This window comes from Lichenostomus cassidix, chromosome 3 (assembly GCF_008360975.1).
Source record: "Lichenostomus cassidix isolate B80296 chromosome 3, HeHo_3.0, whole genome shotgun sequence".
Taxonomy (NCBI): Eukaryota; Metazoa; Chordata; class Aves; order Passeriformes; family Meliphagidae; genus Lichenostomus; species Lichenostomus cassidix.
The window spans coordinates 57,410,058-57,482,146 of record NC_139483.1 but is presented as its reverse complement, the minus strand read 5'-3'; the positions used below and the strand labels follow the sequence as shown (position 1 = coordinate 57,482,146).

Sequence of the window (72,089 nt, the reverse complement as noted above, 5' to 3'; positions counted from 1 at the left end):
TCTTGGCATTTACTCATCTGCTTTCAGCCATTGCAGTGTCTTCCATTCTGTCAGGTTTCTAAATCTTTATGCAACATGTCTCAGTCTAGTACTGGTCTGATTCTCTCATCTGATCTGGTAGCTGTTCTTAGAGAACTTCTACTAATGAAATAACACCACAGTAGAAGTGCTTCCACCTTTTTGCCTCAGATAATATGCAGGTCTTCCCACTGAACTGCAAGAAAAGCTCTAAACTGCAATGTGAGAGGTTTAGTCTCAATTCCATCCTCTTCTGAAAGGCCTTTTCATGTCTCAAGCACTTAGAGGTGAATGCCATAAATTCCAGGCAATAGACTCCTCTGATATCCTCTTTTATGATTTGAGTAATAAATTACAGTGAATAACCACATGTTCATTAGACGAGAGAAAGAGAATGAACAATTTTACAGACTCTTGGGTCTGATATTTCCCATGACCAGGAAAACAGCTCACCTGCCATAGTTTTTGACTTCTTGGCTATGTTGCTGGAGGTTTTACCTCTGGGAAAGAAACCCCTCTTCCTTGGCTCACAACTCTTCAAGGCTCTGCCCTGTAAAAAGCTGCATTTTGCCATAGATTGTCTTGGAACCTCTAATACTCATGTGGCTTAATGGTCATCCAGAAGTACTGCATCCAGTTTTTAAAGGCAAAGGAGAAGAATTAAATTTCACATTCTTCTCTCTGGTCTTGCTTCTGTTAGCTCTAATATTATTGAGAAAAGCTCACAATTGCCATAATTTCTGTGACTTTAGCACAGCACAGGCAGCTAGGGATTGAAGAGAGCTGAGGATAATGAATTCTGATTAAAAAACCCCTCCCATGGCCTGTAGCTGCAAGATTGTGAAGAAGTATAATTTCAGATAATATTTCTTCTGGTTTATTTATAATGACACTGGGGTTTTTGGATGCAGCTGATGAGGATTTAGACCGCTCTGTATATTGTGAAGGGAAGGTAGGATTCTTACTTTTCAGCAGTGGAGTTAAGACATCTAAACAACTACAGCTGCAGTATGACATTGAAAACTCCTTCCTAAGCCTCAGATTCTTAGGAGTTTAATTCCTATTGACCCACATATGTCCAGGTGCTTTCAAAAAGTTTAATTTTGCAGCCTTAGGTCACAGTCTCTCCAAGGCAGGGACCAGCTATTTCACTTGTCTGCAGAGCAATATCTGTTCACAGAATTTACAGTAATAACAAATGCAGTGGTAAGCAGCAACCTGCTATCGCTTTAGATAAATGAAGCATACCACCTGTCCTGGAAGCATTTGTTTCTTCTGCCTTTCCCCTCTGCATGGTACTGTTACACTTCATCTGAGAGCAAAAGATTCACCACTATCTCCCTCCAATGGTAAACTTTGGTAATTTCTTTTGCATCATGAAGAAAAATACTAAAAGTTATTACAGTACCCATTATTTAGAGTTTTCTTTTCTGATGAGTAGAAGGAAGGATTGATGATTTTAAAGTCAAATATCCTTTAAAATTGCAGTCACTTTCAAAGAATGATTCTCATTTACCATGTATTTATTTATATATTGTAAAATGACAGAGTTGAGCCAGAGGCTGAGCAGGAAGCTCTGTTCCAAAGTCCTGCTCTTGACAGGGCCAGCTATATGCTCAGACCAGGATGCTCAGGACTGTGTCCATTCAGGTGTGGCAGATGCCCAAGGGGTCCTGTTGTCCTCAGCATGAAAAGTCTTTTCCTTACACCCAGCCTGGACCCCTCGTTTCACCTCAGGCCCCTTGTCCCTCTGTGTCCCACCATGCAGCGCAGCAAACCACCTGTCTGCCTCTTCTCAGCCACCTACTCACGGTAATTCCTTCCCCAGGATAAACCAGCCCTGTTCCTCTGCCTCCCTGCACAAGGAAGAATGTTTTGTTCCCAGTGCTTCAGAGGCCCTCCTGAGCTCCATCCAGTTTGTCTATGTCTTTCCCACAGAGGTTCCAGCTGAAGGCTGCACCTACACATGGTCTGACAGTGCTGAGCTGAAATATCATGTAATCCAGTGTCTGTGCTCCTATTAATATAACAAAATATCAGGCCTGCAAAAGATTTCATTGTCTTTCTTCCACACTCATGAGTGGCTGGATGTGTCTTTCTTTCCAACATTTGGATAAAGGCAACACTCAGCATTTGGCTGATGGCCACAGGGCAGAGTCGCCTCTCCCGGGCTCTGCCCCCAGGGAGAAGAATTCATGTGGCCCTTTACAGGACCTTTCTTTTCAGGGTGTGATGGGCAAGGGCAGAAACATTCACTAAAAGCATGTGTCTTTTACTGAAAACATGGAAAATATGAATGTAGCTCAGCTGAGAACACAGATCCCAAGGTCGGGTCTTGCTGTGGTTTTGCTGTTTCCCGGTAGGAGTTGCAAGAATTTCCATGCTTTTCTGATCTGAATTTCATTTGGAAAGTATGTAAATAGCTATTTTCATTGCTTGTACTGGCTTAGTCAGAAACTCATGCTGAGGAAGACAGGCATTTTCCAGAATTTTCACAAATAATAAAGCCATCAGAGCTCACTCCAGAGATGTTAAAAGAGAGGTTTGACAGCATAGCTGTGGAACAGCTCAGTGTGGCAGAGCTACTGGTTGTCACAGCTCAGCATGCAGCACTGGCAGGCTGCATGAGGTAGCAAAAGCTGTGCTATTGGACTCCAAAACATCCTTGTTAATAGCTGTGAATTTTCTTGGCTCCTCTGTTTTGATACCCTGCTCTGCTCCTGGTACGTAGTGATTTAGTCAGCAATGTGGTAAAATAAATATTTAATGCTGAAGTGTATGCAGTTTTTACAAAAAAATTGAAGGACTATGCTGACATAGACTTTGCAACTAATCTCAAGGATTAAAATGGTGTGGTTATATGTGTATATATGCGTAAAGAAAGACATGGAATAAAATTTGAGGGGTAATTTATTCAAAAAATCTAATTTGCCAAGATAAATTTCCAGAAGCACCCCTGAGAACTGCAAGTCTTGGTCATTGTCACTGTCAATGAGACTGAAGTGTTACGCCAGATAGTCTAGCAAAGAGTTGTCATCCATGAGATACTCTAACACTGTCACATCTTAAAATCTAAATGAGCAAAAGCAGAGAGAGAAAAGAAAAAAACACTGCAAGCAGAGCCAAAGAAAGTAATTTTGGTGCCCATGGTGAATTATAAATTAGTTTTTCCTTCTTTCCCAGCCCTCAGCAGACAGCAAGCAGCACACTAAAGGCAGCTGAAGAATGAGGCAATTTTGGAGAGGGGGTCTGATTATCTGAAACACACTGGGAAACAAACTTTTCAGCTTCTGTTTGTCAGCAGACAGCTGAAAACTTCATTCCCTGTACCTTGGTACTTGTAACTCATGGAGATTAGGATCCTGGTGAAGGCTGTCAGCAAGCCAGGCTTGAAATGGTCCAGTATTCAGGCTTTTCCCAGTACTCATCACAAGGGCCACCCTACAGTAATATGCAAGCCTGGGAGGTGGTTGCTCTTCCTTTACCCTCCTAGAATATTTATTTCATCTTGGCAAAGGAGCAGATCTGTCTTCTGATTGCTCCATAGTGTGATTCTCTGTCAGATGATCCAAGAAGATGCTTCTGGGGACACAAATCAGACCAATAAATAACAGGTAAGACAGAGCTCTGTGACTTCTTACAGGTCCATCCCTCTGGGCTGAATATTAAGTGTGCAGTGAACTAGATGCTGGATTTTTCACTATAGTTTTTCTAGTGTCTTTATTCTGATAATCTTATTGCCTGTCACATTTCCTTCTACCCCTTTCTGTGACAGGTAAAAGTTCTAGAAAGAGAAATAAGCCAAATCTAAAGGATGCCATATTTTAAATCCTTGTGATCTGAAGATCTATTCCCCTAGTCTTTCACTGTACAGTCATACCATTCAAAAGGCTCAAAATGCCACAAGTACCTTATTTTACAGATACATAGACTGAATTCAGGAACAAGCCAGTATGTTAAAATGAAAAAAAAAAAAAGGTGAAACATTAATTAAACATCAAACCTTCATGTATTGCTCACCCTTAAAAAAAGGATTATTTTTACTTTTATTACTTATCATTCCAAATGGTAAATGATAAATTTTAAACAGATAGTAGTGGGAAACCCTAGGTTTATGTCAACAGTCTGAAGATTTGTGTGATAAAATGTTTACCCAGGGTAAAAAAAAAATTACTAGGATGATTTAATACATTGCAGGAAGAAAAGGTAAAGCTGTCTGAAGGGCAAAAGGGAAAATGACATTTTCAGGGGAAGAGTTACATACAAAATTCAAGCTGGGATCAATATTTCCTAGTGTTATGGTTTTCCCCTCTGTACGTCTCTTACAATCAGAATTGCTTCTTAATAAGTTCCCCCAGCAAAATTTCACACTAAGCAACTTAAAAGTGAAAAAAATATGTTATTCTTAAACAAGAACACAAAGAATTCCTGTAAAGGAAACTTTCTCTGTTACTTATGAAATGCCTTTAGTGAATATACCTGATCATTTGACATGAGGTAATTCAGGGACATGTACTTTGATATCTTTTAATGACACACAGTAGGGTACATAGGTAACCACACAACATTAATGATGCATTTCTTAACTATGTAAAACTTACTAAATGGGCAGGTGCTCACTCAATATGGTACATTCCCATATACATTCTAATATCTTTTTTCTCCACAACTTAAGCTCCTAAATATTGCAGAATTTTATTGCTTCTGGGCTGAGATCCTGTTTGATGTGTCTGAGTACATTTCAGCACAATAAGATTCCAGTCCTTCAAATAAATCTTTTATACCTTATTCAATATATGATTTCTAGCTTATATAATAGATGACACATTAACAAAAATACATTCTAAAAGGTTTTTTCCAAAGAAGCAGAGAAAATGAGGAGAGAGTCTGAAGAAAATCCCGTGCTAAACAACCAGGCAAAGGTCTGCCCGAGTCCTGCCACGGGCGGCTCTGAAACACATTATAGCACATAGTGTTCTCTATGGCAGGATCCCACAGACATACGAGAGCGCAAATATTTATTTCACAAATTTGGACTCTGTGGTGGAACATAAACATTTTGTATGTTGCCTGTAGCTTATTATCACAGATCCAATGTTACATTTCTCAGAAATCAATCGCCTAGAGTGCACTTTGTACCGAGATCCAGGGTAGGCAAGGAATAATAAGGCTGTGTATTTCAACGATAATCCGGATGAAAGTATAGGTGTATCCCCAGGAGTTTGTTGGAGAGCCCTGAGTGCCTTGACTGCAGGCCAAGCCATCAGCATTGTGCTGTTCATGGCCCTTTCCTCACATTCACAGCCAGCCCTGGAGTCTGCTCTGTCTGGACACTCCAAGAGAGCTGGGTGTTCTTGGCCAAGGAGTGAGTGTTTTTCCACAGCTGGGACAGGAAAGACTCAAGTGGGCACTCATGAATGGAGGGGAATTGGACAGGTTTCTGCTGCTGGAAGGAAGTAACTCCTGGTCAGTTGGAGGAAGAGATGTCCACACATGATTTTCATGGAAGAAAAGGCAGAAACCTTGGTAGGAAACACACTCATTTCTCCACTGAGAAGTCTGATATTTGAGATCCCACATAGAGGTCTCAACTGGCAGACGTGAGCAGTTTTTTGTGTTGCATATATCCAGAGATATTTCCACACTGGGGGAGAATGTCAAGTGCTATTTTTAAAAACATTTGAGATTTGTCAGAGTGAATCACATCTAATGCCAAAATACTGCTAATTAATTTACTCTTTTTTATTTCCCCAGTAATTAGAATAATAGAATCATTAGCAGCAATGCTTCTCCACTCCCAAGACACACTTTGAACCATCCCTCTGCACTATCAGAAAACTGCAAAACAGTCACTCTGACCACAAGAAGTATCTATTCTATAAGTTGAAACAAAATACCCCTCAGTATTAGAAAAATGTTATCCAACTGGCTTTAAACCCACGTGCCCATTGGACTCTTTAAAAATGTATGGCATGGATTGCACAAACTGACTACACAAGAATTTACAATTTTTGTTCTTAAATTATTGCACAGGGATAGCTACAATCACTATTTATGTTATGATACAGCATAAGAGAGGAACGGTTTATGATTTTATTTTCTAGAGACCAAGTTCCTCTCACCTCTTCTGAACCAGACATAAATAAATGTTGCAGTTTTCCGTGGTCTGCCATAGCTCACCAGATCACTATCTCAGGCTCAGTCCTATTTGTCAGCCATTTTCATTCTTGGCTGCAGTTGTGGTACCCACAGCACAAATTAGGGCAAATTTATGAGCTGCTCTAACATGCAGTCTCCCATCCATAATACTAAACCTTTCTATTACCTAGAATTTGCCAGGAACAAATCACCCTTTCTCATTTGTATGCCATGGACCTCAGGAGAGGTAGAGTAAGGCACTGAAAGACCAATTGTGTTAACTTTATAATGCATGTGAGAAATCCCCTGAGGGAATATTTGGGGGAAATTGAAGACTCTGGGTGTTTATGCAGGAATGCTGAGAGGCTCTGACTTCACTGAGGACCAGAACCTGGCTCTGTAGTTTCCTGATTGTGCTGAAAGCCCAAAGAAATAACTCATGAAACTCCTACTGATTTCTTATGCCCCTAGAACTCTGTGGATTAACAGAACAAAGAGAATCCCATGTTGTACCTTGATGAGAGAAATGGCATGATGAGATGTAATCTTCTTTGAGGTATCAGTACTAAAGCTTTGATTTAGTGCCCATTAATATGAGGATGAGTCAGGATCCTGCTCCTTAAGTCTCTCAGTCATGAAGGGAAGTAGTAAGCTTATGAAAACATCCAACATTATCTGATATTTGAGTAACCTTTTGGATATCCTTTTCCTTTTGACTATAGAGGTAACCTGATAGGCTTCTGCAGCTCTTGAGTGTTCGCTCACAACTTTACCACCTTAAATAACTTGTTATTATTGGCAAATTTTGGCACTTTGCTTCCCAGCCACTTTCCAGAGCACTTCTGGAGATGCCAAGCACAGATGCTTGCAGAGCACAATGGATGACATCTTCTGTTGTGAAAAGTTGGCACAATTTTCTTGGTATTATAATCCTTTCTGGCCTGTAGCGACACCAAAGCCAAGTACACAGCTGTGGCTCATCCCAGCAGTTATACCACTCTGTCATGAAATAATCACCAATGGTATCTTAAAAATGTGTCACTGCTTAGATAGGTGGAGTGAGAAAAAGATAGAGATTTACAAATCACGAACAGTGCAATAGAATTGAATAAGAATTTATATTTAGAGTCTGTAGGCTGATTTTAGAGGTTGTATGAGTCAGTACTCATCATGAGGTTGAATCAGAATTGTTGCTTCTGAATCTATAGGAAGGTATGAGGAATTTTTCAAAAATTATTGTAGGTTCTCCTTGCCAGTGCTTTTGAGCACCCAGTTTGGGTGCCTGCCAGAAGTCCAGAGCATCAAAATTGCCTTCAAAGAAATTAAATGAATAAATGATCAGTTACTCATTTCATTAAACAATCAGGAAACTGTCTTCTGAAACTTCAGGAAGCAAAAATCCTGAGATTACTTTCTTGCTGTTTTTAATTGTTGGTTTTGTTGTTGTTGTTAATTGTGGATGCAGCAGATCATCTGTCTTGAAGAGGATCAAAATTTACTTTTTTAATACTCCCCTGAAATATAGTATAACATACCACAAGTGTTTCTTGTATTATTTTAAGATTGCTCTTTTCTAAACTTTTATGACTTCTACAGATGTGCCCAAAAATTGATTTCAGTGAGGTTAAATGAAGTGCAATTTCACATGCTTTAAAATAAATTGTTCTGCAACACCTGTAATTAAAAGAGAAACCCATTTAGATGAAGAGAGCAGCTAAAGCTCTAATTTAAAACAGGTGTAAACCAACTTGAAGATTGCAGGCCATCTATGTGAGATCAGGTGCAGAGAGAACATCAGTCTGTATCCAGGTGCACAGGGCCAAGAAAATTCAAGGAGGTAATGAGTGATTCAGCCTGACTGCTAGTCAGAGGCCGTCAGATATCCAGTTCTCTTTTTTCTCCATCTCTCAGCTTCCACCCTGAGCCTTAGCTGGCAACTCAAACTACACGCTGGTGTCCTGCTTACAGTCATTCAGCACCACATTGGGATATGTGGTGAGAGAAACAGCATCCTGCAGGTGATGGATATAATTGGTTCTTCAACAATGTGTGCATGTGTGTGTACTTAGAGAAAAACAGAGCGTAGGTGATATGAAAAGAGAAGAAAAGACAAAGAGAAACAGAGAGGAAAGAAAGCATTTGCTATTGATTAATATTTGCTATGAGGATGGCCCCTGTGCCCAGAAAATATTTCCCCCATCAGACTGCTTTTGCTTTTTTTCTAAACTGAAGAAAACAGGAAAAAAGAAACCCTCTGTTTTTCCAGATATCATAGCAGGATGCCAGCCTTTTCCTAGGTCATCATATCAACCTTCCTGATTGTTCAGCCCACTGCAATCTGCGTAAGTTGTTTTAACAGTTGTGTGCCAACAGCAAACATTTGCCTGTTGCCTTCCTGTGTCACTGAGCTCCTCTCTTTGCCTAGGAGCTCCTGGCCAGCTGCCACAGACAGCAGACTCACCATCTTGACTCGGTCATGTTTGTGAACTCAGTCTAGATAAACACAGCCGATCAGCAGCAGCCAGTGTCCCTTACTCAGCCATTTCTCCTGACAAACTCTGTGGTCATGAGGCTCACTGTGTCATTGATTTGGAGGGTGACTATCTTCACGGGGCTTTGGAGAAGGATGCAGCATCAGAAGGTGTAAAGTGTTAAAACACAAGGCTCCAAAACAAGCCCTGTGAGCTTCTACAACTCCTAGGAAACAACCTTTTCCAGGCTGACTGAGGAAAGCATGAATTAACAGAGAGGAGCTTAATTAATTCATTGCTTCCAATGGAAAATGACATTTCTTGGCTTGCCCAAAGAAAGGAAAGAATGAGAGTTTAAAGAAGGGAAAATATTACAGCTAAAAGGGCATAGTTATCTTCAGGGAGGGTGATTAATTGCCTGAGAAATACATGGTCGGAGAGCTGATGTATAAATGTTTAGTAAGCACCCAAAACCAGTCCATAACAAATTCCCTTGAACACAAATTTTGCCACACTTGTCACTTTTGCTTTTATCCTAAAGATGCAAGGATGTCTTGCATGGAGGCCACGGCTGCAGAAAGGATGAGTGTCAGTGACTGATACAGGTAACTGGGAGAGTTGCTGAAGGGAATAAGAGCATCCTGGCAGCCCCTTCCTGCTCTAATGATGCTTCTCATCATTAGGGGAGAGAGCCAAACCATGAGCAAAATGACTGCCTGCTGTTGTCTGGTCTGTCTGCTGTCTAACCCTCTGCCACTGCAACAAATTACTTGTCTTGCATTTTCTGGTTTCATTTTTTTTTTCTAATGCTCTGAGCAGGACTATTAAAGCTCTGCTAAACAAGTCCTGGAGGAGGAGAGTTAGTTTCATAGGTGCTGACTGGTGATCTCCAGATACTACTATTCTATTCTGGGAGGAAGGAGAAAGGCGTATTTTCAGCACTGACAGCTGTAGCATAAATCTCTATTAGTTTTATTGTATTTGGTTAAAATATTTCTCAACTGGGCTCTGTGTGGAAGTCAAAGCTACACATTGCCCCTGTTTTTCACCCTGAATAGGGATTTTGTTCCCAGGATCCTCTGATGTCATGAGCTCAATTTTACTCTTGATGCAATGCCCACTTGCTTTTTCCTTGACTGCCAGCAGCACAGAAACAGGCACACAAGGATGAGGGAGCCTATGTGTCCAGTCACCTACCCACCAGGGCACAGGGCTGAAAACAGAAAAGGAAGATGAATGGAAAACAGCCCAAAACCCAGTCCCAAAGAGTTGAATAAAGCTACAGAACTGGATGAAATGGTCCCTCTTACCTTTGGACCTGCTGTCTCAGCTCTGGAGGCAATAACAAGCTGGCTTTGTGTTTGTGATGCAGCCTCTGGTTTGTGGGAGAAGGCTGGCAGCCAGAGGCCCTTGCCCCATGCTGGCAGGGGAGCTGGGGAACACTCACTCCAGGACACTCAGTGGGGAGATGGATTTAGGCATATTGTGCACCTCAATAAATTTTCTTTTCTACTACTTTGTTGTTATTTGGGCAGGCATGAGCCTTTCCAAGGATGGGATGATACAGTAGAAACAGCATGTAGTATTTTCCAAGTAACTGTTTCCTAACCTACTATTTTAAAACAGAAATTGGTAATCTATTATTGGCATTTGCTCTGTTCTACTGAAAAGTTACTTGAGCATAGAGCAGAGGAGAAAGGGAGGCAAACTAACTGATTTTAATACATCATTTTCCAGGTGATTTATATTTCATTACACAAAAGCAGCACAGGATTTGTTAAAGTCCACAACTGAATTAAAAATTAACATATGTGGTACAGTCTGGATAAGCCTGCAAGGAACTCAACAAAAATACTGAATTTCAAGTTTTTAGTAGTTCTCACTTCTAATAGTCACAATTCAGAAAAATCTTGCCAATTCTTCCCCATGTGATCAAAATGTTGAAGAACAGGATAACACTGAGTGGTAATATTTTATATTAGCTTCTGAAAAGTTCATTAATTTGTCTCAACTATTGCTATATATCTCCGGAAGATGAGTGAAAAGAGAGGTAAATATCAGCATTGATGAAAAAAGGTGCAAAAGAATAAAAAACATCTCTGTTGAATTGTTCATCCTTCCAGTAGGATTATTCTAAAACTGTTGACCAGAATCAGTTATTACTAAGGTTTCCCCATAATTCCTCATTTGCAGGTCCTATTTTCAGTAGTGTATAATGTTTTTGAATGCTTCGTTTGGACAAAATTTTCCATGTCAAGTGGCTGCTTTAGGCTGCTTTGTTTGTGGAAAAATTCAGCCAAAATGATTCATTGGTTTCCAAGTAAGAGGTTAGTTAAAAATACATTGTTTTTCACACAGTGAAAATGTTCTGATCCCTTTTCCCTGAAGGCACTGAAGTATCACTCTCATTTGGAACCTGGAATTGGGCTTGGCACAAAGGCTGAAAGGAAAGGGGTGTTCAGGTAGTACAGGTGGGTCTACAGCACACTTTGATATAAAGACACTAAATCAGCAAGCCCAGTAGTCTCTCCTCACTGGGGTCCTGCCAGCAGATGTCTGACAAATCTGTTGTTGGGTCATTCATCTTTTTCCCCTCTTCCATATCCATCACTCCTGTGCAAGTGCTGTGCAGCTGTCTGCAAGAACCAGGCAGCTTTGGACTGTGTGCTTGGAATGCTCCCTGGCTGACCAAAAATTGCAGGTGCTTCTCTCTCCTTGTCCAAGAGAAACCGAACTGTGGGCATTTGGCTGCTGAATTGTCAAAACCTGGGAAAAGCAGCTGGCATTTCCACAGGCAGCCCCTGGTGGCTTCTGTCTCACTTTCTTTTCTTGCTATTTTTAAGGAGGGAATTCCAGAAAAAAAAAGTTTAAGAACGTTTCCCACGCTGCAAAGTCAGGCCTTTTTATCCATGGTTTGTACAAGATATCTGCTTCATCAGTTGTAGAGAATAAATACAGGGAAATAAGAATAGCGTTAAGAACTGGCTGGCAGGTTTTAAGCAGCACAGAAGCTGCTTATTGAGCATTGGAAAAGGCTCATTTTTATGTATATCATCTCTTTGCAGAGAGGGAGCACAGAGGTGCTCTTGGGGTTACATTCTCAGTCTTGCCACTGGCTAGACCTGGGAACATGCAGCAGCAGCAGCAGCAGCAGCATCTTCACCCCTCTTGGGATGCCAGATTCAGCAAACCCAAATAGTTATGGTACTTCTAAATGTAGAATAGGCACTCTGTGTGCTAATGGGAAGGTGAAATGGACAAATAAAACGGGTAGATAAAACTGATAAAAGTATCTTAATAATTCCCATTAGGTGACAACGGAAATGTTACAGTATTTTAATCGCTCCATCTCCCACAGCCTATAATTTTTTGAAACAGTGATGGGTATTTGAGGCACTGCCGGCTGCCAGGGAAGCAAGACCAGGAGAACTGCAGAACTCGAGTAATTCTCCCTTGGTACCACAAGATGGCAGGACCTTAGTTTTAAATCTGTCCTATTTCTGTCTTATTTATTCTGCTTTTTTTTTTTTTCTTTTCAATTTTCTGTTATTTTTGGGCTGCCTGACACTCTCAGATACTGCTATTTACACTGTTAAACTTAGAAAATTAGTATAAATGATGCTTTGTTTAGTGATGAGGTTTTGTCTGTATAGCAGCTTTGCTTTAGCTCTGGGCGGGATTAAACACCTTAAAAAATAATGCTGCTTTGTAAGCATAACTTGGTGTAGGTAAGTGCACCTTTCTGTTTCTATTTTTGTACAATTTATTTCCTTTTCTTTCTGGGAATAGGCCAGCCACTGCAAATATCTTTATACTGGCAAAAATTACAGAGGTAACAGTTTACACATAAAATCCCCCAGCTTTTTTCCCTTGACAAGACCTTAGTAAAATAACTTATTTGAAGAAGGCAGATGCTTAGGTGTTCTTGGGGGATGTTCTGCTTTCGAAAAGGTATTTTCTGAAGTGCACTGATATTGCCTGATTTCAGCTCTGCCCCTCTGACCTCTGCACAGGATGCTACATCAGCAGGCAATGAGAGAAAGGGGGGCAGAGGATGGGGTCCGAATGCCTGAGTGTGCATTGACCCTTCCTGCCTTCCCTTCCTTCACTGCCAGGGAGTTCTCCCCCTTGCCTGGGAGGGCAAACAGCAAGGTTTAGGGCTGGCATAAAGGACTGTTTAACATCATCCCCTCTAGCTCCTTTTTTCTCCCATTGTGTGAAGTGTTCCTTTTATTGAAAAGCTTAGAGCTTATACCATGTGCAAATCTCTCAGAGGGCAGCAGAGAGTGCTATTCAATAAGCAGTCATTTTTTCAGGCTGATTCTCTCTTTTTCAAGTTTTAAAGCAAAATCAAAGGGGAAACCATGAAGGAGGGGAGGAAAGAAATGTCTTGCTCTTTCTGCTTACAGAAAGAGCCCTACATCCTCTGCAAATTATGTGGTGTACTAAACACAAGCTGGATGTCATTAAAAAAAAACCAAAAGAAAAAAAAGACATGAAGAGCCTTACAAGTTTGGCTAATCCATTTCTCCTGCCTGGGTATCTCAGCTGTCCATTGCTTCCAGGCTGGTGGGCAGGCAGGGGGTTAGGTCTGTAGCATAGCCGGGGGAAATTGGCAAATACCTGCTACCATTCTGAATTTAATGCTTTAAAATTCCTCTTCTGCTGTTATCCCATTCTGCAGGCAGGAGCAGCAGAGAATACTTCAAGTATTCATCGGGGACAAAGAAGCAAAATACCTATTTCTTTGTGCCAGACAGAGTAAAGTATGTGGCTTTTCTGTTTAAAAGACGAAAGAAAAATTAAAACCTTAGTAGTAACACCATGATTAGCAGGAATCTTGTGTTATATGTTTTAAGGCAGCAGAGGAATAGAGAAATTCTAGCTAGGGTTGCAATAGGAATAAGGGGAGGGAAGATAGAGAAAGGAAATTATAGTGGTAAATCAGCTGGGAACTAAAGCCAAAGAAATTAAGATAACCCCTAGTCCAGCAGCCACTAATAGAAAGAGAATAGCCCTGATTTTCCTGTTGTTGCAATATTTAAAAACTGAGAGTTTTTCCACTGAAAATTAAACTTTGAAGAGGACACTGTATAGACGGATCTATTTTACTCTCCCTTTTGGGGTTGAGGCTGACTAGCAAATACTACATGTATATTTTTCTAACATGAAATCTTTTCCTCACCTTGCAATTTCCATAATTTTTAGCCTGTTGAAAAGTCATACAAACACTTTTTACAAAATATAGAGAGAGATACACTCTAAAACCCTAGTCTGGCTTAAAAAAAAATACCAAACAAACAAAAAAACCCAGAAAATAACTGTTTCTAAGAATCAATTCTGTCAGAGAGATATTGGGCCTTTAACATAGTTACAGAAAAAAAGAGGAAACATACCTTGGAAAAGGCATGTTTTATCTTTCTATTTACAAGGGAAAGATCTTGTCTGGTTACCAGACTTTCTTCTGCCAATGCAGGAATGTCCTTCAAAGCAGACAGTTTTTGCCAAATCTAGGATTACCTGTCCCAGACAATAAATTGCTAGGACTTCAGATAGGAGATTAACAACAAGATGGACAGATTTCATAATCTGAAAATCTTGGCTAATTGTCTTTTCCAGCCTTCCATAATTTTAGTTTGCCCAATTATCCCAAAGAAATCCCTTTAATAATTTATTCTCCTCTTCTGCACCAATACACTCTCTGCACATTTCTGACAGTCCTCTGTCTTCCTGTGGCATCCATTTCCACAGATTTATCCATCATCACCCTGCCTTGAGAGGTTTGGAGACATACTTCTGCTGATGGCATAGATAGACTGCTGAACCTGGGATTCCTAAACTCAGTTCAACACATTAGGTATGAACCCAATTGGTCTTTCCATCCATCATGATTTTCAAAAATACCTACAGATTTCATATTCAGGGATCATCTCTCTTCTGTCTACAGCTCAGTTCTTCTACATCCTAGCTAAAAAGCACTAACCTTTGGGGGTATGTTCAGTTGGACACACATCTATCTTTAATTTTTTTCACCAATGTCTGCTTCCTGAGATGTCTTTCTCAACTTTCTGACCTTTCTGCTTTTCTCTATCTTGCCAGCCTTGGAAGACCAGCTTCTCTACTGCTGAAGGATGAGGTAGATTCAGATAGCTCTATAATGGATTTGTGTCACTTTACATCAGCAGCAAATCCAACCTGTCGAGTCTAAAAATGTGTCCAGGTTCAGTATTTCACTTACAGTCTCCCAGAGAGAGCCAGTCTGGGAATAGCTTCTTCCAGATTTATTACATGGTGCCACAAATAATGGCCAACACTTGAGCAGCTTCTATGGATTTCACAGAAGCACAGACTTGTTACTTGATGTCTAAAAGACATATATATAAGTTTACTGTACTCCGCAGAAGTGCTTTGCAAGGTTTTTCACAGGTTATGAAGATGTTTTCAAGCCTTATACCCTTAAATATCATCAGACATCCTCTAAAGACAAACTTGTCATGCAATCTTAAGACAACCAGTGAAAAAGAAAAATGTACTGCACAACATCCTCTTTTAGACCTAAGGGCACAAACTCTCCATGAAACCAACAGGAGGCCCACAGAAACACTATTTGCCTTCACAAAGTAGGCATTTTTTAATGTATTTTCTCTTGTACTGATAATGTGTGCTTAAAGACATTTGAGATTGTCACCTTATTTTTATTCCTTCATAACAAAATGCTTCATAGTACTGTGTGTAGATGTAAGAACCTTTATTCTCTAGTTCACCAGTTAGAACAGGGGAAGGAGTTAGCAGCCTGGATTTTGCCAAGTTTTCTCTCAAGAGATTAGAAATTTCTAGTGAAAAAATACTGGTATGTTTCTTGAAAATCACTGCAAAGAGGGAAGTTTAAATCATGATTAAATAATGGCAATGTGCTCAGGAAACACTTGATCAAGCCTCAAGCCTATAAAGCTAAAAGACAGAGCAATTTTTTTTGTTTGTTTTGGTTTTGTTTTTTTTTTTTTTTGTTTTGCCACTATTTTGTAACAGAATTGTAAACCACCAGTAATGGTTGTCTGGTGGTTAATTAGTGAGAGAACCACATTTATCTCCCAGCTGGATTCTTGCTTGCTAGGATGGAAGAAGCTTGGAAGCATTTACAAGGTGATGTATATGCAACCCATGGGAGGCATCCATAGGAAAGGAGAGAGACTCACAAAAGGCAATTCACTTTGCCAATAATTCTCTGAGTCTCCAGGAGTATTTACACAATCTGTGCTTTACAATAGGAGCTTTCTGTCCCTCAGAGCTCACCTCCACACCACAGTGTTAGTTGCCATTGGTAGTGAAATTGCAATGTTTTCTGTGAAGCCCCAGATTTCCTGTTACATGAGTCTGTCACATGCAGAATAAAGAGACAGTCACTTAAAGTAAATATTTTGTTAGTATGCTCAGAAGCAGACTGTAAGTCACATTTTTAGTCACCTTAAATCTTCTTACATTCGCCTGGTATCTTACAATTTTCCTGTAAACTAGTTTCACAACAAAGCTAAAAATTCAGTTTAGGTAAATAGTCTACTTTGCTTGCTTTGATGTACAAACATAAATTGCATTCACACCCTTTTTTTAGGTGAGTAGGTTTTGGTAGACAAGGCAACTGCACTTGCAGCACCATGTCTTTCCCTTCATGTCTTTCCCCATCCCTTTGTTCACCCTGTGCCTGCCTCAGTGCACCTGCAGGACACTGGTGTGGGCATGGCAAATGTTCCTGGGGGCATCTGTGACCTAGGGGAAACCTCTTTGGGGTGGTGGAAGCAGGCTGGAGGAGCTCTCAGTGTCACAGGTGTCATTTTCTTCTCCCAGCTTTCCCCTCTGCTAAAAGGCTGAGGATAAGTTTGTTCTCTGTCTCTCTCATCCTTATGCAAGACACAGATGCACCAAAAATCAGAAAGAAGAGGCAAAGAGTGGAAGGAATGAAAATTTTAAAACATTCCAGTAGTAATAATTGATTTAAAAATAGTCACATTCTGCTTGATGGGAGGAAAGAGGAGAACGAGGCCACTGTTTCTTCTAGATTTTATTTATTACATTTGTGCCCCTATAGAATCTGGGATAATATGGCCAAACAGGCCTCTTTTAAACAAGCCAGACCTCCCCACTGAAGGGAATTAAGCCCAAGACAGTTGCACTCCCACCAGCTGGGGCTCTGCCTCTCACCCTTGCACCCAACCTAGGTGTCACTGTATGCAGCCATGGATGGGCTTGTATGATGGGCCTCCAGGATAGGATATGAGATCAGAGAATGACATTCTCCTCTCCAGAGACAAATATCAGAGCTATATAAACTCCAGTGCTCCCTTCTCAGACTCCCTGCATCCTATATTTTACTATACACAGGCAAAATCCCGAATGGCTGCCAATTTAGATAAGAATAATATTTGAGGAGAGCCACATGTTCATTAAATGGAAGCTTTCTAATGGATAAACAATAGACCCAAAAGGGATTAAACACTATAAATAGTGTATCTATAGACAGTGTAGGTGACTGGCAGCTGGACTATTTTGTGGGGAAAATGCTTAAAGCAGAATGGGATTTTCAACACCTATTTCAGAATGCAACTTACTAAATATTTAATCCCACTAAAATATTTATGTATTTAACTTCTCACTAGAAACTTTTTAACACATTTCTTCACACAGAGAAAAGCATGAATAATTGTTAAAATAAGGTATCATGCTTAGTCATTTTTGTGCTCATAATCTACAAGTCCTACATTTTCCAGTAAATACACATCTTCTCCTCCACCATGGCTGGCTTGATAATAGCATTTACTGTATATACTTTTAACTATAACTACTATGAATGCTTTGGGTAGAAATATGAAGCAAGAACATATGCTTTACTAGAGCTCAATAATGAGAGAAATCCACAGAAGTCTGGGTCTGAGGGCATTTTCATGTGCAGTGTGACTAGGTATGTACTTCTACATGTTTTTTCTTCAGTAACATAGAGTTAGCTTGTGGCATTTCTAACTTTTGTCCTTGTTTGAATTTTCAGCAATTTCAGATTGTTCTTTTTATTAATTTTCTGGTTTTAAGTTTCTTTAGTAAAGTGCTCACATCTGTCTTGGATCGTTTTATTTGGAAATATCCCAGAACTCTATCACCAGTCTCTTTTTTTTTTTTTACCTGTGAAACAAAATTTTCCTTTCCATTCCTCCAGAAGTCATAAAACATTTGTGGGTTAAACAAAAGTGAGTGTTTAGTGTATATGCCAGTTCCTCCTGATATACTGGCAGCTATCTCTCACAGACATCCTTTCTGAGCTGGCTTTGCTTTACATCATCTTGTGGCGTGCTGGATGGCAAAAACAAACACCCATCTGCTCACAAGTTCTAAGGATGGGTGCCCACAGAAAGGAAATCCCTGTAGATAAGGAACTGCATTGAATCAGAGAACAGACAGAATGGAAAATAACCCTATATCTGCTTTATATTTGTTGCAAACCAAGTCACCCTAGGATGGATGCCAGTAGCAGCAAATGAGACATAACACAGCATGTGAAAGGGCTCCCCTGTCCAACACAAAAGGTTTTTTCTCATTTAATTCCCTCTTATTTTTCCCCTTGCTCCCTGGAGAGAAGCTGTTTGAACATGCCCACCTTAGGGGTGGGTTTGAGCATAAGAAAGGCCAAGGTCTCTGCTGACAGCTTTTACAATAAGATGCATCCTAGATTCCATGATCTTAGATGGAGGATGTCCCTCACTATTCACATTCACAACAGAGCTGTACAAATAATTATTCAGATGACTTTTCTGCCTATAATTCACCATGACTACTCTTTGTTTTTTGTTTTTCAACCAGTTCTATTTGGGAACACAAAGGAAGAGCATAGTTCTGCTGGCAGGAAGAAGACAGCTACACAGTTACACTTCTTTATTGAAAGTTCAGGAGTTTAATCCCAAAAAAATCATATGCTGTTTGGCATATACCTTTTCCTTACTTTATCCAGGACCAAAGGGAAGAGTGACAGAGTATATCACTGTCAAGGTGTATTTAGAGCAAGCAGTGCCCAACAATGGTAAAGAAATTTCCCCCATGGGAGTTTTCTATGGATACTGCATCAGGAGGATAAAACAGGCCCTGTGATTACCTTCATGGCTCATTTTAAACTCCCTTTATGCATAAATTCTGTTATGACATTGTTATAGCTCCTGGAAAATTAATCTAGCCTTGATTAATTCTCTCATGTCTACTTGAGGAATTAGCTGCTTCAGTGCTTCTCTCCTGTCAGTTATCACATGCATTTTCATTTTGGCTACATGCAAAGGAGCCCTACCAGCCCTGTGATGTTTTCCTTTTCACTTCTCAAATTCAGAGAAGACAGTTCTCAAATCCTTTCCTTGTCTTCCTTCTGATGTGATATTTCTTTGCATCAGAACAGCCTGCCCTCATTAAGAGGAGCAACTGTACAGAGAGTTGGTATCAGTCCTTAACAGTCAATGAACAAAAATGGGCAGAAAACCATTTTATCTCAAGTTCTTGGTCTGCTCTGGATTCACTACACTGCACAAGAGTACAGAATGACATCAAATGCACATAAAAAAGCCTGTATGTAACTAAGTTTGCAGAGGTTAGGTGTAAAGCAGGTGTTGCAGTAATCAGGGAAACACTCTCAGCACCCAAACTAACTTATTTTTATAGCACACTCCAGAAAAGTTTAAGCAATACTGAAAAATTCTCGTTTACTGTAATTGCAGTGTAGCTACAAAAATGAATGTTTGACACCGAGTCGAAAAGCTGCTGATTTCCAAATATATAAACAAATAAATAAAACATTGTACATAAGAGACAGAAAAACAACCTCTTAATCAGCAGTTTGGCCTATTGTGATGCTCAGCATGTACCAACAATAGCTCCTGGCAGGTTTAGTCCCCTTCACATGCCAGAGCCTAAATGTGAGATAGATCTTTATTGCTCCTGCTGTCCACATCAAACTCAGTAAAGGAGTGCCTACTTCTCACCAAAGATTTGCTCATTGTGCAAGTATCTTAAGACAGAGGAAACACCCTGAGTTACCTGGGATCAGGAAAAAGAAATGTCAACCAAGTCACAGAACTCGTACAGGATTCACTATGGGGACATTTGGGGTTCTGTCTGTGTTTTCATCACCTTAACACCCACAGCTCCCAAGTCTCAGGGGCTGAGATGGTTTTCCAGTGTGCTGCTTCCAGGAATGTCCTCTCTGAATGAATCCTTCTTGTAGCTTTGTGGCACATGTCAGTTAGACATGCCCAAATGTATGTGTGCAAGACCTGTACATACAGCAGCAATTTCATTACCTGCAGACGTCAAGAACCAAGGCAAAATAATACAGCACACACCAGGTTGAATGTGGTTAACTAAGTTGCTTTTAGTTTATTAATTTTACCCATATACATAAATGACTTTGAAAGCACCACGTGAAAGAGTCAGGACAAAGTATAAGAAAATGGTACAGGAAAAGATTTCAATATGCAACGTGTCAGTGTACCTACTGTGTTTCATACATATTTTACATTGAAAACCAAAAACCCCACACTTTCCAGAGGATATACACATTTTGGTTTGATCTGGCAAATTTAGTTCATTAATAAGTAAAAAAATAAATCTACAATAGCAACAGTGCAAACACATCAGAACTTGCTTGGCATACAGAACACAAATGAATAAAAATTATTATACAAAGGGCTCAATGTTTCCTATGGTGTTGGCTGTGATGTGTACAACAAACAACAGGGTGAGGAATAAACTGCAACTTAAACAGGAAGATGAGCTGCATATTACTGGCTCTGTCTTGTATGGTCTCTCTATTTCAGGGGGTAAAGCTGTCATGCCTTGGATCTGAAATTAAAATAACAAAAAAATTATCAGAATTTTGTCCCATATGATTAGAAATCTGTTTTTGCTCTCAAGAAAATTGGCAGCTTGCCTGAGATTCTACTGATAGTTTTGTACTTGGGTTTTGACGCTTTACTGTGGGGACATCAAGCTCAGTAAAAATATGAATGTATTGAATGCCAAATGATCAGCCAATGTGCATATCCAGTGTTCTCAGCTTGAGAGCAGCAGTACATGATGGCATCCTCTCCAGTAAAGCAAGCTTAGGCTTTGGTTGTTTAATTTGAATGACCTCATATTACTTTGTGGGATTGTTTGGCTGGTTTGGTTGTTATTTTCATCCTTCTGTGACATAAAATGAAAGCTGGCAGTGTCACCCTGCTGTAGGGACACAGGATAGTATTTGAAGGCATTCATTTCTGCGTGCGAGGCACACACTTTCACGTACAAAACAACTAAAACTGTGTACACATTATTTCATGGAACCACAGAATGGTTGTGGTTGGAAGGGATCTCTGGAGGTCATTTGGTCCTACATTGCTACTCAAGCAAGGTCACAAAGAGCAGTGTCAGATTTCTATATACTGAGAATTCTCCACTTTTCCCGTAGAACTCGGTGCAATTTTATGGGATTGGATGTAACTACATGTTTGTTATGGTTTTGACATGAAATTAGAGACATTTGTGTACACTGCTTGGTTTGCTTTTCCTAAATGTATTCCCTATATGTTAAAGAAAATAAGCTCTTCAAAAAGCAAGCTCCTGGGCACAAACATTTTTGAAGGTTTGAATGCCCACCTGTACAGCATATGCTTGCGTCAGGGATTTTATCTATGTTGCTATTATTCTACACCATAGAAAGAAACCCCAACTAAATATTGATTTAATCTTAGCAAACATAACACAAAACTAAAACTGAAATAGGGACCAGCTCTATAGAAGGATGAAGGTATTTTCAACTTAGTTTCTCTGCTTCAAATTTTTTCAGTCTTGTAACAACTCATGCATTGTTTGGCCTTTCAGGTTAAATCTGTTCTTGATTTTGATGAGGATGGTCATTTCAGTGTAATATCACTAATATAGAAGGGAAAGGGAAGAGTCTTAATCTTAGCTTTGATGAATATGCCCTAGACATTTGAAAAAGGAAACTGTGATTAAAAGGAAGAACTAAGAACTCCCAGTTCCAGTGAGCTCATTCTTCGTCTACATTCTTTAAGCTGTAAGCATTGTTCCTTTTGTAAGATAAAGAGGAACAGCATTTTCCAAAACCTATACCATTAAAAATGCAGCCTATCCCCTCTTGATAAAATTTCCATGTGCTTTTCAACATCTTAACTTGTTCTCTGAAAAATTACCAGTGAAAGAGTGGCTGCACAACTGCTACTGGCCAACAGCTGTACAGGTCAAGAAGCTTAACCAAAAATGGTGAACAGTCCCATGTACTGTCTGCCTATAACTACTTTTCACAGGAGGTCTACAATGGGACAAATACTAGAAAAAACCAAAACCTCTTTGATTATTTAAAGCACACAGTATTTCTTTGACATCCAATGGTCAGAACAGTCTGATCTCTGTTGGAAAAACCCAAGAATACTGCTGCAGGAGGGGGCAATTTCTTCACCACCTAAAAGGACTGTGTCATATGCCATGAGGCAGCATGGGCTGTCTTCCAGGGAGAGGAGAATGAGGCAGAAATCCCTTCCTAGAAAGTACTTCATCAGTAGTATCTCATATCAGCTCTGCTATACTGGACTGAAATCACAATAAGAAATAAGCAGGTACAATGAGACTGTCTGCCCTTCTGAGCAGAAAATCTCTGCCTTGAATTTGGAGTCTGTAAAGGAGTTCAAAGAGCAATACATATTTTTAAGCATCTCTTTCAGGGTCGATATAAAATGCACTAGCCATTCTTTAAAAACACACATCAGCATTAAAGATGACAACTTTTTTCAGCAGTCCTGATAAAATACCAGTAGATATTTAGAATAAATAACAATTTACCAGGGAATTATTTTTGATCTTACAGGCTTTTTTTTCATTATGACCATAGGGAAAGTAAAACTATAGAAGATAAAATCTAACAAAGGAAAGGTGCACAAAGGAAACAGACTATGCAAAAGTATTTTTTCTTGCCCAATACTATAGACAATTCTAAGACCAATAAAAAAGCAAGGGATATTGGAAGAGTATTCATACAACTTTAGGTTGTCTAGATGCCCAAGTTAAGAAGGCAGATTCTTGAGGCTTCGTTATGCAGTCAGTAAGGTTCCCCCTAGAAGGTGACTCAGAGAGGAAACCTGATTTAGGCATTCTGAGTCATTCGTTGCGAGACCCTAACATAAGTCCCTCACCACGGAGACAGCCAAGGTCTTCCAGAACAGCTTCCTGACTTGGTCACCTAATCTGGACACATATGGTTGCTCTCTGATCAGTACCAGACCCACTGAAAGACTCCATCTTCCTATTACTGATCCCAAATGCTGATTAAAGCTCCAACTTTTCTATTCTTTTTCAATGCTTCTAGAACTCAAGTTGGGTGAAAGCACTGATAAAGCATTCTCATAATTTGTTATTGTATGTAAATGCAATTAGCTGTGTAAATACCCTTAAGACACATAACCAGATTTTTATTCATATGCAATGAAACACAGTAAATCAAATTAGTGTCATGGCATCATTGCCTCCTTTTCAACACACAGACTTACCGACCATTCTGCATTATCTGTTTTTGAACATCGCACGTTCACAGGCAGTTTAAGCACAAGTTGATTATAGGAGAGACCCTCTGATCTGGACCATTTGAATTTGTTCATTGCATCCATAAAAGACAGGTTTTTATACTGCTTAGGACTCTTGATAATGAAAGGCCAAGTCCTAAAGAAAAATAAACAATTAGATTTAGAAAAAACGGATAAATACTACCAAGTTGAAACTGACAAGGAAAAGGTTTTGGAGAATCTACTCAGAAAAACAGGTACACTACTACTATGTATATTATGCTTAGCTCACATTTTCCGCTAAGTTCTCTTGTACAGAAAATTGATGCAGTTTCATTGATTTTGACAGACTTATGAAAGGCTGTCAGAAGGTTACTACTTGCTGCCAGATGCTCTTAGAAATGAAGGACTTCAAGAGTCACATTGCTGTTCTCTGATCTACAAACTGAATGCACAGGCAATACAACACAGATCTTCTGCTGCAACTTCATAAAAAACCAAAACCAAAAGAAAGCCACATCCTCTCCTGGGCTTGGCAGGCCAGGTTGCCAAGAAACTTTTACCATTAGAAAGCTGCTTCCAGATGGTTCTACCAAGCTCAGGTCAGAAGTGAGCCTAGCACAGGAGTTGCTCTGATATGCACTGGCTGGCAGCAGATAATAACTGGTGTTACGGACATTGCCTTTGGCATGTTCCTGCAAGGGCACCTTTGGCCGAGGGTGGTTTAGAGACCTTCTGCACTGCTCTGAAAGATCTATTTGCCCAAGGGTGGGAATCCTCCCAGGAACAAATGGGGGCAATCTCATTTCCCACCAGCCAAAGATGGAAAGGAAAGAAATGAGATTCCATGACTTTCATTTAGTAAAGAAAACTAAAAAAATAGTAAAAAATTAAAATTAAAAAAAAAAAAATCAAACCTAAACAAAATAAAACCTTTTCCATTTTTTCCCATGTTTTCTCCTTGTTTGACTTTGCTGGAATGAATGGAAACAACATGGTGGAGGGATCAAGCTTTTACAAACAAAGCTTTCACAAAGTCAGTATAGCTAGTGGAAGAACATAAATATTTAAAACTTTATCAAGAAACCTAATTAATACTGTGATTGGAGCATGACTTATCTTTTTGAGACACTTTAGAGAGATCTGTATTATCTTGCAGTAGGCTGTCTCCCACTTGCTTTGGGTAAATTGCCTATGCCAGAGTTCTGCTCCACTCAACATCTTGGCATAGACGATGTAATTTTAATCAAATACCTATTTTGGTACTTGGGCCACTATTGTTGCCCAGTCACACTTTCATCTCTGCTTCTCATGATTTAAACCATTGTCTGTGCCACCAGACAGAGGAAAAATGTTTTAAAGTGAACCACAGTGCCTTGATCCTGCTTCCAGTTTGCCATCATGGTTAAATCAAGAGAGACTTTGGAAGAGTCAGTGAAGCAATTCTAGTGTTAGACTGACACAAGAGAGATGAGGATCAGGTCACATATCCTTAGGCTGACAGAGTTTAATGAAACAAGAATTGTGGATTAGGTCATAAATACTAGAGGCATTAATAATCTCCTCTTCTAATTACTATTCCATTTGCGGCAGACAGTCTGCATACTTACTCTATTCAGAACATCTTTATTTCCCCAGGCCAAATGTGCATTTTTTCCTTATGTACAGTTATCATGAATGAACACTCAAGAGAGCATACATTTGTTAGAATATTTTCTTTCTAAGATCAGAAAGACTCTTTTAGATAGGACTAATTTAGAAACTCTGTTCTCCCTGTATTAAAAGAGGTTTTAAATGGAAAAGTAGAAATTTAAGAAGACATTGATTGTACCGTGACTTCCTTCAAACTCTTCTGCCTTGAATATAAATTTCAGAGCTAAGACCACTAAGCCTGTACGTCAAATTATTTTGCAATAATAGTTTTATATGGTTTGTTAAAATAAACTCCAAAAGGAAAATCAACTTTTAAAATGTGTGATGGCACACTATTAGTCTATCAATTTGATTTTAAAATCTTACTGTATAACCTTATTTTAGTGCAACTAACAATACAGATGTAATTTACCTTTCAGCCCAAAAAGTACATTCTATTTTTTATTGTTTGATTATTTTTCTGCATTTCATTCATTTGGAAACTTTCTGCTTTTGACTGTTCTCACTGTTTATAATTGAGATGCTTTAATTTTAAGGCACTGAAAGGAACCTATTTTTGTCATCAGAATTACTGACAATAAATATACCCAGGGAAATTCAATAACTATGTTCATAAACTCCTTTTCAAAATTATTTCTCTATATATGAAACACTGATATGTTTTAATAAATTGATTGATATATAGCCTTTATACTGATGATTGTGGGGAAAAAATCTGATGTGAGAAGTATTATTTCTTTAAAAGAAGAAACTGCTTTTCTATGAGGAGAAAAAAAAGATGCAAAATAATTTGGCAGAAGAAATACATAGCAACACAGCATATTGACCAAAATAAAGTAGCATTAATGACCATGCTGCACTACCTGAAAGAAAGAAAGAAAAGTTGTATGAAAATGATCCAATAATCTCACAGACAGAAACAGAGATGCTACACATATTATGAAACATTTTGCATACCTGACTGGTCTATAGATTTCCTTAACACCAATGAACTGGAGCTGCTCCATTATATCTGGAATACTCGCACAGCGGGTGAGGTTGATTCTCGGGTAATAGAGCAGATATGACAGGCACATTTCATTCCTGGTGCTCAGACCACCCTGAAAATGGGATTTTTCTTTAATCAGGGCAGCACTGGAATCCCACAGATTAAATCACTGATTAGCATTTATATGCTAATGAAAGATGTATCTGGAGGCCAAATTTGACAAGTTTATCTTGTACAGGAGGTTATCAAGTAGCAAGAGGTTATTACATAATTAATTACAAAATACTCTGCAAGCTCAAGCAACAGCTTTCAAGATAAAAGACTTCAGAAAGAACAACTGTGAATAAAACAAGGCTCATATTATATTGAAGTGTACTATCTGAGAAGTTCAGGTTTGCTTTCAGCTGTCCTCAAGGTACTGAGATCTATCACATTTCAGAAAAGGGCTTCAAAGATGTAGAAAAAGATCTGGTAGGGTAATTAAGCTCTTTAATAAGAAATTGAGTAAGCTTTGCCTAGCAAAATGGAGGCTGGGATGGAATATGTATCTATCTGGACTCTGCTTGTAAGTACATATGCAGATAAAGAGAAAGAAGGAAAATAATTATTTGTGTTAACAGATAATGTTGACTCAAGAAAAAAATGAGCACGCATTATAAAATCACTAACTAGAATAACATTTCTAGTTAGCAGAAGAAATAGACTCTTAAACAGTGTTCCATTGAGAACCACGGGGCAAACAACTAACTTAAAATTAATCTTGGTAAACATGGACAAGAATATAAATTGCATGTTCCTAAATCCTGTGTGGGAACAGTTCCACTAGTCTCACAGAACCACAGGAATAGGAATGGAGAAAACAAAACACATGAGCCAAGAGTTAGTGTGGTCACCACACAGGAAAACAGGACAAAAACTCATACGCTTTCATTCTTGCTCTTTTGCTTTTCATTATACAACCACTGCATGTGCCTACATGCAAGCCATGATTCAGGGAGAGGTATCCCTGTGCTCTTTGGATGCCAGGAACAGTTCTTCCCTGAAAAACAGACACCCCTCAGGTCTCATTTCCCAGAGTTCTGGATCCAGCCCCTCCCAAGAACTGGGATCAGACCCTGGCACAGGTAGTTATATCCCTCCCATAGACATAGTGGTTTGGCATCACTCTGTGTTTTCCTGGCCAACTGGCACAGTCCAGCTCATGTCCCAGGGACCAAATTTACTTCACCTCCAAAACCCAGTGGCTGCATTGCAATGGCCAATGCCTGGCCCCTGCTAACCTAAAAAGCTGCTTCTGGGAGCTGCCGTGTGCCAAACCAGAGCTGGACACCCTGGATACGAATGGCTGGTTTCTCAACTCCTCTTCCCAGCCCAAAGGACCTTCATTCTGACTGGATTTTATGTCAGCCACAAAACTAAGTGGACGAGAAACATCCTGGTCACAGCTTATCTAAAAATCAGAGCATAAGAACTGGCAATTACAACTTCAGGGAAAAAAGTGTAACAACACACACCCAAAACAAAAAAAAAAAAACACCCAACCACACCCCAACACCAACACACCACACAAGTTCATAAAAATAATTCATTAGAGTACACAGAATTTGCATGTCAATGCATGTGAAAAAACACTCTTTGTACTATTAAAATTTGACTTTTAAGGGTGTTTTATGAGCTGACATGTTTATTTTTATAAACTAGTCATATGAATGCCTTATGCAAGAGATCAGACTAAGACCACAATAGTTCAGATGACTTTAAAACCTAAGAATCTATGAAAGGAAAGACAATAAATAATTATGTGCACACAGGCATTAGCAAGAAATTCACTCATTTTTAATAGTGTTCTATGAAAAAGGTTTTAGTCTCCAATATTATCTGTATACTTATTTTGATCCACTAAAATACTGCTTACCCATGTCATGCGAATTCGGTCCACAGTACTGTAGTGACATTCTGTGATTAAATTATCCCCCTGAAACACGAAATTTAGGAAGTTCACAGTTCTGAAGTTTATCAACACCAGCTTCAGGTAACCACAAATGACAGCAAGCACTTAAGAAATAAATATCAGCGCTGTGGATATGACTTTTTGAAAGAGTGAAGGATTAGGTAATTGCCATATGTTAAGGCTTTGGCATTTAGCATTCATATTATTCCAGATCCTCAGGGATCCCCCATGGATTTAAACAGTCTTAATAAGAGTGTTGTCTGAGTTTTTTTAAAATAGCAATGAAGGTACGCAGTTATCATCCAATTTTCTGAAAAATTATATAGTAGACAATGTATACAAATGATTCTTGCTACAAAACTCATCTAGTGGTACTTTATCCAGGCTAATTTTCCCTGCCAACTTCAATAGAAATATTTGGCAAATGAGGAAAAGAAGGCTTTCCACATCACAAAAACAACTATTTCTCTGCCAAGCCTGGGAGTAGAGGAGTGGCAGGCGAAGACTTCACTACATTGACAGATATGTATGGGAAAGACTGAATACTTTCCTTCTCAAGTACATACAATTAACTTCTGGGTGTCTTGACAAACTGATCTACTGTGTGATAACACTTTTACTCCCTGTACCTAATCAAGTAAAATCTGAAAATCACCATGATAATAAAATGAACTTTTTTTGTATCATCATCTTCACTTCTCACCCTTGTACTTCCCTAAAAAAACCAGATCACTCTTCAGAGGCTGAGAATTTTTCCTTTCCTGCAGGCTGATTCTGCAGATCAGTACTAGCACAATCTGTACTCCAGACTGCTGGAAGAAGGTGAGTCAGCCTCATGCCAGCCAAATGGAGACAGAGGTTTCTGAAGTAGCGGGAACTGGCACAGAGTCACTGCTTCCAGCGGGAATACGCTTGTTCCCGCCAGGGAGGTCTCTGGCTCTCGTATCTTACAGACTGGATAAGGTTCACTAAAAACGTTCCTTCTGTGGGATTAGATCTCTGGCTTCCAAATGGAGGAGAGAGGGCTAGTGTGTGAAGAAAGCAAATAACCTGGACTCCACGAGCTAAAAGAAGGATACACCCTTGGAAGAGCTTTAAGAAAGAGAGAATAACAAGAACTTACATGAAAAAGCATACTATTAGTTAATTGATTAAACTGTTTTCTGAATTACACCAGATGATGTATGTAAAGCCGCACTGGTCATTTTGCATGAAATGAAAAAAATGGTTTTCTTCAGAGAAAGAATTCTGTCTCCTACTTGTTCTGGCTTTTTTTTTTCAAGTTGCTGTTACTATCAAATATGCCTTATAGTTTTTCTGTTGTCTTTTCCCTTATGTGCTGGAATTTTAAGAGGCCTTTCTCTATAATCTGCATGGATTTTCCTAAAAATATTACAGGCTTTCTCTGCAAACCTGTCATCTTCTGCCAGCCTTCTTCCTAAACCCTTCAACCTTCTTTCCTGAAGGAGGTAACACCAGTTTGTCTTTGAAGTCCCTAGACTATGAGCAATTTGACTTCAAAGAGTAAATGCTGCACTTGAACATCCAGGTTTTGCTGTAGAAATTAAACTATAAAGTTAGCATTTTAGCTTCTTGTCTTTAAAGTAAAAATATCAAAGTCTCCCAGTGTGGGAGAAGAGACATAAGAAAGAAAGGGACTTGAAGAGAAGCCTGTAAGTTTAAACCATGGGGCTCCTGACCATACTTGAAGTTCAGTAATTTCAATGGTCTTTTCAGATCCCTTTCCTTTTTTGGTTCTGATTGTAAATAAATTCCATTTTTTGACATTTTGCATCCAGCAATTAAATTATGTGATTGTTCACATGCACCAGGATAAGCTGCTCCACTGGCCAGATCTGGAGCACCCAGACTTTGCATCACTAGAATTTCTGTCCTCATGCCAAAAATTAAAAAAGATACTGGGCGGAACTAACAAAAGGAGAGCGAGTAATTTTTAAATTAGTGACTCACACAAAATATACAGATTTTTCATGCAATACCTATGCATAGCGACTGCTTTATAATATAATTGCAGTTGGAATGTTTCTACAAGTTCTCTTACATTATTTTCAGAAGTACAGTAGATAGAGTTCTATGATTTCTTCTTTCAAAGGGTTTTGTTTACTAGGGCAATATCAGGTGGAACATGAGCATAGAGATTTACTTCCAGCAATAAAAAGGGTGAAACAAATGGGAGATTTGGCTGGTTTTTAAACATGTTTGTAAGGCTGGATACTTGCTATGTGCAGATACTGACAATATGCTACTTGGTTCCCCACAGTGGCATTTCCATTATTCATCTTGCTGGATGCATGAAGATGGCACAGCCAGGCACACATGGGGTTTTCTAAACTGCTTTCTTCAAACATTTGTGATAGTAAAGTTCAAATCAAGTTATTATAGATATCAAACATACCCAAAGAATAGCTTGATTTGACGGACCAAGCCAGTTCTGTGGTGACTCACATGGACACTCCTGAGACACTGAAACTTGAATGCATTAGGGACTTTGCGATAAGTGGAAAAATTAACAGCACACCCAAGAATTCTATGATGCTATGCTAATAAATTCTGTAGCAAATTTAATCCTAAAGGTGAGAAAATGCTTGGCACATTATCTCTTAAACACTTTCAGGGAAAGAATTAAGAGTGTCATACTGGCAAGATGGTTCTTTCTTCTTTGAGGTACTGAAACTCCTGGAAGTTGAAGTCAAACTCATCATCGTAAGCAAGTAGCTTCTGCTCCTCGCCGTTGTGGAAGTGGCGCATCCGGATAGCTCTGCCAGCAAGGTGGGCATGGAGAAGTACTGCAAACACCTGAATACCTGCAGGTCTCTCAGCACCTAGAGCCTGGCCAGGGGAAACCAACACCATCAGTGCTCCCAGATGCAAAGTAATGCCATGTAATGTGATGTGCAAACAGAGTGAAAATACATTAATTAATGCATTTTGCTTTCACTCAGTTTACAAAAAAATGCAGTCTGGAGCAAAACCAAAACTATGCAAAATTCAGGTTTTAGTACAAAAAAGACTATTTCTTTCTCTCGTGATTATTTTTTATAACAAGAACATGTTTTTACTCCTAATGAAGACTTTTTTAAATGAAAATCAACTGGACTGCAAATAATTCTCAATAGTTTTAAGACTTTCAAGGGAATCATACTAAAGCCTGCACATTATTTAACTGCTAATGGCTGATACTAATGACTGTGTATGTTTATTTAGAAAAGGAATTTCTATGCAGGTATGAATGATGTCATCATCAATATTGTGCCAAGAGATGCACTTAAAATTGAGAGGCTGTAGTTATAATATCCTCTACTTTTCATCTTTAAGTGAACTGGTAGTGAAACACTATTAGTTTACATCTAAAAAATTTTACAGGTCAAAAACACTTTTAAATTTCTTTTGAAATTTGAAACTTTTCCAAACTTTTCCAAATTGACACAAATCTGACATCATTCCCATTCTAGCTGTGATCTACTGATCTAAACTTTCAGTATGCTCAACTTTGATTCTTGTTCAGAGCACAAGGTAGAAATAATCTGTTATCACAATGCTGTTCAAGAACAACCCTAGGGTCAGAAACCTCATGATAATAGTTTACTCAAGTGTTTTAAGGCTAAAAAATGCTAGGACAATACACAACATTTAACACCACCAAGAACAAATCTAAATTCTGTATCTAATTTGGCCTTCATTGTAAACCATGTTATTAATTCAACCTTTCTCTATGAATTACAAAGTATATGAGAATCTCCCATGATAAAGTAACCACAGATTTTAGACAATGCTTTCATTACCTGTGGGAATATTTAAGTTATCCTAATGAAACCAAGTACTTAATAAATGTATAATTTTGTACCTTGGGCCATACAACAAAACCTGTTCAGGTCTTCAGTTTCTGTGGTTGGTCTAGAAATATCTTTCAGGCTTCCACTTTATCATTAGGAGCCTTTTGCACATGCCCAGGTCTGAATTAGTCTCAGCTTTTTCCTCTGGGCTAGCTATTCCAAGTTATTAATAGCTTTGCCACAGAAAGCAGTGTATGCTTACCTATTGAACACAAAATTAAAGCATTGCAAGCACTGCAATGCACTGCATTCATTATTACTCAAATAAGCCTGAACACTGAGCATGCCAAACACCCAGTTCAAAGAAACTTAATACTTTGGAGTGCAACATGTACCACCAGACACCTTTGCTCACATCTTTTAACCATAACTATCAATCTTCCCAAGAAGTTCAAGTGACACCCCAATTATTTCTATGTATGAAAACCAATGGATTCCGGCAGGGGACATACCTCTTCCAGACATTCCAGTGTGCAGTGACCCTCTGACACAAATTCAGGCATGCCTGGTGGGATATTGTGGAACAGGCTGACCCAAAGGCCGGCTTCAATAACCCCAGCATCATATTTCCTTAAAACTGGAGTGTAAATTAGCCTCAAACCAGAGCTATCTATCAAGCCTGAAACAAAAGAACACAGTCAGCCATGGCTGAAAAGCAGTGTTTCAAAGGAGAAAAAACCCAAAACAGATTGCTCCATATTTTTCACGCTATATCCTAAGTTTTCTACAGGAAAATCAAGGAATCAACATCAATAACCTGGAAATGAGTCAAACCACATGCAGGAAGTTTTTTACTCTTTAAAATTTTCAAGCCATGAGTTGTTTTCTAGTTGAGAATTGTATCTATTTCTTCAGCTTGAGTTCTAACATTAATTTTATTTTTCCTTCGATTTGGATTGCGCGTTACATTACAGCGTACCTGAGATGACAAAATACATCCCTTTTACCATCTCTCCAATTAAGAGAGCATCAATTAAACATGGAAACTGCCTTACTAAATCCCAAACTTGTAGACAATAACCCCCACCTTGAATAAAGTAGAGAAGAGAATTACAGAGGATTTGAATGTTGCTCTGACTCAAGAACTTCTCTTTATTTCAAAAATTAGGTTAAAGAACCAAAGCCTGCTCTTTGGAGGCCATGTTTTTAAGAGTCAAAATGATACAAACCTATTTTGTTCACCCACATATGTTTAGTCATATGTGTTTGTCTGTGTATCTATTAATAATTTATGTCACCTTATCATCTAAATGCTTTAAATTACTTGTCTTGTATTATTTGTTTTTATTAGTCAAGATATACACAAAAAAGGATTAATTTTTGTTTGCAAAAGCACTACATTCTAGTAGTTCATATCTTCATTTTTTTGTATTTCTGAATAGTAAATTAAATAATTTCAATTTTGAAAATTAAAAATGCTAAAAACATATCAATTATCACAGAGAACGTAAGATGCTTCCTGTTGACCTATATTAGTCTTCTGAAAAACAACAGACATAGCAGTGCCTGAAGCCAAATTTTACATCAATATGATATCAGCAGCCTATTTTAAGATGAGCAAAAGGCAGAGGGACAGAGCAGGGACTGCTACCCAGTCACTAAAATACCTAAGATAGAGTAGTGCATATAATTATTAAGGAACAAAGGATATGAACTGTGCATAGTCAATTAAGAATGGCAATCAACCATGAGACGTTCTGCAACATACAAATCATGACATTTAAGGTGATATATCCTGTCCCACAACATCCCAACTTTAGCATTTGGGAATCCATATTCACTCCCTTTCTGGAAATATTTGCACAATCTCATCTACTTGATTTTTTTTTTTTGGTTGTATTTCGGCTTCAAGCTTGTTGCTAACATCTAAATGTCAGATATTGTTATCATATGTCAGTTTCTGATAAGCGATCTCAAAAGAGGCAACCTTTCAAATGAAAAGTGAATGTTAAGGACTATAAAACCAGAAACAGTGAAAACAATCCTTGTTAAACTAAAATAATGTTTGAACTCTTCCTACCTGGGAGCTGAGGCTGACTACCAATCTGAGTCACTCAGGAGAACACCCCAGGTCACGATGTGAGGGAAACACTGCAGCCTTTCACCACAACACCCAAAGTGGGAAAATGCAGGTGCCAAAACACACAAATGAAGGTGACCCAGTGGCAGGTTTGTTGTTGTGTCAGGAGAACTCATTTGTCCCCACCTGAAGCAGATGGAGCACCCAGGTCTACTCTCTCACACTCTTGGCACAATCTTATACTGTGTATTTTGCCAAGGAGGAGGAAAAGCATGACCTGGTTTACAAATACCCTGCTCTGCCTGTGCTGTCTCAATTTTCCCAGGCCTTTTGAGATTGTCCCAGCTAGGCAAAATTGTTCCTATTGCTTAAAAGGAAACAAAACATTACTGATTTCCAGTTTTTTTATATGTGTGATTTCACCTAAACCAACACTATCATACAGCACTTTGAATTAAAACAAAATGATGAACTTAGGGACACAACCAAATCAGACACAGCTTTTCAGCATGTGTGTGTCCTTCAACTTCAGAAATGCCCACAATTCAGGTAGATGTTTTTAAATTAAAAAAACACTACCAAAAAAATTTCAAGGGCAGAGGGAAAAACACTGTGAACTGTGAAGTATTGATCAGGGAAAAATAACCCTCAGCTTTTTATTTGCTCTGTTGGCCATGCAGTGCAGGGATGAGCACTTGTGTCTAGTATATTTTCCAGTCTTGCATGTTTTAAAGCATGTGAGGCTACAAACCTTCTGTGTATGATGGATTGTCATAATGCACCTCCATGAGGACGAATAGAGGGTCAGCTGCTGTGCCGATGGATAAGCCAACATGAGGAGGGTAAGTGAAGCCCTGGAAAGCAATATAAAGAGAAATCAATACAGAGTTAAGGTATTTTTTGTCACAGTTAAGAGTTAATTTCTCTTTATATACACAATGACTTCTTTTTGCAATTATATGATCATATTAATGATAAAATTTACAATTACAGCTTCTTTTACAGCTTTCTGAACTTGGCATTGTGATAAAATACACTAATTATATACTCAATAAACTAAATAGCTATGTCAATATAAAATAGTAGATCCCACGCTTCCTAGAGCACAAGGCTCTGAGCAAACTAGTCTAACCTCACCTCTGACCCAGCTTTGAGTAGGAGGCTGAATTAGAGACTTCCTGAGGTCCCTTCCAACCTGCATTATCCTGTGATCTTATGATTATTTATTCTGTATTTATTGTTTGAGCAGAAAAGGAAAATTCAATTTTAAGCATATAAACATTGCATCATCAAGCACTTAGTCTGACAATAAAACCCTTATGAAGAAGTGAATCAACATTTTAAATGCTCTCAGTTTCTAAAAGCAGCAATTTCCAGGGCATACTGAGGTTGCATGTAATTAACTTGCTTTTTGTGCACAAATAGCTGCATTCAAAGTAAAACAATTTGAACAATAAAGATGATCTTCATGGCTACATTTCCATTAGCAAGCCAATAGTGAAAAAGAAGTAGCTCTGTGTAGTGCAACAACTTGTGCTGGACTCACTTGCCCCCAAATGATGCTCCTTCTGAAAAGGTCTGGTCAGGTCCCATGCACTGAACCCCATTTATTGTAAAAGGTACTGGGTTCACCCCTGCACATTTATTTTCATTTCATCCCAGAAAGGCCTGTGCAAATTCTCAAACTGCTCATGATGATAAACAACTCTTTGTTAGTGGGGATAACTGAGGGATTTCCCTCAAAAGCTCACTCCTGATTCCAACCAAAATACCAGTATCTCGTAAGTGAACTCATTTACCAAATTCACTTTAATTGGAATTAATCTGCACCATTTTATAGTATATAACTAATATTTTAATAGGCAATTTGATATTCTGACTTTCTGAAATATGCAATTTGAGATTCCAACTTTCTGATGCTTGATGGACATTAATGAATTAGCTGTAGTATATAGTAAAAAATATTATCACCTCCACTCTTCATAAGGATAAACTGAAGTTAGTGAAGTGGGTACTTGGGTAAACCTGGACATAACCCAGATCTGTCAGATTCCTCTTACAGATCTTTAACAACAGGATCATCCTTGAAAAAGCCTCCATAGGGCTTGTCAAATGATAACTTATTTATATGGTTTTTAATTTCACTTAGATTAAGACAGTTGAAAGTACAAATACTAGGTCAGAACATAGCTGATGGCAAAAATGCACAAAGTATACACCAGGGAAAATGCTCATAGTGGATTAAACTTCTGATGGGTCCATATAGCAACTCTTTCTTCCTCACACTGCAGCATCTGCAGATGGTTTTGGACTGCAGGCTGACAAACATAGGTTCCACAAACAATCATCACCCCAGTCCTTCTCTGTGCCCAAACCATCATTTGGCTGGGCACACAGGGAATCAAGGGGGTAAAGGGATGGTATCACTGGGATTCTTTTGGCAATAATGCTGTGTTATGTCTGCTGAAAGTATTAACTGCAAAATGAACTGAAAACACAGCCACAGCATGGCATCAGATCCTCTATTTTCTGTCTATATGCCCCACTGACATAAGCAAAGTGGTCTTTATGCTGGCTCTGCACTGACACAGGATCTCTCCTACACTGAAATGTCTCTTTGGGCTGAGTAGGAAACTTCAGAATATGCCTGAATGGGGCAACAGTGAAACCAGGTCCTGGTGAAGCACAAAATTAATTAGATTTATGTATAACTCCATTTGAAGAGTTGTGCCTCTGTGTCTTTTATAGTCACCTACAGACACTGCTTTTCTTTCTGTCATTCTCCACAGGTAGCAGATACTGCTCACTGCTGGAGGCACTGTATTTCCACATCAGATGGGACAAGCTGATACAGAGACAGATTTCCATGCTCCAGAGCTGTCTTTCTCCCCTAAGGTATCAACTCCCTCTATACCATTTTCATTATTTTTGGTTTGTTGCCCAGAATGACCACTACATTGCAGACTTGAAGGGCCAATAAGAGGTTGAGGACTTACTGGTGGGGCATGTAGAGATTGTGATCCTGTACCCTAAAAACAGTCAGATTGAGTAATCACTAATATACTAGGAAGAAACTTCATGATGATACACACCCTCACAAAGCCCCATTGATGAACCATGCTAGATAGATATTCATCCTACCTCTCCTCCAATGGCCCAAGCAAAAATTACTGTCTCACACGTGAGAAAAGAGTCTGGCATGTTGGGGTGGTAACACTCATGCCCATAGTCCAGCACACTGTCATTCAAATTGCTGCTGCACTGGTAGAGCAGGATATGGTGCACCAGGTTCTCGTGGCCTTTCTGGATCAATGGCTCAACCTATCAATGGTAAAATGGAAAGAAAAAGAAAACATATAGCAATGTGACTATTTCAATGCAGGTATGAAGACAGGACTAAAAATTCTATGGTACTTTTATTTTAAAAGAGAAGACTTGATGTTAGACTGTAGTTAATTGAGATGTAACTTCATCATTCTGCAAACTCAAGGAATGAAGTTTCCAAAAATTTCATTTTGCCCAAGTGCATCATTGGGGGGGGGCAGGAAAAAAATTCTGCATCTGGACAAAACCTCTGTTACACTCTTGCTTGTTCTCCTCCCATCCTAGTCTCACGCTGCCACTTATCATTCTCCCTGCCCAATCTAGTTCAGCCACATTCCAGCAGGAAGGGGATATAAACCAGCTGAAAGTCTGTTCTGCTGAACCAGCTTGGTGTCTGAACTACCGAGTTTTTCGTCCCTGTTTCTGCATTTTTTTTACTATTTCAAATTACAGTTGTCCATAGATTCTGTATATCTAGGGTGAGCCTAGAGGTACACCCCACATTCCCCAGCAGCTCAAAATGAACTTTCAAATTTTTTTGACATCTACAAGAAACTAGAATTATTATTTTTACTCCTCTGAGTTGTAAAGACTTTATTAACATGAAGTCACTCTTGAGAGGTTGGGTGCTCCAGCCTGTTTATGGCAGTGATGAGCTTGAGGGCTCTCAGTAGTGCTCCAGTGCCCCCAGTATAATTAGACCACAGAACTTCAGCGTAGGCTAAAATTATTTAATTCCCATGTAAGTGTTCATTCTCTGTCTCGATGGATGATGTTAAATCATCTCTGTCAGAGATGACTCCCCTGGGGCAAACATGAATACTTCAGAAAAAAATTATTTTGCTTTCCAGAAAGATCATATTCCATAAAATATCACCATATAGAATACAGTATCAAAAGGAAAGAAATTTTCCCCTTGATTTTGGTTTCAAAGCTTTCATCCTGCTATATCTACCTTCAAGCTCAATAAGATTAATATTTTCAGAAGAAAAGTAAAGCTTTGGCAATGCAACTCTTAAGATGCAGGGTGCCATGCAGTATTGCTTTTGAGTATTAGGAAAGTGAAGGTTACTTTAAACAGGAAAAGAATGTATATTCATCCTAAATTTGCATCCATTTTATTCTGCAAGCACATTCATGTGCTACTGGACAACAAGAACAGGGTAAGCAGGAGCAGTTTATTACATTATTAAAATATTGTCAATACAGTTTCTCTCTCTGCATTTTGTTCAAACCACTAAACCAATTATAAAAAAGGAAGGGCAGGAAGAAGCAGCCAGAGCCTGTGTGCATCAAGGCCACCCTTGATACAAATCTGCAAACTACACTGAAGTTGGGTTCTCAGGCAGTCCAGATGCTGCTGGGTACCTGCATGTCCACCCAAGAAATGCACAACTCATTTCACTGCACTTAGAAATCAATGGAAGGATGGCAATTTAATCAGATGCACCAAAGTGGTGTTCTGGAGGCAAGACTGAAATACTCCATAAGGGATCATCTGTACTATTCTCAGTAATCCCTGTTTCAGTTAGCATTACCATCGCTGTGAATTACTGCATTAAAGAAATGAAAGGTATTTTTGAAGAAGATGGGCCAGTTTTCCCATCAAACAAGAATTTGTTCCCAAACATATTAGACTGAATGATCAAGATCCAGAAATCCATTTCAGTTTGGTATTGCTTCTCCCCTCTGCTCCATCATACACCTGCATATTTATCCAAGTACTGTAGAACCCAAATGCACTCATAACATGGCATTATATATTATACATTATATATTATACATTAAATACCAGGATGTGCCTCCAGAATTCAGAAGCTCTACATACTGTTTAGGTTAGTCAAGGAAACGGTTATGGGAATATTTTCCCTATATCTACCAAGAAAAAAGAGGAATTTTGTCCCAACATGTGATAGTTCTGCCTGCTGCTACAAGATCCCAGCACCTGCTGTGCTTACAATCGCTGCTTCAAAACCAGCTTCCCCTCAAAACAATGGGACATCACCAAAATTAGAAACTCACATCCTGTCATCGGTTTTTAGTGTCAGTTACCTAAACAATTACAGCCCTTCAAAAAGCAGTTTTGTTAAGCTTTCTTAAGTGAAGAAAAGAGAAACAAAAACTAGAATAAATCCTTAAGCATCTTTCCAATGCATCTTGTAGGAAAATTTACATTCTTCCAATGCAGAAATAAATAATGAAGAGCAGCAGTGCAGTTATGCTTTTCATGCATTTTTACTACAACTTGGTTAAAGAGAAATTTCTCTTCTTCCTTTTAAACAGCATATAAATAAAAAAATGAAAAAAAAAGAAATAAAATATTAGTGTAGTTAAAACTCTATTTAAAAAAATCTCAGGAAAATCTCATTATCCCTGAATTATTCAGAACTGTGTGGAAATATTTTAATGGCCAGCTCCCCAAGGCTCACAGCATTCTTTCTAAATGAAACAAGAGAAGGAAGAGGACAGTAATCTGCTGCAGACTTTCAGGATCAGAGTCCTTACACACTTCTCTGATCTGAAGAATAACTAGCTATATTTACTTACTAGGATAACTTCAGCAGAAAATTAAAATACACCATTCCATACCCTATTGTGGTGATTAACTGGAGCAGGGGTTTAAATGTGCCATTCTACATCCCAGGTGAGTGCTGGCCTATTTACTTAGCTACAAGTTATTTTAGTTTGTAGAATAGATTGATTGTTTAGGCTGCCTCACACTTTCACTTTCCACAAAGAACATCTGTAAAGATTACTTTGCTCCAAGCCAGAAAGAAATTCCCAAACCTCCTTTTTTCACAAATAAACAAAATTCTTGTTTTCTGGCCAGCCTTACAAGTAATGATGAACAACAACCAAGTTCTGAAAATAAGAGACCAAATTCAGGAAATCATTAATGCATTTAGAAGTGCACATAAGTAGTCCTAGGTGTAAAATTAATTGTTAAATCAGGTATCTATAACAAAGTATTTAAGTCAGGGTGGCCTGATTACCAGAGTACTTGCAGCCTCAATGAATGATAACAATTTTCAGAGCTCCACTTTTCCTTGTCTCCAGTCACAGTGATAGTGGACCAGCCCTGAAGAGTCACCATAACCATTCTGTTAATTTGTGCAACTTTTAGAATACTTACGGAAAGGTAATAATTTGATGTGGCACATTAGGGTAAAGGAGTAAAATACACCAAAAAAAAGGTGATAAAAACAGGCATGGTGTATTATAGTCATTAAACTCTGCAGATTTAAGTTAACAGCTAATTTTTATTTGGATTCTTATTTATACATAGCCTTGTTTGCTCTGGTCTCTTACTACAAGGGGACTCTAAAATGAGTCCAAGAAATAAAATAAGCAATAATTGAATAATTTAGGTGGGTTGCAGTGAAAATGGGACTCAACCTTTCATTTTCAATGATTATGAAGAAACCTGTGGCTTTGAAATGCATTTCCTTCCTCTGTCTTCACCTACCTTCAACTCCTACCTACCTTCACCTACCTACCAACTCCTACCAACCTCTTCAACTGCCTTCAACTACCTTCAACTCCTACCAACCTCTTTAGTCAAAGACGTCAAGAGAGAAGCTGAAAGGAGACTAAAAAAAGGAATACGCATACAGCTACCTATTTTCCCCATTTTACCTCATTCTTTAAGGTTCATCTGTGGAATTTTCAATGTTGCTGACATGCAAGGAAGACCCAGCTGTCAGGGTGCATCTCTTTGCTGTGTTGTGAATAAGCCTGCAGAGATACTACACCACCAGGCACCTCCATGACTTCTTCCCCTGCAGGCAAAGTGCATTTTCTGCTTGACATTCCCTAACTGCCAGAGGCATGGAGAACAACAGCCCTATATCCACCCTACATCAAAATGCCCAAAGTGTCCAGGATTGCAAAACATAAGTGCATCCAACAAGGCACAACCTCTCCTGTTTTTCATGAAACCTGCCAGAAGATCACGGTTTATTATTCATTATCATTTGCTTTATGCGTCCTCCTCTCCACGCTTCTTGAAAGCTTGGGCAAAAAGTCTTCCAAACTGAGCACATTGACACACACAAACCTATCTGACTCCCACTGAAAGAAGTACTAGAATACTAGTACTAGTACATAGATGTACTATGAACCTCCAGCACTTCAAATCAGGGCTCACAAGGAAGGAGGTATTCAAAATACACCACATTCAAATGTAAATGATAGCACTGCCTTCTGCAGCCAAAAGTTTGGGTTCCAGTCATGGTGCTTGGCTGGTACTCATCGGGCAGGCTGAGAGGTTTTACAGAGCTCCTTTCATGGTACTGAATCTCTTAGCACTTGTGAAAATGCCAACTTTCAAAAAATAAAAAAATTTCCAGTCATTATAATGTTAAACCAGACAAGATGTGTGGTGTCCACCTCTCGTTTTAACAGAAGCTCTATTTTAGTCAACAGGCTGACATCACATGAACAAAGGAAATGTTTGTATCTGCCAGGGCTGGCTTACTCAGCTTCAAGTTTTCTTCCTGTCTTCTCTGTTTCCTATTATCACTTTATCTGTTGCACAAACTGAACATTGTCATATGTTTTGGGATTTTTTTCCTTAAAAAAAAAAAAGCCAAAATTCTAACTTAACAGTGCCTTGCATCTCAAGCTGATGATAAGCAGGGTCAAGATACTAATGTGTGATGTATTAAACAGGAGGAAAATGCAAACAGCTTAAGTGGTCCAAGAAGTTAGATTTCCTACAAGTTAAAAACCTCTCCAGAAACCTGGAAGTCTTTCTTGCTTACTCCTGTTTTTCTACATTTTTATTTGCTCTTTCTTTGATGTTTACAAATATGGTTTGTTATTTATACCTGCTTGTGAAAATTAAGGAAGTTAGTCAAATATATCCATATCTGGGACAAAAATATGTCCCTATTTAGAAAATATGGCCCACCAAATGTCAGAAAACAAAAAATTAACTTTATTTTTATATATGAAGTGGCAACAGGTTTCTGATCTGTTTGCAGCAATGTTTCAGCACTAAAATGTCAATTTTTTTTCTGTCTCAAACAGGTAGCTCCAACTTAATCTTGTATTTTAAAGCCATGATGGGATGGTATATTGCCATGTAGATAATTCTGAATAAGGCCACAGCCTTACACAGTACCTCATGTAGGTGGACAGTGGTGACACGGGGAAGAAAATGCAATTCTTTAGTCTCAAAATGGAGAGTAAAAATTTGGTTTTTATACTAGTACTGCTGCATCTAGGAGAGTTTCTAGTCTGTGGTTGGTTAATTTATTTATATGAGCTTGCTATGTCTGATTAACTCAGACCAAAAAGTGATAGCTGTGAAATTGAATACTGGCTGAGCTCACTTGAGAATTTTCACAACAGAAGACCAAGTTATAGGATCTCTGCCTTCTGTACTCCTCATCAGAAGGAACTATTACATTCTTACAGGTGACTTTGGTCTTTGTACTTATTTTGAAAATGTGTACCATGCACATATATTAAAAATTACCTGACTTAAAAAACTTTTTCCAAGGTTGACACAATTTCTTCTCATTAGGATTCATCAAGATTTTTTCTGATTTTTTTTAAGTGGGATTGTGAAATGATCGAATACTTATCAAAAACATCTCTTTTTGGGGTTTAGATTTTTCTTCAGAGAAGAAAATACTTAGAATATTTGGCTGCATAAAGTTGGGTCTTTCTCAGCAAAAAAAAATCCACATATTCCAGAAGAAACTCTCAGTAATATCGCTTTATTTTCCTATAAATATTCTGAAAGAAAATCACCAGTCATTTGCTGCCTGACACTGCTTTTTTGCACACAACCAGAGGTGTGCTGAGAAAAAACACAAGAGCTGGAAACATGCTTCTAAGCTGGGGTAGATGTTGAAGTCCATGACTCCAGGGCAGACCAGGATTTTAACACTACCAGCCTAACAGCTATCTCGTGTGAGCAGAAAAGCCTGCCTACACCAGTGTCACATCTGGGGCACTAATCTGCTGCAGACTTTCAGCCCAGAGTTAAGGCATTCCAGGGTCAGGCAGGGACCACCCTCCCCATGCCTCCACCTTACCCCATCTGTCAGAAAGCATTAAATTAATGCCACAGAATAGTTAGAGCTGAAAGAGACTCTTCCAGTGCTCAACTGGCTGCAGTCTAGCATGGACTAGCTGCTGTAATTTTTCCTGAGATCACTCACACATACACAGATTAGTGTCCATTTCTGTTTTCCTCACTGGACAATCAAGATCCTAAATTCAGTCATCACCACTAACAAATCCCTTTAAATCACCCTCCATTCCAAGTGCTTCTGAGTTTATACTGTGCCACTGAGAAAGGTGTATATTTTGGTGAGTTAATTGCAGGAAGCAGAGCAAAGCCACTGCTTCTGGTTCCCTCATGGCCATCAGAGATAATTACATCTGAGGTACAACAGGGAGCATTACTGCTCAACTTGAATTGTCCTTCAAAGGTAAAAATGTTAATCCAAATATTTTCATACACATTTTCCACATATTCCAGATGGAGAAAAATATAACCTGAGCATTTAGTGACAGCTCTTGATTTTTGTATTTAAAGAAAAAAAAAAGAGATATAGACAGGAAAAAGGCCTAGGCAACAGAAACCATCCCCACCCCTAATCTCATAATGAGATTAGGTAAGGTTGCCTTGGAGGATTGAAATTTTCCAGACCAAAACTTCCATGCAATTTAAGCCATTGAAATTTGCATGATTTCTACTTAATATGTGTGGAGGGTTTGAGAGATTCAAATACTGGACATAATTTTAATTTGAAATAACAATGTAGATTGATTGATTGATTCAAGATTTATTGTTGGCATTTGGACTTAACTGGTTTTGGGTATTCTTTTTAACACCTGGTAACAAAAATTCCAACATCACTGAAGAGGAAAGGTCCTTACCACATGAATGGAAAATCTTATTCAAAGCACAGATATTTCCTGCTCTTGGTGTAAAGAAAGGATTTGTCTACTCTGTGACTGTGTTGTTCAATGAAGGCTCTTATTTAGGTTTTATCAGTGTACAGCATTAAGAAGTAATTACCATACCTCTGTTTTAAGCTGCAGAATTTTTAGTGGAAAAGAATAAGTGCTTTCAGGTAAAAGTTAATTGGTGCTGTGCTTTTAGCTTGGAGAGGAGGCTATATATCTAAATTTACATAAATCCATCTATCCCCATATAGTACTGCTAATCACACTGTGCATACAGAATTTCTGCAGGTCACTGTGCAGAACAACTTAAATATTTTAATTAAGAAAAGCAATCAAAAAACATAATAAACAATAAACCCAAACATTTAAAAATTATAATTAAGGATGGCTTTAGGACTTCTTTTTCTCTCTGCCATCAAGTCCATTTTTAAGTTCCTATTCCTAATTAATTACCTGGAACTCTGCCACTCATAAAGAATTTCAGACTTTAAAGACTAAGATTAATTTAGACTAAATCCCAAAGAAGTGTACCTCAAAGAAATACCAATAAAACATTGTTTCTGCCTGACGCATGCCTGAAGATTTAAGATAACGTATTCAGTAACAGTTAAAAAGTATAACCCTGAGGAGCAATCTCATAAAAAGCTCAGGTCAAGCAAAAACATGTTTCATTTGGTTATGCTGTCTGGCAATATATTCATTGTACTCCTGAGCAGCAGAGCCACTGGCAGAGCAGCTGCGGTCTTCAGGATGTCCAAAGTCTCTCAGCGCAGTTGACGCAGTTCAAGCAGAGTTAATTGGCAATTAATAGTCAACATCATTACTTCCTAGTGAAAACAATATCATAATAAAGTAATATGTAACTAAATATGTTTCAGGTCTAATTCCAAAATGGGTAGTCTATAAAAAGTTTGTATTTATTCAAGAAGAACATATAATTTGAATAGCATAAATAATAAAGTCAGTGAAGGTACTCCCATTTGTTCATGGAACCACCATTCTTGCACAGCAATGTCTATTTCTTTGAGGTGGCAGTGGAAGAGGTTTTAATTCTATTGTAGAACTGCAAAACAATCCCCTCAATCATACAGCTAAACAACATTACACTTTTTCTCCTTCTGCTTAGGAGAGAACGCGCAGTTTTGCCTGGAGACAGAGCACATGAGAATTTCCAGCATGTCCCTTTCTTGTTTTACACGTACAGAAGTACACTACCAGGCAATATGTTTTCTGAAAATGATATACTGACTTCTGTGAAGGGCTACCAAGAGGGAGTACACATAAGAAAGACCTTGGGCATTTGGATACTGACTTCCTAAAGGAGCCACTGACCTGCACACCCTGGCACCTACAGTTTGAAGGGAAAGCAGGGGATAAAATAAGCACAAGGCTCATGATTTTGACATGACACAGCCTCCCAAACAACTCTCAGGAACTATTGCTCACAATCCTCTAAACATTTATATTTACAGGATTAATATACAAACATAAGAGGGCTTATAAAATAAATGCATTTAAGTAATGATCCTCCCTCTTTCCCAAGCTCTACCTCCTGCCCCAGCAGTGCAGGAGTGTGGGTAATGGGGGTTATGGTCAGTTCATCACACTTTGTTTCTCCTGCTGCTCAGGGAGAGGAGTCTTTCCCCTGCTCCAGCTTGGAGTCCCTGACTTGGGTGACAGTTCTCCATGAACTTCTCCAATGTGAGTCCATCCCATGGACAACAGCTCTCCACAAACTGCTCCAATGTGGGTCCCCCACAAGGTGACAAGTCCTACCAGGAAACTTGCTCCAGAGTGGGCTCCTCTCTCCATGAGTCTGTAGGCCCCTGTCAGGAGTCTGCTCCAGCCTCTCACAGGGTCACAGCCTCCTCTCAGGCATCCACCTGCTCTGGCGTGAGCTCCTCCACAGGCTGCAGGTGGATCTCTGCATCCCCATGGATCTCCATGGGCTGCAGGGGCACAGAGGCTTCACCATGGTCTGCACCATGGGCTGCAGGGGAATCTCAGCTCCAGTGCCTGGAGAATCTTCTCCCCATCCTTCTTCACTGACTTTGGGGTTTGAAAACCTGCTCCTCTTGCATATTCTCACTCCACTCTTCACTGACCACAATTACATCTGCACAATTACTCTTTTTCTTCTTCTTAACTCTGTTATAACAGAGGCATTTCCACCATTTCTGATGAGCCCAGCCTTGGCCAGTGGCATGTCCATCGTGGGCCTATCTGGCATTGGCTCTGCTGGACATGGGGAAGCCTCTGGCAGCTTCTCACAGAAGCCACCCTGTAGCCCCCCCTGCTACCAAAACACAGCCCATGAAAACCCAGTACAGTCTGCTATGTGTGGACATGGTGGAGAGACATTGTCTGACCACTGTCTGTCCACTTTTCCACTGTTATTAACACAGAGTCAATGAGTGTATGTTCTGGACATAGCTGCGACTACAGCGCTCTGCAAGTGGAAGCAAAGATGGAGAGAGTCTTAACACCATTTTCTGAAAACTACCCCCAGTAGCTAGTCCTGGAGTTGCAGAGTGAAAGGTTGATACTGAAGGGAAATACTTCAGGTAGATCAGAACAGAAAGTTCTGCTCCTTTTAAATACCATTGTAGCTATTTCATTTGCCCTACAGAAAATTTGCTTAAAATGCTGCTACAGTGTGATTTGTCTGAATTAGAAGGTTGATCTCCAGAAACAATGCCAAAATGCTAGTAGGACCAAGCTAGGTTTGTTCTGTGATCCATCCACACAAGCCCTATCAAGACAGATTTTACTACCTACAAGCCTGCTGCTCTGGTATTTGCACAAAAGATGCTTTGTAACTGCTTATCTAAGGCCCAATGCTGCTCTGAAGTGTTTTGTTGCCTGCTATGATAAGAAGTGTTGGGTATTTGGCTGTGGCCAATTATCTTTTCAGTGCATCACCTAGTCACAGGCTTACTCTAAAATAATATACAAAGCTAAGGATAAAGAAGAAAAAATAAAGACATGGTACAAGACAAAATGGGGTTAATCAATAACAATGCTCTCCTTGAGATCATCCTACAAATCCTCTCAGAACAGCAAGGTGAAATCAATTCACAAAACAATTTCACAAAAAATTGTACCTTCTCCTTTTCTGCACACTTACTTTTAGTCACATTTTAAGTTAACACTCCTGTAATCTGACTTTTATTTAACCAGAAAATCACATAGCATGCTTATTTTCCTACCACGTGTTGGTATGGTCAATACATTGCCATAACAGATGTTGCTTTTATTTAGAAAGCAAAAATCAAAATGGATTAAATTAACGAAATGTTCAACTTTGCTAATGACAGAAATGAAGTAGGTTATTTTTGCATACCAAGTATGGAATAAATAATGCAGCAATAACTGCATAATTTAAGCATTCTTATGGTTAAGATACACAAGAGAAATGAAAGAAGACTACTGCAAAATAAAAATATGTAAGATATAAAAATTTTGGTGGGACAGTAAAATCTGTGGTTATATGTAATTTAATCTTTGATCACAGAATGGAGTAATATATTAAACAATTTTTCATATGAAATAATTTAGCAGAATATGAGAGAATAATGTATTTCTGTTATTTCCTCAGACAGTGCTTGGGAAACTTTTAATTTTCAGCCTGTTCAGTTCCATGAATCTTTAGCAGTGCAAAGCCTAATGGGCCAATTCAGGCTTGCACTGAAGAGCCAGCCCTGCAGATCAAAGGGCAGATAGCTTACAAGCTCTGCAGCGTGAGATGATTGTTTGGTTGCCAATCTAATTTACTGAGGCTGGAATTGCCTTGTAGGGGAACGCATGGGAAAATATAGAACATTTGTTTATGTCAGGCTGCATGATGCAATTTGCTAGAGTTATCGCATTTAGCAAAATGCAAAAGTTCAGGCCAGAGAGTAACAAGCAGTTACTGTCTGGTATCACTCAAGTTAAAAATCAGTGCCCTCATTTAGGTACTGCAGGCTACAAGCTGCCCTTCTGGCTTCCAATCAATCAGTCTCTTAAACTGGAGTCCCTTTGTATTTTCACACTGGGGTCTTTGGTATTACTAAAGCATTCCACTGTCAAAAAGCAGAGTTACCCTTGGCAACAAGTTTTTTTGAGTTTTTCCTTCCTTATCAGTTTGCCCTGAAACAGAACATGAAGATTAACAGGCAGCTGCTGGTTGCTCTAATACAGGCCTTTCTTTAATTGAAAAGAGACTCCTTCTTCTAAGTTGATCAGCAATGGAAAACTAGTGCTGATATAAAAATACACCTAATGTAACACTTCTCAGCTAATGCTAAATAATTAAGTTTTATTTGTGGTTATATGGTTAGCCTGTTTCACATTGTAAGCTTAGTGCCAAAAAAATTACACAGGGTTGTGGTTGAAAAAAGATCACTTTTCCTAATGGCAAGTATAAAAAAAAATGCAATTTTTGCTTCTATCATCAGCTTTTGTCTCCCATGACAATTTTGGTTGGGGTAAGTCTCCCCTGATTCATTCATCTAAAAGTTACTTATCTAATACAGGCTGGTGGTTTGGGTTCTCTCATCCATCAGGGAGAGAGAGATTGAATCATACACAGGATGCTTGAGGTCACACATTTCTGACAACTCCTCTAGGATGATACAAACAGCTAGTTTTGACACTGTAAGGTCAATTAAGCAGCTGGCTCAGACCCATAGATGACTTCTCTATTAAGTTAGACAAGAGGAAGCCCATCTCTATGGCTGAAAATGTACTGTCTTTAACATGTTGCCTGAGTATTTATGAGTTGTACAGAAGAGATACTGAGTTTTGACCACATAGCCTAATCCCCAGCAGGGGGCTTCTTCCCCATATCAGCAGAGCTAAACCTGCTCACTCCATTCTCATAAGCAGGTTCAAATAATGCACGTGGAAGGATTGGTTTATGAAAGAATCTCAACTTCTAAGAGTGTACAAAATGCAACTACTATCCTCCTTTCCAATGCCAAATGCCCTCCAAAACTGGATGTCCTGTTAAAAAATTCTCTTACAGAACCAGAAATGTTTTATGCTCTTGAGCACAGCCACACCACAGCCTTTCTGCTGGTATTTCTCTGACTATACTAGTTTTGAAACAACCTATACAGTTTAGAAGTAAGAAAAACGGAGTAGTTCTTAGAGAAAAGATACGCAGATACAGCTAAGTAATCCTACTGCTCATTTTTGGGATTTATTTTACATAAAACATTTTTCCTACTCTTAGACTAAAACTCAATATTTGACATGTTTTTGACTAGGGGATTATTATTAATCAAGCTTGGGGAACTATTTTTCATGAGGAAAACACAGTGTGTTTAAAAGAAATTAAGAAAACATAGAGGGAAAATTTACAGTGCTGGAACTAGCACAGGCATGCTATACACCGAAGCTGAAAAGCTTCACACAAATAGATTATGGCATGTCTGGCATGTAGGATATACATACCAGTCTTTCACCACTATATACTGTTAATCTGCAGTTTACACACAGCATTAAACAAAATCTAGAAACAGTAGAAGAAACACTATCTTAAGGTTTTTCAATTGCAGCAGGAAAAACAGTCAAGCACATGGGAGACCTGAGGTAAATGTGAAGACAGAGTAATGAATCCTTAGCAGATGCAGTTATTTGAATAAGCAATACAATTAAATTGAAGTCACAGAAGACATGGAGTATTGAAATCTAAACTAAAGATTGTAATAAAAAAGAGCTGCATCTGTAGAACCACAAATAGAAAAGCAGTTAAGAACAATCTTTGAATACAATGCAAGAACTGAAACAGTGGGAAGTATTTCTCATGAATGTGAAACAAATTTTCACTTTCTTGCTGCTGGTAAACACCTGCATGATGCCTGCTCACAGTAAGGCAAAAATAAATTCAGCAAATAGGCAGAAAAAACCTAACTATCAGCAAATAGTCTTAAAACCTTAAAATAGTCAAAACAGAGACGTGTCAGCACACACATATCCACACACAGTGACAGTCATGGAAATCAGACATCTTAACAGTACAAAAATGACAAGATTTCAAAAGATCCAGTCTGCTGCCACTGAATAACTTTTCTTTCTTTTTAATAGAATGAGCAAAAAGGAAGAGACAAACCAGGTAATTTACAAGGGGGAGATGCTGCAGAGACCCCTTTTCAGGCTGCCTGGATGATCACCTCTCTCTCTGCCAGCCCTGCTGCCAGACCTGACACAGAGGTGTCTCTGCCTGTGCAGGCTCTCCACACCCCGGGACCTGCCCTCATCATGGCTTTAGCAGGGAGACAGAAACATTTTCATGCAGAGGTAGGTGTGTAGACATGCCTGTGTGTCTGCTCTACCAGTGGATCCCACTCTCCCTCCCTCTGAGAGGTCCTGCTGGAGTGGAGGTCCTTGCTGAAGTGCAGTTGGTGAAACCTGAGAATTTTATTTAGGAGTGCGATTAAAAGGCACATTCAGGACCAGTCAGAATAATGATATGTACAGAGAACTGCAAAAATCCTAGCAAGACACAGTCTTAAACCCATCACCAGAAAGCCTGGGCTAATAAGTGGAATGTTTTTTTCTAAGAAACCTACTTCTGAGAAAGCTCCCGGCTAACTTCTGTGTGTGAGAAAATTGAAAATCCCTTGGGTAGTGAGCCTGAGGCACACAGCACAGCCTGGAGCTCAGAGCAGCAGAACAGGCCAATGCACACGTAGCTGCAGGAGGAGTTTGCAGACAGGCAGCCTTGTGCTCTCCCATGTGAAGAGCAGCCAAGTCGACCACTCTGGGACCACTGTGGGGCCATCCTGCAAACAGCTGATCTGAATGCCTGCTATTACCTCCAAGCAATCCCTTTAATCTGTTCTGCATATATTATTTTCAAAATGTACCTATTACCATTATAACTGGTTCTGCTAACAGAACACAAACTGTGGGGAAAAATCTGTAGAAGTTTAACAAATTTTCAAGGAGCCACAATTTAGCCAGGTAGGCAGCTTAAAGGTGAGGAGTGATGTAAACCATTAGAGCCACAAAACCAGCTCAGTGCCTGCTTTTGGTTGTGATCTGTGTCCCTACTATGCCCAGCTATGGAGAAATTGTCTTATTCTGTTTTGTTTCTTAGCAGGCATGCTATTAGGAGTTGTCCTTCCAGAAGCTCCTGGAGGCATTGGAAACAGAAGGCACTGTAGGGACATGGAGGAAGACACAATCTCTTCCCTAAGGAAAAAGTTGCAAGAAATGTGAAACAAAAGAAGATTTCACAAAGAAGTCCTAAACCTGGCTGGGTGCCCCCTTATTGCAGTGAACATCTGTTCCCCATTGGTAAATGCAGCATAAGGAGAAGCTACTTATCCATGTTCTTATTCTACCTAGGAGATGAACACAAGATTACAATCTTATCTCTTGCACAATTTGCATGTCATGTAGAGTAGCTTGATCAATGAAAATATGATGTTTCTCATTACCTGTGATTCCTGGAAAGAAACATGAATATTATGTAAAGAGAAACATAAGACCTAAGGTCTTACATTATTTACCTTTAACTAATTTTGAAACCTCTTACAGTAGTTATTTCTTCATCTTCTGCTAACAGAAGAAACTAAAACACTACTGTAGGTAAACCCTAAGACCCAAGTGTTATCAGTTACACAGCTGTTACACCATTGATTGTATTCACAAAATATATTTGTAAATACCTTAAATATATTCTGGCTTAAAGTGTAATATTTTTTAAATAATGCATCTTCAATAGAAATCAAAAAATTCTTTTAAATTCAGAATCTGAATTCAGAATCTGGTATTCATTAACCAGAGACAACCAAAAGTCTTGGCCTCTACCTTCAATGATAGGTCTAATTTTTTTTCCATTTCCTTCATTAAAACATCATGCTTTCCTGATGAAACTGATCTTTTAAAAAGTACTTTATTATAAAATGCTCAGAGCAATTTTCAAGAAGGAACGAATGACAGAGAACAGTGGAAGAGTAGGAAAAAGTTCCTATTGTGGCTGTTGCACCTACTTGAGACCCCAAATCACCAGCAGATTTACTCATCAGCACAGCTAAGCACACCCTGTTGATGGCACACATTGTCCAGCAAGTGCCACACTGAACAGTTCAGTGCTCCACAAAATCATACAGGAGCACAGAAATGGCCAAAGCCAGCTCACATGTACACTGCTGGAGTAGGCTAAATTATGCCACAGACAAATTTGTACCATGTCTACAGCTTTTTTTTTCTGTCTGTAAAAATAAGATGTGGAGGTTATCAACACCTATTAGTATTTAACTAACACAGACAGTTTGATCAGGCCAAAGAGTTCATCCACCCTCCCCTTTGTGAAATTCAATCTTTGTTTGCACAGCTAATATCTTCCCCAGTAGCCATAAGCCCCATCCTTTGTGTATCAGTAGGCTTTAGGAAATGTTTAATCAGTTTGCAAGAGCACATAGATACAATTCCACAACAACCCTCTATGCGGCATCTAAAGAAGTCACTTATATGAAAATGTAGGTTGTGCTCCTGAAAAGAAAGGCTAAGAAACTGTTCCTACTTAAATCTACTCTCTTTCTGTATTCATTTTTCTCTCTCTAAACATTTTTAAGCAACAATATGAAATTTTCTTGCTTTTCTGAAGATGGAAAATCGCTAAGGATTCTACTCCAATTTTTAGCTTTATTAAAAAATATGCTGATTCGAAAATATGATTTCTAAAATGTTTATATTCTTTATACATTATTGTAAAAATAAAGAATATAAAACTATTACGAAAAAATAGTCAGTGTATTTCTGAGCTAAAATTTTGTTTTAGCTTCAACCAACCACATTTTTTTTAATGACTGAGCAACCATATGTGTAGTCAGGCAAAGCATTTAGAAAATAAATTCAAAAATTATGAATAATGAATACTTCCAGGGAACTTTTTAGCAGAACAGCAAGCATCTACAACTTCCACAAAATTTAACATGGAAAGCTTGATTCTCATACTACCATTTTGAAGCTGTCTCACTTGAAAGCAGAAAACTAGGGATCTTGATATGCATTCTTAATACAAGCAAATTCTACATTTCATACAGATCTGTGAAAGTAACTGTCATAAATTTCAAATGTGATTAAAGATAAAGTACCTGAAGGCAGAAATTTGGGCCTTGCAATTGTTCATTCTGATAAAGTGCAGAAACCCACAATATTTCAGAGTAATTATAGGCATTTATCATACAGACACTGGAGATCACATGCTGAGTTCTCCGAGTTAATTTAAAATTTCAGTTTTATTGAATGCACTGAAGAAATATGACTGACAATAATAACAAAAAAGAAGAAATAGAATTCTACACTTAATGCATTCGTAGGTTCAAAGAAAGATAAAAATGAGGGCCAGAACATATCTCACTGAATTATCTTCAACTTATTAGAAAAATAAGAATTTATTGTTTTATGAGGTCTTCAGTATATTGCTTTCAGGAAGAAATTTGAGAACCATCTTTCCCTCAGCACTCTTAAGCTTTCAATTTCAAACAGAAAGAAAAGTTAGAAAATGTGTTACAGGAAAATGTGAGTTTTCAAATCACCTAGGATCCCGCTGAGCCTTGTGTGAATATTCACTCACACATTTTCATTATTTTTTAAATACAGCACAACGTTCATCTTTTTTTCACAATATTTGGCTGAAAGTATTGGTGTGTGCTTACGTGATGTAATCTGGCTCCACAGTGGTCATCACAAGAAAGGTGACTGGAATCAAGTAAGAACCTGGTCCTTTATTTGAATAAACATCACTATTTAATTATTTTTTAATTTAAAATTACTATCTGTTAGAAGAAATTCAAAAAATTCCTATATAAAAGTAGAAACTTGATGCAACGTGCTTTTAGACAGTTTTATTTAGTCCTTGCCAGAAATATGTGCAGACAGAAATAATTTTCAACCTCACTTTCTTAAGAGAGAGAGGATGAAGGAGAAAAGAAGTGCATGAAAGGGGGTCTGTCACTGTGCATGCCAGCTGTCAGGGCACACCTGAGCCAGGTCCTGGGCACACATGCACACACACTTGATCCATGTTTGTGAAGACATACCATAGGTCTTGTTTTCCCTCCAGTAATCAGTGAAAAAAAAACTTCAAAAGTGCAAGAACTTATTTGAAGTGCAAGAACTTATTTGAAGTGCAATTATTATCTAAGTTCCTCTAAATTGGCTCAGTCTGAATCACTCACCTTTGTCACATGATGCTTTTCATGCTGTACAGGAATCTTAAACATTTGGCACCAATATGTTGTGTCCTTGTCTGGTACAGGTACCTGTCTTAATAAAAAGGGTAAGAACACAATATTATCATAGAATCACAGAACGGTTTGGGTTGGAAGGGACCTTAGAGATCATCTAGTTCCAACCCCCTTGCCTTGGGCAGGGACAGCTTCCCCTACATCAAGTTGCTCAAAGTTCCATCCAGCCAGACCTTGAACACTTCCAGGGATGAGGCATCCACCACTTCTCTGGGCAACCTGTTCCAATGCCTCATCAACTTCATAGTGAAGAATATCTTCCTTATATTTAACCTGTACATAAAAGTCACACCACCTGTTGTGTAAACCCAAGGCTCTGGCTACCACCTCATTCCTGTCTCCACACAAATCCAAAACATGGAGTAACTTACGTCTTTGTTTGTCAAGTCAAAGTATGGCAAAGAGGCAGATGAGACTTCCTCTCTCTCAGGGTTCAGCAAACGCAGACTCTTTGCACCACGATTAGATCCATGGTAATTTTGACCTGCTTCTCCCATGTCTTTGTGGTGGTATGCCCATATTACCCGCACTGTGCTCTCCTGGAAAAGCAAAGCAAAACAAAATGTCCATGTGGGATAGGAGCAACATCTTCCTTACGCAGTTCACATAATTCCTGCAACAGCTGTGACATAGGTGTAGCTGTATTAGAACAATGACAATGTATTCTAGAGGAGCATTCACCTACTTACACAATTTGGCCTTTAAAATTAATAATGTTTTATACTCACAGGGTTAATTGGAAATAAACAGAAATTAAATAATTATCTGATAGATTCCTTCCCTAATGTTGTGAATTGAAATCATACCTGCAAATGGCAGAATAGACTCATAAAGGGGTAACCAACTAAATGCATTATAAAGATTTTTCTAGAGATGTTACTTAATTGACCAGCAACCAGAATGTTTGTTTCCCCCCAGACATTTTCCAGGCTCAGGTCTGTGAAGATGGGAATACCTTCAGTGAAATGCTGTCCTTAGATACTATGGAAAATAGACATTCAATTAAAGAACAGATTTACATCTTAAAAACCAATCTACAGCCACTGCACAGATCAGTTCTCTGTAAACCATTCTCAGATTGCAATAATGACCCTTGAGACAAAGTGCTATAATAAATCCTGAAGTGTCCCAAAATGCTAAATTATACTGCGAATTTGGAGCAGGAGTGCAAACCAGAGATCCATTGACTGCCTGGAAAACTGGTGGTTTATACAGCTGTGGTTTGCTTCCTCCATCTTTCAGCCTCTCTTATTGCTATTATAGCATATGTTGTAAAAAGACAGATAATGAATATACTCTTTTACTCCTATAGTAATGCTTCCAAAAGAAGTAGTAAACAAGCCAAAGGATAGGAAGCCTTGCAAATCTCTCTAACCTATCTATTATTTCCAATACAGAAGTCATCAACTTCACGTAATTTAAAATTATGCTTAGGAAATAGCACAGCAATCCCTAGGGCAACAGAAGAATTTACCATGAAAATTACTTTACCGTGGAAAGTTATACCATAAAATTTTTCAACTTCTAATTTTGAATTAAAAAATATAACAAACAGACACTTTAAATGTATCTGCTACAAACTTTAAAAAGTCTATCTCTAAGATCAATTATGAGTTACTGCAGAATCTTAAAAGTGTTTCTAAATTTGGCCTCTCTTGAATGATTGTATCAATGGCAAACAGGGCTTGACAGCCCAGAGGTATCTGTTTCAATCCTGTGTACACTTGTTAGAAATTACAGAATGCAATGTATTGTACGTAATGCATTAAAGTGGAAGGACAAAGAAAGCTGAAATTTAAACATAATAGTTTAATAAAACTAGCACAAGCATTTTACCTCGTTAAATTGAGCAAACAGGTATTTTAGAAAACAAATTTCTCTAATTCTGTCCTTTTCCTAAAAAGATATTTTAATTACCAGCTTAATAACCTCATATGCATTTATCCTGTATTAATTACTTCATCTGTCTGCACATAGTCAGAGACTCTTACCGTTATGCTCTTGTCATTTGTGTCACAAGTGTGCAGCTCTCTGCTAAAAGCCAATATTGTATGCGTACTGTTTTCCATGGCATATTCCAGATGGTAATCCTGTTGAGGGTCCTTTTTCAGTACTCTGTTTTCATCTGTAAAATAATCCTGTTAAAAAAGCAAGGTGACCCAATATTAAAATCTAATACTGAAAATGAAACTCTATGTCTAGTACTGAAGCCCCTTAAACATGTAAAATTCTGCTGTGTCAGTTTTAAATCAAACAATAAATTTGAGGTGTCACTGAACTGTTTTTTGTACAAAATCTCCAAGAAAGCAACCCTTCTTGATAAACAGCTTAAAGAATGCCTTGAGTAACTTTAGCAACACACTGCCTGTATGCAACTGAAGAAATAAAGGCTGGACCCACCAACCAAGAAACTTTATTTTTCATAACTGGGATGTCATGAACTGCAGGAGAAAGTACAGAGAGAATGAAATTCACTTCATATTTGCATAAACAAAACTGTCACCCCTTTTTTTCACAACTTTTCCTACGTTTTTTTCTTTCCCACAAAAAACAAACCTCTTGAATGAACATTGACTGAAACCAGAAACCCTACAGCTGAACTAGCACGAAAAATGCTCATTTCATACAAAAGCTGCCGGGCTGGGATTAGGCTGAGGTTTTGGAAGAGGCAAGGGAGCTGTTTGTAAGAAAGATGCTCCCCATCCAGGGCCATGCAGGGGCCCGGCACAAAGGAGTAGCATGGCAGCAATGTCAGGTCATTAACCTCCTCACCCCGGATTCCTGCAGCCCCGTGCAGCTGGGACCCTTCCCTCCCTCCCCTCCCACCCCAGCCACCTGGCAAGGGCTGCCCACTGCCCTAGATGCAGCTCCTCTGGTCACCCTCCTTTGAGTTTTAGGCTGTTTCTGCCTGGTTTGGCCTGGGTAGGGTTCTTTTAACTAACCAATATATTTTTCATGCCAAACAGGCTACAGGGAGACATCATTCATTGTGTACTGTCCTTTGCAAAATAATGCAGCACTGGCTGGTCCCAGCAGACATTCATTTTTGTCGCTGTTTGGACCTCTGTTCACTTTTGGAGAGACTTCTAGCTTTCCCCTTTTGTTAGGATTGAGGTAACCAACCTGAAAAACTGTAAAATGTTATGCCCGCGTATTTTGATACTAGTAAAAAATAACTGAAACTTCATTAATTCACTGAAGGGTCATTTAGGAGATGTAATCTTAAACTTAATTCCACCCTAGAAATCTGTGTGTGGGTAAGAGACCATACAGTTCTTCTTTTCCTGTCACCACTTCTTATAAAGACAAATGATAAAGTGCATACATGAGAGAATTGGCACATGGAAAAATAATCACTAAAAAGAGCAAAAGAGAAGCCTGGGACCCAAAAGAAAGTGAACTGATGAGTTTTATTTGTTTAGAGAAATAACTTTGGATTTGCTGTTTTCCAGACAGAAATAATAGACTTGTTTTGGGATGATTCTTTGAAGATGGGTGCTTCATGGGATCAAAACACTCCACTTTAGCCCTGCATCAGAACTTGGAAAGAGGCAAAATAACACCATTCCTGCTCTGAAAACACTCCTCTGTGGATTCTCTGCTTCCATTTTTAAATTAGTAAGGGTTTTTCTAGATAAGAAATGTAACCTTGTGAACAGCAGTTTTTACTGAAGTGCGGTATCTCTGCTGAAATGTTACATTAAATTGGAGAAAGGCATTCTCAGTAAAGCACCCACTCATGGAAATATTGAGGAAGACAAATTCAAGAGCAGCTTTTCCTCACATGAACAGACTCAAAGTCTTTGCCTGAAACCAGTGTGAAGGGAAGCCAAGAACTGTGGAGAAAAGCTAGGTGTGCACACTCAAATGTTTTGTCGTGTACTTCACCATTTTGTCACAAGCCTAGAGGACACAGGTCTAAGCAGAAAAAATCCCTTTTGTGATGTAGTCCTGATTTCCATGAGCCTGAGGCAAGAATGCAAAAACAACTCAAACAATTTCTGTAATTAAGTTATTAGCTCAGATACACCTTGATAACGTAGTTGTCAGTGCGATTATTTCACTCGCCTGGATGACAGTCGCAGACAGGTCACAGCTCTGGCCCACCACAAGGGGCTCATTTGGTGGCTGCTGGCAAATGCTTTGGGGAAAGGGGTCCCAAAGCCCCCAGAGAGAACCAGGCTGCTCCCTGTGGGATGTGAGCTGAGCTGGGCACTCACACTGCTGCCTGCTCAGGTGCTGGCTGCCCACCCCTGCTGCCAACAATGTACAACACCTCACTGATTTCAGTGATTTCACCTGAAATTATTTCATGGCTAGATGTGACTATTACTATTTTTAGTTCCTTTGTAAAAAAATTATCCAGATGTTCATCATAAAAATAAAATCAAATAATACAACAAAACATCCAAACCTGAACAACTCAAAATTTGATTGCTCAGCCTCTCACATGATAATGGTTTGTTTCCCAGTTTTGAAACAAAATAATGCCATATTGCCCAGGAGCTATACGAATCTCCTTCTGTTCATGGAGAAGATTTAAAATCAGACTATGCAGATTTTGCTGAATTTACTCATCAGAGCTTAAAAGCCTTTAAGACATGTGTGTTTGTACAAAACATAATGAACAAAAGGAGGTTTTCAAAAATGATGACACAGTGACAGCCTGTGATGCCCCATCTTTTTCAGCCGCAATTTGGAAAAATCTGCCATCTGGAAAAGTAAAAAAATGTTTGTTCTAGATAAATCTATGTAGATATATGTCTGTACATTTACACATATCCTATGTTTCCTTTCAGAGTGAAAAAAAATAATGTCCTGCTGCAAAAAGTCTTGGTGAAAATGTAATCAGAATCACCACATTTGGACTGCCTACACTTGCACACTTTTGTCCAGTCAAAGGAGAAAGCTGGATACCTCTGAAGGCTTCTGAAAAGTGACAGTACAAAGATGGATCTACCAGAGGCCAGAGAGGGTAAGCTGGGCATCTGAGCTTCAGATAAACTAAGGAAATATAAATTTAATTTGAAACTCTATCAGGTCCAGACTACTGTAACACAGAACCCATCCAAATTCACAAGTTTCACATATTTAATTCTGTAAAGACAGGAGTGGGATGTTTTGATCCACAGCATTACAGTGCTTTGATATCTATCAGAGAGAGTTCTAAAATGGGCTATGTACTGGAACAGTTTATTCTTCCCAAAAGGCAGGAAAAGACTCTAACATGATATAATCTTTTTTTACAAGATCTGGTTTTCTACCCCATACAGTTGGGCTAGAGAACCTGTGTCTTTGGAGGGTAGATTATACTGATACAAGTCCCCTGAATTTCATGCATTCCCAACAGAGATCTAGAGCAATTGTCAAGTCCTTAAAACTGGATTTCTGAAACACTCACATGTGTGTGGATAAATCCTCAATATGGATTTATGTGCTGATTCAGTACTTGCATCCAGATTCTTCAGTTTCTTACATACGCAAAAATATATATTATATGTTTAATGAAGAGAAAGTTTTCAAACTACACATCAACTTTACAGAAGAATTAGTGAAAGAGAAGGGTGAAGTGACTATGTTTTTCTAGTATGAATATCTTTGGTTATTTAAAGACTAAGTGTTTAAAACAAAGTTTCTGAAGTGTTATTGGTCATGCTACATGATAACAAAAATGTCTATTTCAGAATTTGCTTATGTAAATTGTTTACATGTGAAACATTTAAAGGTTTTTTTACTGCTTTTGATAATATCGCATAAAAGAGCATATTAAACTCTGGACTCAGTTGTGCAAACCATTGGATAATTAAGTATCTCCTTCCTCACATTATGTAAAAGTTGAAACAACATATGGAAAATGAAAAATCTTCCTGACATAACAAGTTATTTTATGCTCTTTTCCAGATGTGAGGCAGATCATGTTATACTGTTTTTCAGATACCATTACCCTGTCTCCTTCTTAAAAAATATATTTTGTGCTATATATGGTTTCTGATTTCTGCTCCACAAGCAGGGAGAATAATTTCTTAAGGATGTGAAAAGATGCTGGTTTCTCCTTCGAGAATGCTAGCACAGCTGCAGAAGGAAGCTTGACCCCAAAAGCCCTACCAGCTGTCATCACAGACTGAAACAGGTGTTTATGGGACTCCCTCCCCAGATCTTTACAATGTACAAGCTTGTTTTGTTTATGATATTCATTTCCCGTCCTAAATTATATATATCACCTTTCAACCTCAAGGAGCATAAAATAATTCTCAGACTGTGGCTCCATCCATCAACCGCCTTGTGAGCTCAGCTTGCAAGAAACTCAGCCACCCCCATTTATTTGTGTTGCCCTTCTCTAACTGCGCCATCACTGCCCTTCAGAAGCAGTTTAACACTTAAAAGTGAAAAAAGGATCAAGCCAGGGAAGGCAAATGACACAAAAACAAACTGTGTTTCAATTTGTCCTCACCGATGTTCTGTAGCCAACCCATGGAGTTTCAAATACCTGAAATTTCCAAGCTGATGCCAATGACCAGGACCAAGAAGTTTGGCAAAAAGGATCATGAAGCTGTAGCAAAGATGAAAGTTGGTGCAGGAGAGGATATATCTTAGTATAAATAGGGTGGATAAATTGCTACCGTACGCAAAAGAACTGAACAAAACATTTGTTTGAAATAATCACCAAGTTATGCCTTTCTGGGTTTCCAAAAAAAAAAGCTGTGGTTAACATTTCTCTTTTTTTATTGTTGCATTCAATTTAAATGGAATCCTGCTGCTCAAGGTTCCAGTACACACTAGATGTTACCACCTAAAAGAAGCTGGGTTTACACTGTATTTGGCAAGAACCAAACAGAGCATGGGTTTACAAATAAGCAAACCAAATTATTTTGCAACCTCAAATAAATTTCAGCTTGAGTTTCAGGCAAAAATCTTACTATGCTTTTATGCCGGGGCAAAGCAGAGCCCACCCACAGCAACCTAACATGAAGAAGGAGCCTGAAAGCATCCCTGCACTCTGTAAGAACACCTTGAGAGCATTCCAGTTGACTGAACCAATCTTGAGATGGGCTGCAAATGAAAAAATAACCACACAAAGGGTACAGCTACAGCAATCAAATACTTGCAGTAAGTTTCTAAAGTAACTGGGATCAGTAAGTTCACAGCCACTGTCCCATGAGCAGACTGTTTATAATTAACTTACTGGTTGTGGGTGGGGGTGGAGGGTGGTGGTTTTGTGTTTGGGGGTTTTTTTGTTTGCTTCTGGTTGTTTGAGTGGGTAGGTTTTTGGGGGGACTTTTTTTGGGTTTGATTTGCTTTGCTTTTTTACCTAGACAGCAGATTAGCATGCAGTGATTCAGTCCTTGCTAGGAAGCCTGGACCTTGCTCACGCAAGCAGTTCTGGGAAGCTGTACAAAATTCCTGATACAATTCCAATTAAACTGGCTGACATACACTAGAGAGAGTGGACCACTACCTCTGACAAGGACAGAAAATTTTTATCTCTAACAAGTAATTGTGAGTGTGTCTGTATTTTAACACAAAGATGCACATTTCCATTTGTGTATTTACAGAAATAGATAATGCCTGTATAGGTGTGTGTACATGTTCATGTATTTTCTTTACAAAAATAGAAATTGTAATTTTACACATGAAACACAATTATTTACTTAGAAATATGCCTTTTCTCATTCAGACTGCATCACTAGAATACACTTCAGAGTATTCCTTATATCTAGGTAAGTGCTGCCCGGGGTGGCTTCCCAGTAGCCTACAGCTGGCAGTGGTATCCCTTTGTTTCTGTGACATTCCTGAAACATAAAACATATCACTTTCTCTGCACACAAAAGAAAACAATGAAGTGTGAAGAACTGTCTAATTTAGCACAAGAAGGTGGCTAGAGGTTGAAATACAACATCACATATTGGCATGGATAATTTGACATTGCAGTGGAGAACCAAGCACCTTTACGAGTTTTTACATCAAGAATAAATGTTGATTTAAGACTTTATATTCCAGTTATATCAGAAGATATAAAGCTAGATTAAAGGCTGTCCTAACATAAAGAAACTCGACAAAACATGCACCAGAGTGTTTTAAGGGAAAGAAAATCAGCAAGGAGATACTGCATGATACAATCTCACAACTGCACCTTATCACAAGGAACATTCCTTACACAGGAGCCACATTTATCCAGTACAGGTTTTCTTGGTTTAATTACTTTAATTACTTCAATTATGAGAAAGATTAAAAACACTTAGGGGATTTTCAAGTACAACTATTAATGATACTTGTTCCCAAAATTTCTGTATCTGCATTAGAAAAGCTTCCTTCTTCCCTCTCCTGCTTCTGTGATATTTGTTTTTATTGGGAATTAAATCATTCCCCCATTATTTTAAGCCTTTGCATCACTCATGGTGGCTACAACTCCGTATTTTTGGGAGATGTGAGAAAATTTCATTTTCTTGGTCTTTCCAAAATCCAAATGAAAAGAAAAAACACAACAAAGGAAAAAAAAATACCCCAAACAGAAAAACAATCTCAACCAAACTCTTGAAAACAGTCCCCCCAAGGCCTGGAAATTACAAGAGCTTCAGAATTCTTCTCATCTTTTGTTCATCCACTGTTGCTTCCTTGTCCTAACTATTGTACCTCTGAAAGGGAATTACAAAGCACCCAGCCAGTGGAGATGTACACTGGAGTATCTCTTTATGCCCCACACTGAAGCCAAGAGGGAGACATTAGTCATCTGGAGATTCTGCCCCAGTGCCCAAAGGCATGAAATACCTCCAACAAAACACCGACTGAGATATGTCAGTGTGGCACTCGCTATGCATCTCCCTCTTGGTGCCTTTCAAGTTGTTTTCTAAACACTTCTGTTGTTGCTGTTGGCATGAGTGCACTTAAAAGCAGCATATCGTTAAGTACTGAAAATGCTCACTGTTTTCTGTCCTTTAAAATCTCTTCCAAGTACTTCCCTGAGAGCAATTAAGCCAACTCTATGGGATACATTTGATAACAGATATTCTTTAGTTTGGGTGACAGTTAACAAGCAAGGCTCTAATGAATAATAAAGTACTTTTTAGTGACACACAGTCCCTATTCACCCTGAGTAGGGACTATTTTTGTGCAAGTTCAACAGAAGACTCCAACAATGCAACCCTCTTGTATAACTTGCACAAAATAGGCATTCATCAAGGAGGATTACTCTCCCCAAAATGGGGCTCTCAGCAGCTACGTGCTGTGGGTGGGGATGCACAATTCCAGACAGGGGTGGAGACCAAGGAAAAGGCATGGGTCTAGCAAGAAAATGCATGCTGTGTGAATTCATAAGCACAAAAGAGATGCATTAGGGAAAAAAAAAAAAAAGAAAGAAAAAGAAAAAGAAAAAAGAAAAAAAAAGAAAAAGAAAAAGAAAAAAGAAAAAAACTAGATGCAAAATCTAACACTGCCCCAAGATGTTGTATGAGGAGTAACACATGCTGCAAATGACCATGGCAATACTTCAAGGCAACATTTTGCTAAGTATGAACTCTCCTAAGTCCAACTCCTCCCTACAGAGACAAAGGCAGCTTCTAGTTTCCAATACCAACCCCCATTGATATCTCCTTGTTCTCAAACATGCTCACCCAAATGCCACACAATCTGCTGTTCTGACACCACAGGCTCTCAGCAGTGTGTGAGAATAGCTTGTTCACTCATGTCCTTTTTCTCCTTCTGCTCGGTGGAGGTGCCTCCCTCATGACAACACACTAAAGTTATGCATATATGTATACACATATCCATGCTATATCATCTGCATGCTCCCAAAATATGTTTAGGTTCCCACTTCAAATATCAGACTTCTGAAATGCAGGACAGTAAGTGTATAATTCTCTGATCATTCTAATGCTCTTCAAAAAACTAATCTGGTACACCAAGGTTTGTTCTTCTCTCATGACATCATAACACTTTTCATCTTAAAATATTTAGTCAAAACTAAGCCGCAGACTTCCAAATTGTTTTAGCCTTTCCTTATGTCAGACACCCTTTCAGATTAAACACAGCTCAAACATATAAAAGCAAACCAAAATAAACAGCTCATTTCACCCAAGTTCAGGATCCACCTGAAAACTGAGAAAGTACAACCCCAACCCTGGATATCCAGGACTTTGAGTCACCAGGTTTTTTCAAGGCAAACCCTGCCTGCTGATGGTGGGAATAGCATTTACTTGCTCTGAGAGCATGAGGAATAAATGCCAGACGAAACATTTTCTCTCTTCTCTGAAAACTATCTGGCAGTTTTCCTCTACCTCAATATATGGATCTTCCACAGACTGAGGAGTATGTGTTTTTAACCTTACTGGCAGCTGTAGTCTAACTACATTTACATGTTTATTCCCAGAAGAGAACTCTTACCTCTGAGAACACCTTCTATTTTTAAAGAAAGAGAGAGAATTTGGGGAGGGAAGAGGCAAAATTGACCCAAGGGACTAGCAATTTCAATGCCCACTTGAAAGGCTGTAAAGGTGTTTCAGAACATCTGAACACCAGGCCACTAACAAGCATCTCAAAACTTTCAAAGAAGCCAAAAAATGACCCCTCTAAGAGTTTAGACCACAATGCACATTTTCCAACAGATGGTCATGGAATAAAAACATATTTCTAAAACCAAAAGGAAAAGTAAGTTCATTCATTGTAGGGTGTACATATTTCATGGAGTGCAGCTAGGCATAAAACCACATACTTTCAAGGATGCTATCTATGAAAAAATCTTTTTCAGTAGTAAATAATCTAAATTATTATGATATACACTTAACACAGCATGTATTTTTAAAATATTAACTGTATTTGTTTGTCTAGTAAAGGGAAGAATTGGTCATTATTGGACTAGAATCCTAGAACAAGTTGTTAATTTTTTAGCAATCCCTGCTGCCTGACCAGAAAAAGCCTTTGGACAGATTTTGTTTATCATCTTTGTTTCTGGCCTTTCCTTGTTGGTGCAAGTATGCAAATATTTTACCTGAGCAACTTTTTAATAAACCTCAGTTCAGTTTAGAAAGAAACCATACTACCTAGAACTGAAGAAACAGGGATGGAGAAAGCCTCAAGTGGCAAGAAAGCACAACAGAAGTATTTCTTCTGTGTTTTACCTACTCAAAAGTGGAACAAAATAACTCATGGCACTCGGCATAACAGTTTATATGCTAAATTAGTTTTTCAGGAAAAATATCACGAGGTCTGTATCAGCAGGCATTTGCTACAGTCCTTTCCTCTTCTATTTGAAACAGAATGTCAGTGGATAAAACCTTTGGAAGAATGGAATTTGTATGGGGCCATTTTTAAGGATGCTGAAAACTGCTGAAGGGTGCTGAAAACAGCCACAAAAGTGCTCTGAATGCTGGAGAAAATATCCTGTGATGCTATAGAGCTCAATCTATTTATTTTATGAAAAAGAAAATTGAGGAGTGACTTGATTGCTTTGATTGCAGCATATAAATAACTTTATGGGGGAGGTATGCAGGGGGAGTCAAGTTTTTAATGTAGTGGAGAAAATACATAGCTGAAACCTAAACCAAGACAAACTAGTACTGGGAATCAGGAGAAGCAGAGACTCCTCATTGCCACAAATTATCAAGGGAAGTGATGGATCCTCCACCACTGGATGTCTTCACACTAGGTTTGGATGCCTTTCTAAAAGACTTGCTTTAACCTAACAGGATCTATGAAGTAACTGGGCAAAAAAGTTGGGTTTCTCTTAATGCTAAATACGTGTGTTTTATGAATTGTAAAGCCTTACAGAAAGCCTTACATTCTGTGAGTAAAGAGCTCACTGAGCAGACTAGGGTTTTTTTACTCTTTTAGTGTTTTATTTAGGCTGAGGTTTTAAGAAAAATTATCTTCATTTTGAAATATGGAGAAACCAATATTCTGAAAATCACTGGTTTGAACTTAGAGAACACAAATATTTGCCTAAACTTCATACAGCAAACTAACAGGGAAAAAGAAAAAGTAGAAGAAGAAGAAAAAAGAATATATTAATACCAAAAGCTCATTTTTCTGTAAAAATTTTGGGTTTATAAAATCTTGACAAATAGTAGGGAGATCATAATATGCATTTAGTTTTCTTATGGTGAATTGTTCATATAAAACATATTCTTAAGGAAAAGCCTCTTAAAATTTAAGCAGCAGCTTCAAAGCTCAACTACCTCTAACATAATGAAGGAAAGACAGACAACTTCTCCTATACCATACTCTAACAACCACTATGGTCTTAAATTGCATCTAAGGTATTATTCAAGGAACTGGGGATGACATGTCATTCCAGGACTGATTCCCCTTTCAGTCATCCACAGGACAAGCTGTCCCTGCTCCCCCAAGCCCAGAGCAACTCCTCCTGGATTGGATCTCACGTTGATGAGAAGGGACCTAAGGTGTGGGTTTCCTCCTCTGCCATGGCTCCTACCCCACTGGCCACCAGTGCCTTTTGGAGGGGATGATTCACTGGAAGCACCAGCAAGGCCTCTGTTCCACACTCCTGCTCCAGATGTAGCCCTGACAATATCTAGTTTACTACAGAAACATCCCAAGAAAATTTTGTTGATACAGTTGGGCGCCTCTGAGGTTGCTTTACCAGCCCAAGGACATGTACCAGGAGTCCCAGTGGTTACTCTGCAAGTCCCTTCTAACATCTGGGTTAAAACACCTCCGGGTCAGGGGAGGAAGAACACCAAGCACAGGAGCAGCACCGGCTGTGCCCCAGCAGATGGGGACGTCAGCAGGCTTGGAAGCTGGTAGGATGGTGCCCTCATGCCAGTGGGACTGGAAAGAGGAAGTTCAGACGGCACCAGGACGGCCAAGCTCAGCCAGCTGTTGGCAGAATGAAGGAGAAAGTGCCGCACCTCCCTGGGAGAGACTGCCATCCCACCCCTCTCCTCCGCGGGTCTAGGCTCAGCGGGCAGGCAGGAGAGAGCGCTCAAAGGAGAGAGAACAGGGGGGTTGCGTTTTCTGGATAAAGAGGAAAGAAACCTGACACCTTTGAAAACCATGTAAAAGTTTAGAGGGACGGTTGGCAGGGAGCGGATCGAAAAGGAGTATCTCCTCCGAGGGAAAGGAACGCAGAACAACAGGGATAACCCAAAGGGTAGAAGGAAGAAATAAAGAGGTACAGGGATTCAGGGCAAGAAGGCTGCGAAAGAAACGTGGGGCAGGGAAAGCGGGGAATCCCGACAGAGAGACAGCGCGGGGAAGCTGGGCGGACAAAGAGGACCCGGGCCGGCGGTCGAGGGGAAGGAGCCGGGCCTTACCTGCAGGTAGGGCTGGCCCCTCTCCACGCCCCCCACCACGATGTCGGCTGAGGCCATGCCGCCGCTGGCCGAGAGCCCGAAGCCCACGTAGCCGCGGGTGCGCACCTCCAGGCGGAGGGCGAGGGCGCTGCCTCGGCGGCCCCAGCGCAGGAGGTAAGCGCCCGCGCCGTCCAGCACCGCGCTGTGCGGGTAGCTCCGCAGCGCCGGCCCGGCACCGGCACCGGCACCGGCACCGGCACCGGCACCGGCACCGGCACCGGCACAGGCACACAGCAGCCCGCCCAGCACCAGCGCCCAGGGGCGCAGCCGCCGCATCCTCTCGCCGCGCACCAGCGGCCGCCTGTGCGTCTCGCGTGTGCCCGGGCGCGGTGTGCGTGTGCGGGGGCTGTGTGTCTGTGTCTCCGTGTGTGTGTGCGTGGGGAAGGGGGGCCGGGTGCCCCGGTCACCCCGCCCCCGCTGCGGGCGGCACCGCGCCGGCCGGCCCCGTCGGGGCAGTGCGCCCTCGGCAGAGGTTTGTTCGCTCCCGCCCCGGCCCGGCGCTGGCCGCCGCCCCCGGCTCCCCTTCGCCGCCCGTCGGGGCCGCGCCGGACTCCGCCGCGCCGGGAGCACCTGCCGTGCGCTCGCCAAGGGGCTTCTCGGCGAGATGCTCGCAGTTGGCCTGAGCGAGCCAAAATCCCCTTCTCGATCGGGGAAGCGGAGGGAAGGAGGTGGACGGGGGAGCCTCTCCGGCCCCCGGCAGCCCTATCTCCGGTGGAAGAATTCCACGAGAGGAAACCCGGAGGCAAAAGAGCGTCCCGACCGCCTCCTCACTTAGGGCGAGCGCACGGTGCGGCGGACGGATGGAGCTAAGCAGGAGATCCCCCGTCGGGAGAATACTGTTTGCATTATAAGTGGAAAACCAGGACCCCCCCACCCTGAGTGATTTGCACTGAGACGGCTACAAAAGCACAGCTCAAAACCCCACTCGCTTCGCTTGACACCCCCGCAGCCTCCCCCGGCGGCACCGCCACCCGGCCAGCCCGGCCATGCGGTCCCCGACACACCCGCAGCACAAGCTGCCTTCCCTTCCCTTCCCCTCCGCACAGCACCACCGCCATTGCGGGGGCGAGAACAGCCATCAGAAAGATGCTTTGGGAGGAATGTTCCCCAGCCCTCTGCAAATCTGGATGGAAACAAAAAATAGCATGGCACCCGAAACGGGAAAGTTCGGTTCCACAAGAAGTCATACTGGCCCTTGAAAGCTCTGAGCTGTACGAAATAAGTTTTAAAAGGAAGTTACGCTGTTTGGAATGTGTTTTCTTCTCATTTAAATTACAGAGAAAGAGACTGGTACTCAACCAAAATGAAATATTAATTCAATGAAAACCAAACTACTACATAAAGGAAATTAGCGATACTTTCTTTTTTGGCTTTTGCATGACAATATTTCACGCATAACACTGTGGGTTCCAGAATACTACCACCTACTATGATGTGAGGGATATATCAAACTACAAAATAACATGTAGAAAAGAAAATGATTTAAAAAGGATAAGCACTAAAAATTAGTTTTACCTAAGGCATCATAAGAAATGAGAGAAAAAATAATTAGATACTGGTGAAATGAAAGCAGTCTTTACAGGGATAGATTAGTGTGACCTTTCTTCCAATTATAGCAGTAACTTCAAAGGTACAAACTCAGATGACTGACAAAACAGAAAATTGTGAGATGCTGAGTGTTTAGATTCTCTTTGAAAAAATGCTAACATCTGCAAGTGAATATGGATTAATTTAAGAAGAAGTTGCAACTGTGTGATAGGGCCTGTCAAGGCCAAAGGTGTGACCTAACTGGAGGGGCTCAGCCTTTGTAAAATTGTGTGCTAAAGAAGGGATCCTTAGGACAGTTCCAAAAGCGCACATTTATCTTTTCCGAGGGCAAGGGTGATGAAGGAATGAAGAATGTTTCTTAAATTTAGCTTTTTTTCTTAATTTTCTTATAAGACTGTGCCTTATGTTCTTACATAACAGAAGACCCTAGATAAAGTTTCAATCATGTGGAGATGACAAGCTCACTCTTCAAAAGAACGATTGAATTACACATCTAGTAGAAAATTGCTCCCTTTAAAGCACAACAGTCATCACCGAAGTCCAACTAGTGTTTCCTATAGCATGCATTGTATAAATGTTTGTACAAAAGAGTGCAAAATGCTCACTTTGAAGTACTCCAGCACATCTCAGTTTGGTAAGGATGGTACTGGTGACATTTTAGGAGCCTGTATACAACATGGGATGTTGTAGGATAGGGAAGGATGATGGACCATCCTATACAGCGTGCTGTGCTGCACAGCACAGCAGACAGAAATAGGGTTTCCCAACTAGCCTGGATGCAGGTGCCATGAGGGAAGCAGAGCTGGAGATAAGTGTGCACTGTAGAGGCTGTCAGAGCTAAAAGCTGCACACCCCTCCCACAACAGCCTGCTGCCTGCATATCCAACTCCCTGCTCCTCTCACAGCAAATGGTCACTGAAAGAAAACTTCAGTGAGCTCAAACTTGTGGTTGGCTGGGATGATTCCAGTCATTCAGCCAAAAGCTCAAGCAGCAGGAACATCTAGCGCCCTGGGCAAACTGCAGCATCTCAGGCAAGACAAGCCTGAGTTTTGTTATAGTGGGTCTGGTAGAAGCAGTAACACTCATGGGAAACAGCTGTGCTATTTCAGGTGAGCTGCAGTGGCCTTGGAGAGTAGACAGTTCCATTCAGCCCAGCACGGGAGTCCTGTGCTGGCAGAGCCAGGGGCCAGGGTATCCCTATTGCATCGCTCTGGAGCTAACCCCAGATTGCTCCTGAGCTTTACTTTTCTTTTGCTGAGAAAAATGATATTTTGGAGGCTGAGAGTTGGAATGGGAACCACACTCAAGTTCTTGAAGTCTCCTACGGGACTAAATGATCTTGTCCCTGCCCAGCTCAAGGCCAGTCTGCTGCTTCTCAGCAGCTCTGAAGCCTGCACATCCCAAACCTTTGAGACTTTCTACCAAAACCTGGGGGTGATGTTATCCTGTCTTCCAGCAATATACCACTCTCAGCAGCACTGCTCACCCCATTGTGATGGCAACATTTACACTAGTATAAGGCAGAAATAGCAGTCCTATTGCTTTCCAATTTCCTGCAAATATTTTTCCATTAAAATAAACCATCCAGTTTTACAGAGCTGCACACTTAATCTACAAATATTGTGACAAAAACAACCTTTTTCAACTTGCTGCTATTTATAATCCCAAGAACAGTACTCATGTAATAAAACTTTACTAGTAGAATTAGAAGAGGCACTTTGTGGGCAGGGCTGTACAATTCCCAAAACTCAAATTAAGAGACTTCGGAAACTTCACCAGAAATTTTTTGCATCATTAGGAGACCAAACATAAGAAGAAAACACATTCTAAATGAGTCTTAATCTGCTCTGGGCCTATAAGTAATGCTGCTGGCAGGAACACAGGGAGACATCAGGTTACCACCTTCTCTGAACTCAACTCAGTTTCAGTACTTTTCTTCCGGAGGAAGGCAGCAAGTGTTTTTCTTTTTTAAAATCTCTTACTACCATTACCAATATCAGCTTGTCCATTGCTCCCTCACACCATTGCATTACATGGTTCATATACTGAAGTACTGATCAAAAAGTCATAGAATCATAAGTACTTTAGAGATCATCGATTTCCAAGTCCCCTGCCATGGGCAGAGACACCTGCCACCAGACCAGGTTGCTCAAAGCCCCATCCAGCCTGGCCTTGAACACTTCCTGGGATGGGGCACCCACAGCTTCTCTGGGCAACCTGTGCCAGTGCCTCACCACCCTCACAGGAAAGAATTTTTTCCTAATACCTAATCTAAACCTACTTTCAGATTGGAGCCATTCCCCCTTGGCCTGTCCCTATGTGCCCTTGTAAAAGATCTCCCTTCATCTTGTAGGCTCCTTTCAGGTACTGGAAGGCCAAAATTAGGTCATCTCTAAGACCTCTCTCCTCCACTCTGAACAATCCCAATTCTCTCATCTTTTTCTCATAGGAGAGGTGCTCCCTCCCTTGAATCTATTTGCTGGCCTACTCTGTACTTGTTCCATCAGATTGATGACCTTCCTGTGCTGAGGACCCCAGAGCTGGATGTAGTATTCCAGGTGAGGTCTCACCAGAGCAGAGCAGAGCAGAGGGGAAGAATCCTCTCCCTCACTCTGCTGGCCACACTACTTTTGAGGCAGCCTAGGATACAATTGGATTTCTGGGCTGCAAGTACACTTTGCTTGGTCATGTCCAGCCTCTCACCCACCAGCATCCCCAAGTCCTTCTCAGCAGGACTGCTCTTGATCTGTTCATCCTCTGACCTGTGTTGATACCAGAGGTTGCCTCAAGCCAGATACAGCATCCTGCACTTGGAATTGTTAAACCACATGGGATTCCCTTGGGCCCACTTCTTGAACTTGCCTAGATCCCTCTGCATGGCATCCTGTTTTTCAAGTGTGTATTTCTCTACTGTTCCTTAATGAGTCAAATTATTATGAAGATTTACCCTGATCATGGGTAGAGACCTAACACCTGATTTATCCATGCTGGTGTATTCTGGCACTGAGGTGTTCTTGCTGGAGAGCAGCCCAGCAAGAGCTGTGTGTCCTGTCCTTTTGCAGGCAGCAA

General features: G+C 39.7%; 1 protein-coding gene across 1 annotated transcript; it reads right to left on the bottom strand.

Moving 5' to 3' along the window:
- Positions 1-19,999: 19,999 nt before the first annotated feature.
- Positions 20,000-67,878, bottom strand: MOXD1 (monooxygenase DBH like 1). Its single transcript, XM_085055940.1, has 12 exons — positions 67,433-67,878; positions 56,159-56,305; positions 54,539-54,706; positions 54,099-54,182; positions 36,811-36,990; positions 34,421-34,523; positions 32,102-32,268; positions 30,454-30,645; positions 27,760-27,819; positions 25,814-25,956; positions 23,192-23,360; positions 20,000-20,489 (listed from the first exon to the last, which is right to left on the bottom strand). Exons 1-12 carry the CDS (start codon positions 67,745-67,747, stop codon positions 20,325-20,327), a joined length of 1,893 nt encoding a protein of 630 aa, XP_084912066.1. The 5' UTR covers positions 67,748-67,878; the 3' UTR covers positions 20,000-20,324.
- Positions 67,879-72,089: the final 4,211 nt, after the last annotated feature.

Coding starts and splice junctions, on each gene's coding strand:
- MOXD1 (XM_085055940.1), bottom strand. CDS start 67,747: ATGCGGCGGCTGCGCCCCTGGGCGCTGGTGCTGGGCGGGCTGCTGTGT. Junction 54,183..54,538: donor TTGACTTGACAAACAAAGAC/GTAAGTTACTCC, acceptor TTATTAAGACAG/GTACCTGTACCAGACAAGGA. Junction 27,820..30,453: donor AAGAAAGAACCATCTTGCCA/GTATGACACTCT, acceptor TTCGTGTTTCAG/GGGGATAATTTAATCACAGA.